This window comes from Eufriesea mexicana, unplaced genomic scaffold (genome assembly GCF_001483705.2).
Source record: "Eufriesea mexicana isolate 0111107269 unplaced genomic scaffold, ASM148370v2 scaffold1312, whole genome shotgun sequence".
Classification (NCBI taxonomy): domain Eukaryota; kingdom Metazoa; phylum Arthropoda; class Insecta; order Hymenoptera; family Apidae; genus Eufriesea; species Eufriesea mexicana.
Window position 1 is genome coordinate 777,755 of NW_016909446.1, and position 71,320 is coordinate 849,074.

General features: G+C 44.4%; 6 protein-coding genes across 6 annotated transcripts in view; 1 reads left to right on the forward strand and 5 right to left on the reverse strand.

The window, feature by feature from the left end:
* Window positions 1-6,307: 6,307 nt before the first annotated feature.
* Window positions 6,308-7,160, reverse strand: tap (basic helix-loop-helix neural transcription factor TAP). Its single transcript, XM_017900692.1, has 2 exons — window positions 6,975-7,160; window positions 6,308-6,817 (listed from the first exon to the last, which is right to left on the reverse strand). Exons 1-2 carry the CDS (start codon window positions 7,158-7,160, stop codon window positions 6,308-6,310), a joined length of 696 nt encoding a protein of 231 aa, XP_017756181.1.
* Window positions 7,161-18,660: 11,500 nt separating this feature from the next.
* On the forward strand, window positions 18,661-36,237 carry Cad74A (cadherin 74A). Its single transcript, XM_017900603.1, has 13 exons — window positions 18,661-18,911; window positions 27,969-28,272; window positions 28,634-28,908; window positions 29,174-29,338; window positions 29,762-30,442; window positions 30,658-31,182; window positions 31,284-31,636; window positions 31,758-31,972; window positions 32,054-32,613; window positions 32,694-33,002; window positions 33,091-33,241; window positions 33,311-34,955; window positions 35,263-36,237. The coding sequence occupies exons 2-13, from the start codon at window positions 27,975-27,977 to the stop codon at window positions 35,471-35,473; spliced, it is 5,388 nt and encodes a 1,795-aa protein (XP_017756092.1). The 5' UTR covers window positions 18,661-18,911; window positions 27,969-27,974; the 3' UTR covers window positions 35,474-36,237.
* Window positions 36,238-37,027: 790 nt separating this feature from the next.
* On the reverse strand, window positions 37,028-42,242 carry LOC108547964 (uncharacterized). Its single transcript, XM_017900704.1, has 5 exons — window positions 42,096-42,242; window positions 40,082-40,473; window positions 39,019-39,417; window positions 38,490-38,891; window positions 37,028-37,514 (listed from the first exon to the last, which is right to left on the reverse strand). The coding sequence occupies exons 1-5, from the start codon at window positions 42,240-42,242 to the stop codon at window positions 37,028-37,030; spliced, it is 1,827 nt and encodes a 608-aa protein (XP_017756193.1).
* Window positions 42,243-43,568: 1,326 nt separating this feature from the next.
* On the reverse strand, window positions 43,569-47,209 carry LOC108547894 (basic proline-rich protein). Its single transcript, XM_017900604.1, has 4 exons — window positions 47,144-47,209; window positions 46,746-46,888; window positions 46,504-46,626; window positions 43,569-46,383 (listed from the first exon to the last, which is right to left on the reverse strand). Exons 1-4 carry the CDS (start codon window positions 47,207-47,209, stop codon window positions 43,569-43,571), a joined length of 3,147 nt encoding a protein of 1,048 aa, XP_017756093.1.
* Window positions 47,210-64,720: 17,511 nt separating this feature from the next.
* LOC108547939 (shematrin-like protein 1) lies at window positions 64,721-66,401 on the reverse strand. The gene is made up of 3 exons (XM_017900663.1): window positions 66,288-66,401; window positions 65,097-65,238; window positions 64,721-64,794 (listed from the first exon to the last, which is right to left on the reverse strand). Exons 1-3 carry the CDS (start codon window positions 66,303-66,305, stop codon window positions 64,739-64,741), a joined length of 216 nt encoding a protein of 71 aa, XP_017756152.1. The 5' UTR covers window positions 66,306-66,401; the 3' UTR covers window positions 64,721-64,738.
* Window positions 66,402-69,055: 2,654 nt separating this feature from the next.
* The window catches only part of LOC108547895 (uncharacterized), a 6,505-nt gene continuing 4,240 nt past the window's right edge, over window positions 69,056-71,320 (reverse strand). Inside the window, exon 3 of the mRNA XM_017900605.1 lies at window positions 69,056-70,719. Within this exon, the coding sequence (XP_017756094.1) occupies window positions 69,056-70,719 (1,664 nt within the window). The remainder of the gene's footprint in view (window positions 70,720-71,320) is intronic.

The window sequence follows — 71,320 nt, forward strand, 5'->3', positions numbered from 1 at the left end:
TATCTCCATCACCGTTAGGTTTGCTGTCGTTCAAATAATCCTCGTTAATTTAATACTCGTCTCGAATTACCGAAAATCGAAAATATTTCTGATCTTTCCTTCAGCTTTCGATCAATGCTAAATTTTCTAATAAAAAATAAACAATCGGTGGAAGGGATGAATGAAATTCGAAAATTCGGGAATAAATAAAATTTAAGTTCTCATCGCGAATTCGTACACTTGGGGGAATTTTTTGAACTCGCAAAGTGCAAATAGAATACGGATAAATCCTTAGACCAAATGTGTTTTCAGCGAGCGTGTAATCCTGCCTAAGCTCACCCTACGAGCCCAATAAAACGCGTGCTCCTACGAACGCTTCACAATGACGTTAAATCAATGATTTGTCCAGCGATCCTTCGACACGGGTTTTAATCCCGGTTTTACATGTGATTAAAGCCCGGCCCGGGCGTCAGACCGATTGATGCTATTAATGAATAACGTGAATGGAGAGTACATTAAATACGGAGACAATCCTAGTAAACACGATCTTCTCATTTTAATATCAAATCATTCAAAAAATGTGAACGATTAACTTCATGAGAAAAAATATTGCAGAGCTTTTATATAAAGAAAGTTCAATAGCAATTGCAATTTCATGCTGTATTATAAATCAGCAACACCTTGAATTAATTGCAAATTGAACTACTTGGGAAAATACAAATTGTATAAGAAATACAAACACAATCTGTGCAGCTTGATTTTCAATCGTTTCAAAAATGCAAACGATTAACTTTATGGAAGAAAATAGTATAGCGGTATACGTATTATGGAATAAATAACACAAGAAATATAAATGATTTATAAACTTTGATCTATCTACAATATCATATATAGTATAGTCAACATATGTTAGGGTAGAAATTCGTATTATAAAAATCAAGCAAGAGCAGTTTAAAATTTTCATCATAAGCTATCATCGCAGAGGCCGTTGTTACGATATAAATAAATCAACGGTTAAAAATCCGTGTGTTGGCCGAACGTATAGTTAGCACGCGTTAGAAAAAAGAGTTTCTTTGAGGAGGAGGAAAGGGATCGTTAACGTTATCGCCGATCACGGGCATTCGATGATTCTCGATCGACTTTGGAGGACTCGCTGCTCCCTGGACCAGTAATCCACGTCATTCCGGGATGAATGCCTGGCTGGCTCGGGCATTCTTCAAGTAAATTATAGTCTTGAATGGCAGCGCAGTGGGGGGTTGGTTGGCACGCGTACATTGGGGTACACCTGCCCCCCGTAGACATCTGTCCCCTATATTTCCATCGCGAGAGTCAAACCATGGCGTGTGGATTCTCGGCAGTTGTTGTCAAGTTCTTATTAACGACTCGAAACGTTATCGTATCTTTATTCCAAAGATTTCCTGCGTATTTCGTCTAGATACATTTCCAATCGCTCTTTTACGCTGTCGTCATAGAGATCTTCGTACTTTTTATTAGATATCCTGGCATTCACGCGTGTCGATAATTGTGCGAGTGGTCTGTGTCGAAAATCTGAAAGAAATTATTCTTTTATCAGTTTACATTATGATAAAATAGAGCAATTTTGGTAGTATAGCAAAAATAGAATCGTTAGATTCGTGATACATTTAATTTAAAAGGAAACACTGTAGGACTTAGGCCACGTAGGCTTAGGGAATTAATTTTCTAATTATAGAAAGTGTCGAGTATCCGTGCAAATTAAGTTGCTAATGACCAAGGTATCAATGCGACGTAAAACAATGAAACAGGAGAGAAGGAAGACGTATTAAATATGGGAAATGATAAGGTGAAAAGCGCGAAAGGGAATAAAAGTGCAGTCCAAACAATAGTTCCATCCTGCATGCTTGATTAATACAGTGCCATCACTCCTTTCCTCTCGGCGACAATAGAGTCCAACGGACAGCATCTCTGTAGGCAGCCTAACAATCAGCTCTCGTCCTCGTTAATTCAATTTATTCCGACCAGGGGCGTCGATCTCGTGCTCAAATAAGGCTTTCCATATTTTAGCCTGCTACCACGCGCATAACGCGTACAGAGGAAGAGAGAAAGTGGAATAGACGTTCGTGGTGTTCGCGGGGTGTGTCCCATGACGTAGTGGTCTAACCGGCATTGTTCGTGGTTTACCACAAAGGCCTGCAAATGCCAACTTGCAGTGAAAAGCCCGCTACCCTACGCGCCACGTCTAAACAGATGCCGAAATACGATGCCGAAAGATGCTTGTCTGAATCTTCTTTTTGCACCCTGCGCTGTCCGTCCACAGCCTTTTGGGGTGAATCGGGGGTGGTTTCGTTCCTTGATCGACGTCCTCATTGTTCCTACGCGTGGTTTTAATCCTTGGTGTATTCGCAGTAAGATTAATTCGACATAAATCCAGTAAATGGAAAAGGAATTAATTATTCAGGAGTAAAAGAATAACAAATATTTTTATATTTACGGACTTCTGAAAATATTCGAATAGGATCGGATAATTCTTCTTACCTTTGGTTTCAGCCCCTTTTCGAGTGTTCTACTTTATAGGATTTAAAGTAAATCGGATGGTATAAATAAAATAAAAGAATATTCGATTAATCGCGAATAATACCGAGCAATGGAAATATTTTTACATTTATTCGCTACTTCAAATACTCGATCCATTATCTGTAGAAAATGGAGCGTCACGAGTACGTGTCATCATCAATCTTCGATCGAGCATCCATATCGATCAGAGCTTTCCAATTTTCACCGTCAAATCGAACGTTTTCATGGAAACTTTCCTCTTTCTCTGTTCATGTCTACCTTTTAGGGGACAGTCAGTTTGGAGAATTATTCCATCAGATGGGAGTTTCCGCGTCGCAGAGGATCACGGCCATTAAACTTCGGTTAACTGTTCGCCGATCGGTCAAGGTAATTTCACGAATTTTCATGAATTAGGAAAACCCGTCTCCCCTTTCTTCTTCTCCCGCCGCGGTACCCCTGTATGGTTCTGGCCTGCTCTCCACGGGGGAGCACCTCTGTCAGCCACCAGTATGTCACCGTACAGACCAGCGCCCCGGTACAATGAGGGCCCTGAGCGCGATCGATATGTGCACTCGACGGAAACGACCCAACGAAAGGTCGATCAAAGCGAAATCACTGCGCTCGGAAATGCAGCAGCGACGTTTATGGTCTGTAAAAAATTCCGCGTCGAATCTTTGTTTAAACTGTACGAGAGGCTGCCTCGTCGTTGCTATTGTTTAGATTCATCGTGAGGGATTGTTTCTGTTGAATGGAAATTTCTCGTCTCTGTTGAAATTTCTCGGCCAAACAGTGATTTTGCATTCTCATCGAGAGATTTGCATAGACTGTCGACATAAATAATCATGACGATGTTGTATTTAGAAAATTCAGGAACTTGTCGATTATAGGGGTTGCGCGGGAATAATTCTGGAGAATAAATCGGTCTTCCTAATTTCTTATTTTCCATCGTCACGACCCCCACAGCTAGGAAGCAGTTACAGGGTGCAAAGGCCACGGCAAAAACTGATTGAATCCCCCCAAAATCCAACACCTTTACGGAACCTAGCCGTCTGTCGCGCTGTGCACACAGTCATACGTCGTGGACATAATGGTTCCATTGAAGCATTACCATTATTGGCGAGATTTGGGGAAACGATCGAGCGTGGTAACGGATTCGTCGCAGCTTGCAGCTTGTTTGCAAATAGGCCTTGTATACGGAATTATTGATCAACCGGTAAAAGGGTGTCGCGAGACCGCATCCACCGGGAAAACATCTTCCTCCGATACAGTTGTACTATAATAGTCGACAATTAAAAATATTTTCTCATAAATTATACACGCATAGATTAATTCTGAATAAATTTTAAGCGACTGTTCGATTAATTTCTGAATTTAATATCAACTTCATATTTGGTCATCGTGTTATATCGATTTTGAGGAACGTTGAGGTTAACGAACTTGATGAAAAATCGATCGATCAATAGGAAGCACCGTTCCCGAAAACTGATTTCCATCACAAGAAGTAGGTCCTCCATTTTCGGGACACTGCAGCCAAGTGTTACGAAAATAAATAGGCGAATACTGTCATTCGATCAACCGGAGCACAAAGGGTGCAGAGGTTATCAAAATAGCCGGTGTGCTGTTGAACTCGTGATGGAAAAATAACATTTTTCCACTCTTCGCTACACCAGTCCTCCCACCCAACTCGATAATATTTATTCGTACACGAGAATTGCGAGATATCTTTGTCCGCGTTGCAATGGAAATTTTGCGCTCCTATTCTCTTGGAATTACAGAAATCCGCGTGAATTTTGGATCGAAATGACGATTATGCGTAACGTCTGAGAGATTACTACCGGTAAATAGATTAGGGCCGATTTTTTCGATTGTTGCACGATTTCGAGCGCTTCCGAGTCACGTTCGTGGCGTAATCCATCGGATTAGGCGGGTAGGCGTAATTTCTGCCGCAACTTGTGATACATCTGCCCTACAGTGATTCTTACAAAGGACACGTGTCCTGGCACGTGTTCATTCATTCTTGAACAGGACTCCATTCCTGCAAAGTGGCTCGAGTATGCTCGTTTGTAAGACGATAACTGCTTAATCGTCACTGTCTTGTTTGCGGATCAGTTTCCACCCCTTTGTCGAGGATCCTGTCGATGATCTAGCACGTGGTTTATCTACGATCTTCCGTGCATGCAACTGGCCATCAGATGGGTACACTGAAGAATTGTATTTGATTATACACAACGCTACATACACGTGATCAAGGGAAAGCTAATAAATTCAATTTCCGAATATATTTTTACATTAATTAACGATAAAGCACTCGATCTCTAATTCTTTGTATTTAGAATAAATTTCCATTTTAAATTTCAACCTTCTTTCTCGTGAAATTAATTATTTAGCAAACGAATGCTTCGTATGGAGTTGGATATTATTTTAGAATTAATTAGCTTGCTCGTAGTGTGAGGATTTAGGGGTGGAAATTAGCAGGAGCGATGTATCTAGGTAAAATATGATTTATTGATAGAAGATATAAATTCTGTACAATATATATTCCCTGAATCGGTGATTCCACCATCCGATAAGAGCACTGACGGAGACGTATGCTTAAATACGATAACCTAGAAACAAAGGGTGAGATCAAGCGTTCGAGATCAACCTAAGAGCATCGATGACTAGAAAAAAAAAAGGAACGTGACATGTACGTCGTTATGCACGTGTTTGTAATTACGCACGAGGATCGTATCGGGATCCTTGGATAAGACAAGAAGAAGAAATGTATCCTGATACGTTTTCGGAAAGAGTAGATTATCCGTTGATAATCTCCAAAGCCTTGCCACGATTCACCTAACGTTAATCTTAATCCTAGTAATTCGTTGCGAATAGAATGCTCTCTTACAAAGTAAATAACGATCATCTTGCGCACTGGCCTACTCATTTTTACAATCACTCCGTTAATTTCACGCTAATTAATCTTGGATATAGTCTGTTCGACTTTCGTACGATGATATGCAGGTTTTCTTGAAGTGCGATCGAGGAGCTCTTTGGAAGAAAATCATTTATCGAAACAAACTTCTCTCGTTACCGAATTTTTGTAGTCCGTTCTGTGCTATAGTATTCTGCTCTACATTAATAATAAACGTTATACACGAAGAATATTTCAGTTTCGAAAATTTCGTCAGACATGTCCTTCCTCCAAGGAACTCCTCAATTGCGAGCATCGTTGAATTCTCGTTACACGCAAGTCGTAGCTTATGCTATTACGTACTTGTCACTGTAACTTTGGGAGACGTAGAAAAAATTCACTAAAGCATGGAGGATGCTGGATCTATTAAGTACTTTCTATTCTTTGGTCTTCGATTATTAGTCTTCGCGTAGAGACAATTCGATTATACGATACCTGTACCGAAAAATTTGTATCTACATAGTCCCATCGTCTCGATCACTGTTTAACTGGTCGTTAAAGCTCCGCCAATTGTTCACTCGTTACACCAAAATCACTGCTGTGCACGAACAATTTCTCATGTAGTTACTCGTTACAACGTCGGTACAATGGCGGCGATGACTCATGGCTACTCGCGATCACCAGCCAATCTCTATCCCGCAGCTACCCCATTCCTCTACCATCGGAAACCCCCAAAAATTCCTCTGTTAGGTACACACTCGTTCCAACGCGTCATCTTTACCATCATCCTCGTCAATTTTCCACGTACAATCGTAACCACGGCTCTCTTCGATACTCGAGTTCTTCCCAATGAAACATCCGAGTCCGCTACGATCGTTTCTTCGCCTTCCACCGGAAAAGAATATTCTAAAGACACTGATACATGTTGTTGTGTCCCATATGGTGAGGCGCCGGAAGCTGGTGCTGCGCGTGGTACATCCTCTGATCGTAACACGGCTGATACTGCATCGGAGGACTGACACTCTGATCGCTGTAGCAATCGTACTCCTGCCATTCGGGCACGAATCTCTCTTGAGGGTACGGGAACACCGTGTGCGACGGCCCGAGTCGCTTCTGCGCGGCGACGGCGCAACTTCCGGTCGACGAGGTGATCATGTTTCCGTTCTCGCTGATGCTGACCGTCACGTTGCCCACGTTCACCGTGATCTCGCCTGCCTCGGAATTTCCCAGCGTCTGGGACAGCGCCCAGATGTAGTTGTGGGCGAATCTGAGGGTCTCGATTTTCGTCAGCTTCGTGTCTTCCGGAAAGGTCGGCAAGGCCATCCGAAGACGTTCCAGGGCATCGTTGAGCGTGTGCATCCTGTGTCTCTCGCGATCGTTCGCCTTTATTCGACGGTTCCTTTTCAGCCTCAGCACCTGCGGGCGAATCAATGCTTTCGTGTGATCATTTAACTTCCTGTCTCTTTCCGCAGGCTTCTTTAAGGATCAAAGAGGTTCGTTGGATCGGTTGAGTCGGTGGAGGGAGGTTCTTTGAGATGGTGGCTCGGGGTGGTAAATGGAGATTGACGGTTACCTGTGTGGGGCTCTTGCAACGCGTGTTTCGAGTCTTCTTGCGCTTTTCTTCTTTCGCTGGCGGATATAGGGTGTCGGATTGGACCTCGTGTTTCGGGGACTCGAAGCTGACGTCGAAACCGGAATCGGACGAACTCGAGAGCTCGTCGAAGCCCCCCTCGCTGCAGAACGAGTACTCCGAGGACATGCTGCACGATTTCCTAAGGAAAACACGTTACTTTTACGGAATATTTGGAAATTCGCGAGGTCCCCTGTCTTTGAAATGTTTGATGCGTGTAAAGTGCTAGGTTTGATAAAAATGATCACTCAATTAGGTTTACAAATTTCGAAATAGTTACTGATTAAATATCTCATTGTGTCTGCTCGATCATTCCAAGTTACCTTTAGAATTCGTTTTATTTTTCTATCCTTCGAATATTTATACGGATGAATAGTTTACTTGGTAGTTCCGAATCAATTTCACCAATCCACCGAATTTTCAGTATATCTTCAGCTATCTCCATGGATGATATTTCTGAACGTTCGATAGGAGACTCAATGAAATATCGAAAATGCGTGGTTCGCGAGAATTATCTTACCTGATAAACTCGTCAGCTCAGTGAAGCGATCCTCGACGAAGTTATCACCCGAATTGGTCACCTCATAAACTTCTAATTTTTCTACACGATGCACCGATGTTACGGAGAAATTTTTGTCACGACATAGCCGAGCATTCGAAGAGTGGAAAAGGAAATAAGAAACGAGGACTGCTCTAGGCGGGGTACAATTTGGTACTGTGAAAGTGGCATGGGGCTCTTAGAGCATATATACCGTCCCGGGGGTATTTTGCCCCCTCCATAAGGGCGGTCCGTCGTCTATGGGGCACCGTACCAAGAGTTCACCCCATAATCACGACGCAGGGGCACCTAACGTTCTCCCCACCACTCTCTTTGTATGCACTAGACGCGTGCCATGGCGATGTAGTCGTCTAGTTTAGGAGATTAGAGGTTTTTAGGGCGATTACACTTCTTCCTGGATCTCATGCGAGGACGATTACGAAGTTTCGTGGTTGTGTTATTAAAATCTCCATCGCGAGGGTTTCCTAATCCTGTTTCGTGTTTGTGTATACAGAAATTGTTTCTCTACTTCGTATACTATATACAGTAGCTTTTCCGTGATTCACGCGTGGTTCGTACTTAATTCGATTAATATTTTCTATTCCATATTATAGTTTGTTATTTGTTGTTATTGGCTTTTTGACTGTTTCATCGCGAACTTTATTGATTTCCGTGTCCCAGATAAGAGGCGATAATTTTTACGAGATAAATGTTGTTTAGATAATATTCTATAATTTCTAAGTATACGAATTATTTCTTTCCACTAGCGAAAAATTTAATTTCCATTTTTTTAATATTTCTTCTACTTAACAAATTGCGATTTAATATCGTTCGTTCCTCCAATCTGTTCATAACCACGTTAACTTCAGTGTAGAGTGGGACGTCAACACGAAGGCGCGTTCGGTATAGCACAGTGAAATTGGCACAGCACAATTAATCAATATTCCTTACCTGGTTTATTGCACGGAAGAAAGCGAAATCCAATTAGCCTTTGCGTCGCTGTTGACTTTCACTGAAATTTTCGACTTTGGAACGTCGTTGCGCGGTGTCCAAGGATGTATGGTTGAAAATAAGTGCACGATAATCTAATAAAACCCACCACGGCCATCTGTCACATTTGCTAATCAGCTGATAATGCTCGGACATCACTATAGAAACGAATAGGTAGATCACCTCCAATAGGCAAGCCTCTAATCGATCGCTAATAGCCATCGTTCCTTTCCCCATAAATTAAACAACGTGGTTCCCGAAAACTAATAATCCGTATTTATTTCCACACTCGTATTTCATTATTATATCATCGCAACGCTCATTGCACACGCGTATTTCATTTCAATGCCAATCTCGAAGCGACGATACGAATGTCTTGTCTCTTGGAAAATCCACTATAATTTTTCACTCTTATCGAAACTTTGACGTGTCATGGCTACCTGTTTCAATCACGGAACGTTCTCTGGTAATATTGGTAATTGCACGAGGGTACACACAGTTTCGTAGCTCCCACGAAATATCAGTGTGCAGAGGGATCACCGGTAGCGCGATAGGAAGAAGCGTTGCGCAATCGGCGGGTATTCGCCGTATCTTTTCGTTTTAATCGTACGCGATCGGGACAGTAACGTCTATTTTCTGGCACGAAGAACTGCACGGAGTGATAGATCGTTTCGCGAGGGAAGGAAAAATATCGGGATCGCGTGTGACGTGTTTGCATAACGATTTCTTATCGAAGTATTCGCGAATCGGTAGCGAGCCTGTCGATAGTTCATCGAACGAACACTGTCAGATTTTCGTTCCGAGAGAAATCGGTGTGCACGTAAAACTTGGAAATTGGTGAAAATTTTTGTACTAAAATTTTTGAAACGATCGGAATTATTACCATGAAATTTTTTAGTTTCTACTCTCCTATTATTCGCAATTATTCCAAATTAACGCGTGCAATCGGTATCGAATGAAAACATAATTATGTACGCACATTACTCTTCTACTTTAAATGAAAAATTTATATTGGGACAATTCCCGTTGAATTTTCTAAAAAATTTTTATACTGAAATTCTTGAAACAATCGGAATTATTACCATGAAATTTTTTACTTTCTATTCTCCTATTATTCGCAATTATTCAAGATTAACGCGTGCAATCGGTACCGAATGAAAATATAATTATGTACACACATTACTCTTCTACTTTAAATGAAAAATTTATATTGGAGCAATTCCCGTTCAATTTTCTGAAAAATTACAGTCAACTTGGGCTGATTATTGGGTAGGTGTTAGAAAAGTCATTTACATTTTGTCAGATTAAGTTTAACTATAATTTCGTAATCAGGTAGCCAAATATACGTCTTATCGGATGTAATAAAATCATAATGATACTTCGTGCACGGAATTTATTAAAAAGTAAAATCTCGCCTAATTTTTGTATTCTCGGTTTGTATGCTTCGTAATTAAAAGCAGGCATTACATTATAGCCATTCGAATTTCTCGAGGAAACGATTGTTCGAAGTGAAACTCGAACCCATAACCAACTTGGAAGAGCCTTCTTTCCTCTTAGAGCGATAACAGTTTCTCTTCTGTCGATCTTTAGCTGATGCACGATAACAGTTTAGAACACGCGAGTACAGTAATTGCACCGACCGTCAGCTGCCCGCTTTTTGCCTTCAATTTCTCCCGTACCGTAAACGGAAGACGAATAATGATGCGTTTAATGAACAAGAATTATGAAACTGTTGTACCGTAACATCTACATAATTGCATTATTTTTGACCGCCAATCTTTCCTACGTATCCACCATTTCCTAGGAATTCTCTTCCTGGCTTCGTATCTTCCATCGGTTTCATCAACTTTTATATCTGCATTATATATTCTTCCACATTATTTCTCCTCCAAATTGGATTAAATTTTTCAAAACTCGATTCCATCGAGGAATTTGATTTTTCGTCTTAGGTAGGAAAAATTGGCTGAAAAATTAGGAAATTTTCACTTATTGATTTTATGTGTATAGATGCATTGAATATTGCACGAGCTTTATCCGTGTTATAGAAAAATATTATAGTAAATAATAGTATTCGATGCAATTTTTTTACGGGAATAGCGTTCTATAGTCAAAGTAGATTTATCATTAATTATATAGGAAAAATTGGCTGAAAAATTAGGAAATTTTCACTTATTGATTTTGGGTATAGATGTATTGAATATTGCACAAACCTTATCCGTGTTATAGAATAATATTATAATAAATAATAATATTCGATGCAATTTTTTAACGGGAATAACGTTCTATAATCAAAGTAGACTTATTATTAATTATACTATAGTCGTTGGTAACAAGGTTCGACCCCCCGGAGATAAAATATACAATACCGAGTCGATCGATTTCGAGTGCAGATTGTGAGTGCAATTGATGACACCTAATTTGCATGTCACGCTTTGATACGATTCGATCGAGTCTATTGAACTGACACTAAACGAAACCCGTGTATAATACCACTTCTTTTCGCACCTCATTTGCATTTAAGATGCTCATCAAAATCGTTGATTATGCGGCATAGTGCAAGAGCCTCGATCTCGGATAAATTTCCATCCCCTAAACATTCTTCGCCATAGAAAAATCACGCACCAATGAATGTCTAGCGATTAACGAACAAGTATCAGTGATCGATAAACGATAATACAAAAACAGGGAAAGTTCGTGATCCAAGTGGTAAAGAAGATAATTAAATAGGTTTATCACGGTGTGATGGATTTCGCGAGTTTGAGCGTTTAAGAGATTTTCGTTTAACGTCTCGAGCGAAGCCTTTACTGCCGAGAAAGTAAACGATTTACGATCGATCGGTTTGCAAAGAACATGAACAAGCGAAAGTGGATTTTTGATAAATGTACTCTTAATAGCGGAGAAATTGACACGCCGTGAAATTGCACTTTATTTCCGAAATCGAAGTATCCGCTACGCCGCCATTTTTATGCTTAGCTTAAAACGCGTATCAGTCTTAAAAACCTCGAATTTCACTTATGCTATTGAACAGCCTGAGCAAATAATCGCGCAGTTCCTTTTTAAATTGCAAGATAGAGAAATGAATAATCGTATCACTGTCAAACGTTCTTTCAAGTAAAAGAAAATATAGATAAATAAATAAAAATAAAATTACGCTAGCAAGGAGAGACTGGAAAGAGGATATATTAATTTGTATAAAAGCAGCTAGAATCGAGCGTCTCTGCGAGGCTCGTTCTTTAAACGACCGTCGACCCTCCAAGTGTCAACCCTCCGCCGCAAAAAGGGCCTCGATCAACCCTTTTCACACTTTGAAAATTCGTGCCGTTTCGCCGATAAAAGGACGCCGTGAAATCGACGCCGTGTCAGACACATGTTCGATCGGGCCACGGAAATATTGGGAATTACACGAGAGATTTGCTGCACGGTGCGTGCAGAATCGAAAATCAAATAAAAAGGGAAAGGGGCGTGAGGGCATGCGATGTACGAAAGTATCGGCCGCGAAAAAAGGGTTTGAGGAAGGCTGCTGAGGCGATCCGCTCTAATTGGATAATTTATCGGCCACGTCAATAAATAACGTTTCTCTGGCCGATCGTGAAAACGTCCTGTCACGGATCGTTCTCCTACATCGTACCATTCCAGTAATTTCGACGAATGTACGTGTAGCTTTTTGCCATTCAATTTCTCCAACATATGCTTGGGTGGAGTTCGCTGTAAAACGAATATTAGAATTTGAATAATTATAAAAGTAATACTTACATTATTAATTATTGAAAATCAAAGAAGAAAAACGCGTGATTAAAAATCGAAATCATTCTACATTTAGAAAAAAATCACTGTCTTTGGAATATTTTTGAAAATATGGCGAAAATCGAGATTTTCCGTTTATTCGTCTCATAGAAAGATTAAAACCACGTTAATCTGTTCTTTTTCTCAGCTTCGCTGCCATTTTATCTCATTAGCTTTTCGCATAAACGGATCAAATTTGTAAAGAAAAAAGAAAATGTATACCACGATTAATTTTCTCCTACTTTATCAGAGAAAATGGTTCAGAAGAACCTGCAACTTGGAACTTTCCAACTTCGCAAGGTAGTTAGAAAATTTGCAACATTTCATTAATCGTAAGGAAGGTTGATTTATGGGGTGTGCTATTATTGCATCGTATCATGGATACTCGTCGTTACGATCAATCGATCGATCTTTAAGTTCGAAATGAACTCTCGAATCGTAAAATCGACATTTTCGAGGTTGCTAGGTGGAAAAGTCTGAAAGAAGGTAACGACAAGTCCCGCGATAATAGAGTCGATCGCCTTAAAAGGTGCTGGCTGTAAAAGGTGTGCGTCGTGAGAAGTGGGTTAACTAACTGGCAACACCCATGTTTCATATAGTTCACGGGAGTTTTCCCAGACCTGTAACGAGCTCCGATGGAAAGAAGGAGAGAAGATCGTGGCCGATGCTTGTGCAAGCCACGTTTTATCCCACGACTTTCTTCCTCTTACGACAATACCGTCGCCTATGAACAGGCAGACGCTTGCGTGGTTGTCATTGTCTTACACGCGATGCAATTGCGTTACGACAATCGCGGGGCAAAGAATTATGTAACGAGGAATTACTTTGGCGGAAGTCTATCAAAAATCCTCAACCACGCGATATTCTTTTTCAAATAAAAATTCCATTCAGTTCCTTCAATACGTAATAAATTAATAGAAATATCTAGGCTAACTACTCGGGTTTAATATCTTCTGTTCATCTACATTTCATATTTATTTATACTTCATATTTTTCATTAATTTATATCTCCCAACGTTTCGTATACTTTGAATTCTTCATTTACCTAATTATCGGTATAACTTTGCTTTATTTATACAATTTTCTTTGTTCATTCGTCACGGACAATGACGCGAGGGAACAAATTGCATGTCGTCCAAGTTTCCAATAGGTTCCAAAGGTGCAGCTAGTAAAAGTATGAGAATGTCTCGACCTTCAGCGTTGGCGCCTGTTATTCGCCACCACGCGATTGCTACGTATTTCTGCCAGGGATAAAAATCGGGGAGTAGGTTCGTGGAAGCGATCCGTGTATTCCAGGAATCGAAGATTCGTTGCCGCGAACCGGCGTCTTTCGTCGAAAATCATCGTCGATCGCCGGAAGCGATGAAAATCGTTGCACCAAAAGAGGGGAAACAGTCTGTCCGACTTTTCGAAGTCGATACTTTATCGTCAGTGGTAGAGCTGTTCGCCTCGGCCTTTGGTAACTGTACACGTCCCCTTCTCGTCTTTCCAGCAACGTCCTTCTTCAGCCACCTCGGTCTCCTCTCTCTTCACCATGCACGGCCTCCTTCTCGCTACTTCTCGCTATCCTGTTTGCACGACCTTTACACCAGTCGCGAATCCTTGTTCGAACAGCCGATCTTAAATTGTAGCGATTCCTAGCAACTCGAAAACAAGTCGTGGAACATTATCATTTTGGTACAGGTATCTACAGTTCGTGGAAGGAAGTTTCATAGCTTTTTATAATTATAAATTCCTTGTATGATTTTGTAGACGACTATTTCTTACTTGGTAATAGGAAAATCGGAATGGAAATTGCAATTAACGCTTTTCCAAATTTTGAGAAATTTTATTTCCAATTCGTTGTTACCTTCAGTTCTTTCAGTTCAGATTTCAGTTGAGAAGTATCTAGGAGTAGTCCTGCGGTATAAATATATTTGAACAGTATTATATATAATATTTTATATTTCCTGTATATAATAATATATTATATAGATAATTCCTAATACCAAGGAATTTCTGCCATTTTTTGTTCGAGGTTTCCAGAAGAGTACCTACTCATGCACTATAAATGTATCCAGATAATATTCCGTAATATCATATATAATATAATATTATACATAATTCTTCAATTTCTCTTCTCTTTGCTAGAAAATTCCCGTAACACGCGTACACAAATCATCATCTGCGGACATCTGCGCCTGCGTCATAAGCGAATTGAACAAGTAAACGGATAAATAATTTTTCTCTCGGAGGTTGAATTATTTTCAAAAAATTAAATAAGTAAATCCACTCGGTGCTGTACAATACAGACACTTCTGATACACCGACACGCCTCTCCATTCGTGTCTACGTAACTCAACGAAGACTCGCACCCAAACTCGTAAACTATTAGTAAGCACAGCTTAGATCCTGTAAGCACTTTATTCAAGCATGCACGTTGCACAAATAATATGAAATCGCGTATGCAGTGCTAACAATAATAAAAAAGTAACAGTATGCATTTATATAGCGTGTAACTAAACGGATGTGGCGTGACAATGTGACGTTAACTGTTCTGCCTGGATCCCGGGACTGGACTAAGCGACCATAGGAAGGTCCTGCGGAACCAACGACCTCAGCCTCGAGGAAAACCCACGCGAGTGTTTCCAGATGTACAGAACATAGGCTCGCAGAGTTTAAGCCTGTATCGCATCGTTGATTCCAGCAGAAACTGAAAAACGAGGACGTTCAGAGGCGAGATCTCGTCCACGCATCTTCTCGGGAGTTCCTTCGTAGTTCCTCTCACTTTCTCGCGTTCCCCGTCGGTTCTTCTCGCGAGATCACCCATGGGTGCCCATTTTTCCGCGTCCTTTGGAGCCCGGCCGGCCGGCGAGGGGCTGAAAAAGGAAGGCAGAGGGGAAAAGAATGGCTGCACGGCCCCACGGAGGTCGAACTCCTCTATAGCCTACGCCCGTTGCGTGCTCGCCTGCGTATCCTGGACGCGGGACCTTTTGAACCGGCTGGATGAGAAAGCCGCGGGATGGAACGAGGCGGGCGCGAATGCGCTCGTCGCCGCGCGCGGTCACGCTTGTCGCGCGCGCACGTGTGCGGTTACGAGCGTGCACGCTCCACGGTGTGCATACGCGGTGCATCGTGTTGCGTCGAGCTCTGGTTCTTTCTTCCTCGACACAGTTCGCGTAACTATGACCGTGGGGTGTAATGGAAGAGTTGTTGAAGATGGGCTCGAGTGTATTTGGAAGCGGAGACACGAAGGTAGTGTTCTCGTAGTCTAGTCTATTCTTTACGTCTCATTCTATATTGTATCAGGAATTATTTAATGAAAATCCGCCCGAAATTCATGAATTTCTTTTCCAAGTATCGGTAAAAAATTTCAGAATATTTTCCCAATTATCGGCGAAAAATTCCAGAATAGTTTTCCAATTATGGGTGAAAAATTCTCAATTTTTTAAAAGTTAAAATCGGTCTGAAATTCCCAAATTGTTTTTCCAAATATTGGTACGAAGTCCCAGAATATTTTTCCAAAATTCCAGAATTATTATTCCAGAAAGCAGTAAAAATATTTCCGAAGCTTTCTCCCAAAAATCGGTGGAAGTTTATCAACGACTGAAAGTAGCGTAGTTGCATTACATTTCGCGTGGAGTCATAAAAATTTCATAACCCGTTGAACGTCGTGTTTTGTCAGTATTACTGTAAACTCACCTATCGCACGAAGTAAAAGTAACATCTAAAGCAAATGGAAATACAAGGCGAAATCGGATTCCGCTTCCGCGGCAGCTTAATTGATTTCATTTTTGCGAACATCGCATGACCCAAGAAAACACGCATGAATTTGAAGGAATAACAGTTTTACGCTCCACAGCCCCTGCACGTTCCAATGGCTCTGAGAAATAGCTGCGGGTAATCGCGGCGGCATCTAAACGCGATTAATTCGAACCGCCAATACAGACACTGTCTGACAAAAAGTATGAAAGAAATTAATCATTCGCGAATTTTGATATACCCTTTACTTCCTGAGATACTCGTATTAAGATTGAAAGCAGGATGAAGAGATAGCATCTTATACATAAATAACCAATAAGTCTTTTCCCCTTTATCTCTCGTGTAGTCCCCATTTTCAATTTCATCCCACGTATCTCACAACCTAAAACACGCTCAAAAATTTGGTAATTATCCCTTTCTCTTTCTAAACCTGTCTCCATATAAACGATGGGTGTCTAAATTTAAATTCGCCAATTTCCAATTTTATACGCAAAATGGTAAATAAGAATGAACGAAACAATGTCAAACTAATTCCATTTGCAGTTGATGTCTTCATGATAAAGGAAATTATAAATTAATAAATTCTAGGTTACTTAAATATATTAATTATACATTTTACAATTTTTCTTTTCTTGCTCATGAACCATGGTTAGCGTTAGGTATATTTTGCGTGGCTGGAAGCAACTCGTCTTCTTTCAATGTGTCTCAGGGAAGCTAAAAGTTTGGACACCCTGGTCTAAATAAAATCAACGACGTCGAAGCTTAAAGCTTCTTTATACGTATCCCCTGGAACCTCCGCATAGCAGCGAGTCCGTCTGACACCTGGAACTACGTTCCACCTATTTATACACATCCGCAGCGGAAAAATTACGACTAGCTTTATCTCCGAGCAATTACACTCCGCTTCCATTTGGCTTATCATTGGGCTGCGCCGTTTCGCGAGGGAAGCTCGGCGGCGCAGGCCTCATTATCCGAGCGCGGAGGCTGAAATCTTCCAGGAACGCGTGTCTTCCTCGTTTTACCGGTCTTGCCCTTATCGACGATCGAGGAGGAGTACGCTGCGAGACGTTGGCCGCGAAACGACGATAAACGGCTCGCGCTGAATTGCCGGTTACGCGGTTATTATCGAGCGGGTGCACGCGTCGTCGTCCCTCAGGATGCCAGGAAGCCTCTACGTGGAAGCACGCGGCCGGTCTGGCTTCCGTAAGTGTGTCGCCCGCCACTTCCGGCGTGGACGCGTCCAGGTTGCAGCTCGCGTCCGCTCGTTCCGGCAAAACGCGGACCGATTACGCGCGAATTAGACGAGGAAAAGAAGCCAGCCACGCGGAGTAGCCGGGTGAACGCGAGGTCGATACACCTTGGTGCACGATGATTCCAGGTGACACGTACCCGCTCGCCGAGCTACGTCGTCGTTGCTCGTTGTTCTCCTTTCTCTATGAGGATCACGTCCAGATCGGTTGCGTGCGTTTCGAAAAGTGGGCAGGGTGGCGAGCACGCGGGCAAAAATGACGCTGAGATGGAGCAGAGGGAAACGGAGGATCACGCGGTGATTACCATCCCTCGTGACAGGCTGATCCCACTGATCCTTTCCTCTAGTTCCGACGTTTGAACTTTCTAATGTCGAGCGGTGAAAAACGCCGCGTTAAGAGAATTAAACGCGAATCGGCTTTCTTTTTCCCCTCGGACCAGGCTACATACTTGGCTTTTTGCTGAGACAGGGTGGAAGGGATTATGCAATTACGCAAAGAGGCACTTCGATGAACTCGTTCCGAAGTTGTCCGCTGTCGGTGAAAGCGGCGAATGAAATTAATTGGAAACTTTAATGGGCAATGGTACGCGATCAATTTTCTCGATTTATCGCTGTTACGGTTTCTATCGCGCGCCGATACGTGTGACGATTTTTTAATGGACTTGCAAAATTAATGTACGGGTTTAAGGACCCTAAATAGGTGGAGAGTATACGATAAGTGTCCAACGATATTACAATAAGATGTTCAACAGCCATGGTTCGTTCCATATATTTTTCTACCAACGATTCCTATTTCTTCTACTTTCCAAAGTATATTCTCCACGATTGCAGAATTCGAGTTGAAAACGATCTTCTTCGATGAGTTTTTAATTAATAACGAGAGACCAGTGAGACGCGTTGTTTAATACAACTCGGATCCACGTTTTAATACGCGAATAATTTATCGGATTTGTAAAAGGAAATCGCAGACGAGGAAATATTTGCTCTAGAGTCGTTATTTTCATACGAACCCTTCGGTTAGCAGATTTTCCCAGGAAATTTTTCCCTCTTCCCGCTAAACGATGTCACCTTGTATAAAAATTTCCATTCGTTACAGCCGATCCTTCCGCGCCGCATCCTTCACGCACGATCTCGGCCATGATGGAACCACGAAAGAGACTCACCTGGCACGTCGAGGCACAAAAGAATCAAAAAGGTTCGCCCCCCTTTCGCTCGCAGTTACCGGGCACGGACTGTAGTCTCTCCTTCGGCGAGCTGTTTCTCTCTCTCCATTCCTTCCACTCCCATAGCAGAGGCCGCATACCTCCTTAGGATGCAGTGTAGACCTGTCCATTGGCTGGCAGACATCGGTTCTTTTTCGAAACGACGACGACGACGACTCATGAAACCGAGAGGATAGAGGAATACGAGTCGCGTTAGCCCACACTCGTGCCCCGATGCGTCATGAGGTACGGTGTATACGTGATCGTTCTTCCATGAACATTTTCTCCGAGTGATCAGAGAAACGGAAATACACGTGGAGTGACGATGAGTTGATACGGTGCTGCGAGGAAGAAGGATCTTGGACCGACTTTATGAGGTAAGGTCCTTGGCGGACGGAATTTCTTCTTTGCTACGATCGCGAGTGATTGATCGAGTTTCGAACGTGGTTGACGTGCAGCAAGTCCGGCTGCCACTGTAATTTAATTATTCTTCGTGGTACATTGTTCGCCGATCGGTTACAAGTCGCGGTACGAGTCGTTTAGTGTCGTTAATAACGCGAATCGAGCGTGTGGACGTCCGAAAGGGAATACCGAGGCTGGGACGTATCTTCCATTGAAATTCATTGACGTCTCGAGCACGTCCCGGTTTCCTGTTTTCGTTTTGGTCACGTGCTACTACAAAGCAGCATCTCGAAACGCGCTTCCCTCCATGGAATACGTTTTAGATCGGCTATGCGACCGAGTGAGGTTATAAATACGAATGCTGCCGAAGTAAAGGCCAATTGCATAAGGTAACTCTATATGTGACTCGATCTCGTTGGTATTTCCTTGACCTTTTTATCGAACGACGCCTGCAAATGTTCATCGTGGAAGCGGCGTTTAAATCTCGCGTTAATTAATGTCTCATGGGAGTCGGTGGAAATGAAAAGCCGCGACCAATCGGTCCTGTTCAGCGGAATGAACGCGTACGCGTGTATATTCGTTAAGGACACTCGGGTTTTTGCGCATTCCTCGCTCGGGAAATAACAGCGTAGTGACAAACTATGCCGAACTATCGTCATCGTTTTCGCCAGTCCGAGGGAAACCAGTCTGACCGGCGGGTGCACTGGTCGAAGTCGTGGTTTCAAGGAACCGGTGTCAAGTTCGTGGAGCAGGAAAAGCTGCGACGTTCTCGCACGCTGGAGATTAATCGGCAAATTTCCCAGCCGGAATCAAGGTCCTTTTACAGTCTTTCCAACGATCGATAGCTTTCTCGGACTTGCGTAGAGGAGGAGAAGGCATGCAAGTTGGGCCTCTCAGCCACCTTGGAATCCCTATCTCTCACGCGAACTCTGCCAACCGACACACGCGTTACGCAAATATTTGCGCGCTCTTAAACTTCTTCCCGTTTCTCCAGAAAGTTCATCGCAACGCGACAAACCGTCCATGCGAACCGCAAACTCTTCCCTCTGCCAAGGACCCTGAAATTATCTCTCGAATTCCACGACGCGACTCACTGTATACCTACCGCCCGGTCCAAGGCGACTGCCATCATCTATCCGCGAAAAACAGGCCCGAGCGACGCGTCTGCGAGGTCTGCATCCTGTTACCTGGATCAGTGGCCACGATGATAAGAAAAATCCGAAGCCGGATGAGAATGAAGCGCGTGGCAGGAACCATCCGGTACCACTTTTCTTAGTCATTCATCCTGGCATCACCTGGTCACACAGTGTCAGGATTCCAGGCGCGTAACGTAATGGCGTGGATCGTAGAGGGGGCTTCCATAACGGTTTTTTTTCCTCCTCGCTCCGGCTGCTCCGTCTTCCTCTCGCTTTTCTGGCCTGAGAGTTCCCTCCTCTCCTTTCGAGGCGATTAACGAGTCTAGGACGTCGGGACTCGTACGACCAGCACGGAACAGTTAACCGCGCGTACTCGTTTGCTTTTCGTGCGGTCGAAGAGAAAATCGGTATCGCGGATGCCTGCGTGCCTGGCTGGCACACTCTGCGGCTAAAGAGATCCGGTCCTACGCCAATGCCGCCAGCCTCAACGCCGCCATGACGGCCCGCGAAATTTCATAAGGGACGCGTTTCGAAATACGCGCTGTCCGGTATCCAGAAACGATTACGAATCGCGAGTGCTTGGCAAGCGGGTTTACGGTTGCATCTGGGTCAACGGACCGGGAATGTAGGTAACTTATTTGCGGAGGAATTCTCTGGGAAATTCGCGGTAAAGGCGAGAACGTGCAAGGTACGCAATACGCCGTCGTGCCGGCTGTGGACTTTGCTAATTTCTGCATTGTCGGGGATGTACAGGGTGCTTCAGAGATCGCAGCGCGTGAAATTCAACCGTTCTCGCTCGAAGATAGATCGACTCCAAGCTTTTCTTGCATTTTTCAGATAGCTTTTGAATGGACGTGTAGAATTGTTGCTCAAGCTTCGAGGTATTGAAACAAATGGTGACCAAGAGTCGTCGCTCGAGAATAAAGGGTTACGAGAGACCGGGTAAACGTTTGTTCAGGATTCAAGGTTTCTGGAAGCCTGGTTTCGTTGGTGTACCGATGTCACCGTGTTTTGTCTGCGGTCAGTTCTTGAAGTCGAATTAAAAATTTGTTTCACGGGAGATAGTATGACGTCAGGTGTATTTTCTGCGTGCTGCGAACGAGGTGACGCTATGAATGTCAAGTGTCGCTTCTGAGATCAAGTTATGCGGATAATACTTTTCAAACTATCGCCAAGTCGGTGTTGACGTTTATTTTGAAACAGCCTGTAACCAGTACATCTTGTTTGTACTGTTGCTAACGAAGCTGTGTCACGAATAATCATAAAATAATTCCTAAGTGATTACGAAGTTGTTATTAATATTTATTTCGAAGCAACGTTTCTGGAATCGATTTTTAGATGATCACAAAGTCGTTGATGATTTTTCTTTTGAGCCAACCTGTATAAAAATTGTCACCTGTTACTCGTGTTATCGCAAACAAGGCTCGACGACGTGCGCAAGTTTACCATTTCGAAATCGATCTAAATGGAAACCAATTAAACGGAAACCAATTTCGAAACGATCATGAAATCGTTCCCGTTCGATATCTCGTTTCGAAACGACTTGCTCGAAATTGAGGCTCTTCTGCACGCTTTGTTACAAGCGAGGATGTTCTCTTCCATCGACCCAAATGCACCAAAATTTCCAAACAATCGTTACCCAATCGTTAACGTTAATTCCGAACCAGCTTGTATAAACAACGAAGTTTTTAATTCGCGTTGTTGCGATCGAAGCAACGCAACGAGCGCCGAATTATCTTTTCCGCGATCGATCTCGAATGGGAAATAATTTATCGAACGACCGACTAATGCATTCGAGTTTCACCGCCGGGTTTCGAGTACGCGCACTCGAACGAGCACCTGGTCCGGAAGAAAAATAATACCGTGACACATTTTGCCGCGTGTTACTTCAGCGAATTCTATCGCGTCGCATCACGGTTGCACGGCAATTTCATCGTGACGGGTTTTATTCTCCGGGAAACGGGTTGCGGAAGCGGACGCAACCCGGCGCAAAGGAGAAAAGCTTTCCATCAGATAGCGCGGAAATTAATTCCTGCGCGGAGCGTCGCGGCGCGTAATAAATGGCGAAATACGTTTAGCCGGTGACGAAACCGGTTTCCTTGTTGATCGAACAACAGCCTATGAAATCGAACTTAATTTAACGTTATTATTCGCTGCTGTATCGATTATACAATGTCGTGATTATGCGCTTAAGACGGTGGACTATTCGTGAAGAATCGTTCTAGCCAAGAGTAGCGATTAACTCGTTTCACCTTTCTTTTTCGTCCGAATTAATTTCTCGTTGGAAACTTCGCTGTGAAAGAACGGAGTAGATGCAATTCTCGTTGTCAAGCAGTTTGGTTCATCATTCAATTTCGGGGTACCATTTCAACCTTGATTGCCGGTAACTGCCGTTTTATTTAGAGATAAGACGTCTCTGCGTTCAACGACTCCGACCCAAATAACGAAATGGCATTAATAATATCAAAGTGCACGTACACGTGGACTTATTTACGTATTTGGAGAATTGGTTTAATAAAAATGTCACCACGGAGGAGCAAAATTTCCCCCTGCGGTATGTATCGGCGCTCCGTCGATAAAACAGCGAGGCGGTCTTTCTGCCACCCGTTTAAACGGTGCAATTTGGTCGTTTGAAATTGATTGAAGATAACGACCACTTTTATTTCGAAATTAGGGCGCCCAGAATGCTTTTCATCTCGTTACCTCGCGCACATTTTCAATCACCGTGACTCGCATACCGACGCACGACCAGTTAAACTTTGAACAGCAAATTGCATGTACCGCGACAGTTACCATCAAGTAATTCATAAGAGATACAAGACAGCGTCACGAACTCCACTTTGTTCGACGTTACGGATAATGGCAACTGTTATCGTCTATTATTAAATAGAGCGTGTCGATATTTCTGTTCGAGTAATTTTATGTCATCATTAGCCGGTCGCGATGTTATTCACCTTTGGTTCCTTCATACTGGTTCCATAACTTTGAATAATTCGCTCGCACGCGAAACGCACGGGATTCTGGCAGCGAAGAATTACGCGTGGCAAGAATGTCGCGGCTCGTGATCGTTCGGCGCGCAATGGTGAATAATGGCAAAGTTCCGTTTACCATTATTTCTGCCGGCACTCTGTGCCGTATTTTATGCTTCGTTCATGGTGAATCGTGGAAGCGGGATCCGTGAATTTCTTCCTGGTTCGCGATTCAATCCATCGCTTAATCTAGCAGTATCGCTTTACGTTTGGCCGCTGATAATTGCCATTCTGCTGTTAGGTTTCTTGCTTCGGGCCCGGGCATCCGCGTACACACCGAAGGGTACACTGTCCGTCATGGGTTTTAACGCTTCATGCTTTTCCGCGTTGCACGTCTTCGCGATAGAAATCCTGCCCGCGTCGAAACACCTAGAGTATGGTTGTTATTGCGGATTCTATTTAAGCGGCTTACGTAGACTTTCTTGAATGTCTCGTTGACGATTCGTCTTCAATGGCTTTTTGCATCCATCCTTGGGAACTTGGTGGAAAGTACGTAAATATTACTCCACGGCGTTTCTATAGGTATTCTCTTGCTTTCTATAGCTATTCTCTTGGTATTAACCATTCGCAGATAAATGGCGTAATGCGCGCTGTGTAATACTTTTACTGATTATTACTAGGTCGAATGTGGCGCAGTGTGCATCGCAGCGGGAAATTAATTTCATTATTTTCATTATCGCTATAGGTATTTTTCTATTTGAAAAATATTTGTCGTTGGTAATTTTCGAATTTTCAGTGATCAGGTTTTTCATATATTTCATGATTCGTGTCTCGGTGAGAAAAGGAGGTTAGATGTGAGCCAGATTTGTAGTAATTCTGGTATCGTCGTGGTTGTTTGCAGACAGTCGAAGTGGATGTTGGAATCGTGAGAACTGGTATTCCTAACAAATTTCCTGCGCTCTTACAGAATCTCTGGTAGCTTCACATGATTAATAATTAGGTTGGCCGAAGACAATACTTGATAACAACCTTCTGAACACGGAAGTCAACCAGTGGCACGAAGTCACCGGAAAATCGCTAGACTACTGTCCTCCGCAGTGGCTGCTCGTTCCCCTTCGCAGGACGATCGTTTCCCACGTATTACTTTCGAAACAAACCTCATTGAAAGTTCTACAAACGTATAATCCAGTCTCGATATTACGCAACGATAAGTCCGGCTCGATAAGTAACGATTAAACCTTAATCAAGATCAATTAATAGGTTTGATCTCACAGGTGTCTCAAATGCTTCGTTAAGTTGCAGTCGGACGCGAAAGTCTTAGAGTCCACGTATCCATCGAGATGCTTAAAAAATTAAATATTTACGATGAAGCGAAATTTCAGAAACAATAATTGTGTTTATTGCTAAAGAAAAATATCCCAAGATTCTATCAACAAAATTAGAAAATAATTCAATTATATAATACCATATTTAAACTCTGCATCCACTAATCTGTAGATTCAGACCGTGGCGGCGCTAGTGTGTTCAGCGTAGATTCGTTTTAAGGTTATCGAAACTTGTTATTTTCCAATTAACTATATTTCCTGCTATTATCGTGTATACACAATTTAAGTAAGAATACGAATTATTTTCTAATTTTCACTTGCACTTTGCTATATACATACATGTGCAGTAAAGAAAAATACTACATACAACTTATATCTACTTTCGAGGTACTGCTATTGAAATTTCTAAAGAACAATTCCGTCTATCAGATTTTAGTAAAATCGCATAATCTTTTCCACCATTTGAGATCCCTTTCTACGAACTATTTCCTTTTTTAATAGATACGTAATATTTCGCGCGCCAATTAACGAATAGACTAGAATTTTTTCGCAATAGTGACAAGCATCGTTTTTCCTTACTACCAGATACTTATCGCACTGCTTTAATCACCTCGGCTTAACCTGCATATTTTACTCGTTAAACGCAATATACGTACGTTCGAATACTTTCGTGTACGAGCGTATCAACTGCACGATTCAGCGCGTTGCTCCACATACTTGGCTTCTGAATTCAACGATAACACGGTCTAGATATCGCAGCAGTTCGATTTAAGCACAGAAGAGAAATGCAGTTGGTCGAGTGGTTTTGATTCCGCGCGAACTGCTGCCTCGAGTGAGAGTTATGACGGAGAGAGAATAACGCTGTACGCGCTCTGCGTTTATCCCGGCCTGATGCCGTTGTGCAAGACTCTTGTTCGGCATCTGTCTGGAGGCTCTACTAGAAAGTTACCGTCTCGGATCGTAACAGTCCGCGTAACGCTAATACGTTGCCCATTGGCCCGTGAAATTTCGCGTCCTGATCTTGAAACCGCACTTGAAACGTTACTTCTCGTTTGCACTGGCAAAAACTGCGGGCCCAGAACATTGCCTTCCGCGAAGAAAGATCTAATCGCACGATGCATGTACTCTGGTACACGAAGATCGAGGTCACTACATTCTCTGGCACTAGGTCTTGCACGACTTATTCCAATTTTAATCCTAGAGACTTTAGCGACCCTTGTAGGGTACTTATAGTCCTCGGTGCCCGGCACTGGAATGCAATTTCTTGTAGGTTCGTAGAACACCGGTTGCCATGGAAACGCGTAATTTCGCGGTTCGAGGAAAAACCGTGGTCCAATGATCGGTGAATGGAAGCGAAGTGAAACTTTGGAAAAATGGAATAACGAGGGATAAAGTAAAATTGATCAAGTATTTGGGAAGAAAAATCGCGAGGGCTAATGATAACCATGACGATGACGTTGAATGCGGAATCTTTAATTTCTAAATTTACGGAATTTAACCCGTCAATTTGACGGAAGGGTTACTCCAATTATACGATGGTAACAGATATAGTTAACTTATATCATGACTGTTAATATAATATTTAATTGCCTTTAAATCAAACTAATCGTTAAGAAAAATGGCACGTGGTTTCCTTTACCTGTCAATTTGACAGGTGTCCTTAGAAATAGGTATACAGATAGCGTCCGTAGACCTAGTGTTAATGACAGTTTTTAGAACGGTCATGTAGGCCATAGGATTTGTGTTAATTACACATAAATAAATATTATATTAGTTTTAACATTCAGATATAATAGAAATGTATGAAATAGTAATATAATAGGATATAGTTATATATTTATCTTCGTTTAGCTGTATTTGAACATACTGGAGACCTCTAAGAGATTTGTAGTACTTCAACAAATTCTCCTCAAGGTGCACTTGTACTTGCCATTGAGAACTCACGAAGATCTGTATTTGTCGCAAACCTAATTTTTATTTTACTAATTTGACCGAAAAGTAAAATGAATGTGTTCTTCGAAATAGCTCTTAGCTATAAGCTTTTACCACTGTAGAGACTATTATATTCAACGAGTCTAGACCTCTTCTTCAGACCGAGAAACAAGAGAATCCACAGTAAGAACCCGACACTCGTTGACCACCCTAATACAGTACCGCCTAAACTCGCTACTCGAACAATTTCGTTCACTATCGAGACGATCTGCCATAAAAGCTACCTGCTCGCGCGGCAAGGCGAAACTGCACCGTACCTCACAAGACGAGGTCGATGGAAAAAAGGACTGGTCAAGGCGTAGATAAATGTTCGTGGAACAGGCTAACAGGACAATTCAATTTACGGATCGCGGGACTCGGGTTCCGCGAACTCCTGAAATGGAATCTGATTTCTAACGGCTTTTCACTGACCGAGCTTACCCGCTGGAAGTCATTGAGGCACCGTACGCGGTGGCCAAGTCGGCGTGCACCGCTGGTGGTTCGCCTCAAGCGATTTTTCTTGAACGCCGCGGAAAGAACGCGGCTGGCTCGGTGCCGCGGTTTATACCGCTTGGAAACCGGTGGCTCCGATAGATCGCTGCATCCTCCGCACTGTTTAGCCATTTCCTTCGCCTGCCCACTCGTCTGTTCCCGCATTTTTCCGACAAGCCACACGCGATCGTTGATCCCAACGACGAACCGGCGGACGCTTATTTTAGACGCCTCTCGGTCTCGCCTATCGTTTACCTTCCTCCCCGTGCTTTCTTTCCGCGCCGTGGACATTGATCGAGCTGTACGCCGAGTGATGCGTGTTAGCCGCGTAATTAATTGTTCCCTGGATGGAAAGTGAATGGTCTCGTAATGAAAATACATGGATGTGTACGTTCGAGCGTTGAGCGTTTTTCTCGGAACGGTGAAATATTGGAAACGATATTTCAATCCAGAGATTCCCCGTTGATACGACGCTCATCGCGTTACTCGGATTTATCGTTCCCATTTTTTGGCAATTTGTCAAGGATTTTTTGCCGCGCAGCTTTTATTCGCCGGATACATCCGCGATCGTTTCGTCGTAAATTATTCGCCGTTTTCTTCTTACACGGCCGTTCCACGCGGCGCAATTACTATACGAGTTACGCCGGTTTCGATGACCGGAAGTGAACGGAATCGTGACGGACCACGCTGCAGGAAGCGTTCGCCTGTCACGCAAGAGAGAGCGCACTTTTATACGTAAAACTTCTTGTTCCAATTTGTCCTAATGAAAGTTCCAATCCAGAGGTGGAATTGTTCTCGTTACACCCAACATTTTCATCTTTCAGTCCACTTTCTAATCCGGCCGTGTAATTGTCCCGCGAGTAACCACTGTTCCGCGAACGCGACGTCAGCCGGTGATGCTAATGACAGCTCGGCGCACGTGTATTTATCAATGAAAAGCCTCGTGATTGTTAATTAGCCTGGTTGAATCGCACGTTGAACACACGAGACAATGGATTCGCGACGTTGAACGTCTCGTCGGAATTAAAGAACCCGCGATTAGAAACATAATCGCGAACGTTATAAGCTTCTTGGAGGTCTGCGACTGGTTTCGAGACTTGGTCTCGTGATTAACGTAGGTTCATTTGTCTGACACGCAGCTGACGATGTGGACGATTCTACTGCTCGCACTCTCCACGTGGTCTTCGTCATGGGGTCAGGTGATCAACAGGGCACCGCATTTCGTGCAGGGTGGCGACATGGCCAGGCTAGCCGTGTCGGAGGGTACTCCGCCCGGCGCACCTGTCTACACCCTCAAAGGTGAAGATCCGGAAGGCTCGAAGCTGCACTACTCGATCAGCGGCGAGTACTTCACCGTGAATCGAGACAGCGGTGTCGTCGTTCTGAGAAAGGCGCTGGACAGGGAGACTCAGGACCTGATCGAAGTCATCATCAGCATAACGGGTAACTACGTTGCTTTTATTGGTATCACGTTACAGTGTTACGCTGGAATATCAATGGATAATCCGCGATATGTAGGGCGCTCGATGAACGACACGTCGGTGGAACGGTAAATGCTCGATTATGCAATGAAATTTCGTTGAATTTTCGTTTCTACGTTACGCAACCGGAAGTTGAAATTTTACACTTTCGATTTTAGTTTCCAAATAATCGCGCGACGCTTCCCGTTTCGTTGTATACATTTACACGGTGTGCGTCGCAACGTGCTTCGTTATTTCTTTCTTCCTCGACGAAGCAACAAGGAACGAAGTTACGCAGCACGGGGAGAGTATGCACGTGGATGTTAAGATTGTTATTTTATTAGACGAAGGCATCGCTGGATCGGAGCCCAACACCGTGTCCCTCCGACGAGAGATAGCGGTGCTGGACGAGAACGATAACCCGCCAGTGTACCATGGCAGGCCTTATGCGGCCAGAGTGCCAGAAAGCGCGCACGTGGGTGGTCTCCTAGTTCCTCCTGGCACGATCACGATTACGGACCGCGATGGTGGCGTGAACGCGGATGTTCATGTGGAATGCGTCTCTGCGACGAGGGACGATGACGTCTGCGAGGTCTTCAGTGTTTCTACGGAAAAACACGTGGGTGGTCTCCTAGTTCCTCCTGGCACGATCACGATCACGGACCGCGATGGTGGCGTGAACGCGGATGTTCACGTGGAATGCGTCTCTGCGACGAGGGACGATGACGTCTGCGAGGTCTTCAGTGTTTCTACGGAAAAGGTAGAGAATATTTTTCCTCTACCACCGAACGATCATCTATTTATTTATTATTCGTCGTTTATTATTTATGGTCTATGTTTTACGATCAATCACGAATTGGGTAAACGAAGAACGATTTTTCCAGTTGGCAGAGGGAAAGTACGACGTGCAGATCAGCCTGTCGAAGTCGCTGGACTACGAGAGGAGAAACTCGTACTTGATCAACCTCCTGGCGGTAGACGGTGCCAGCGACGTCTCCAAGAGGTTACAGGCCAGAGCAACAGTAGCCGTGGACGTTCTCGATGTTCAGGTAAGTGGGTCTCGACCGTAACCGAGGATGTAACTGTACATCCAGTGTGATCATTCCGTATTGGTTAGCAAGATCGTTTGCGATAATGTAACCGGGAAGGCGCGCTCGCCGTTACCCAGTGACTCTGTTCGCGGAACGTCCGATTATCCGTACGCGTTGTTCGCGAAATAACTTTCACCGGAACGGTAAACGTTTTCGTTCCTTCTAACGCGCCGGCTTTAATCGTTCTCGAAATCCGCCGTTAGGTAACGGGCCCCGATCGCTTCGACTAATTCCAGACAACCGGATCAGTCGCGTCGACCTGTAGCCGAACGCAGAGATCCGCGGACGTCGTTAGTCGACATCCCTCTATTTCTCGGATCGTCCGATCGGCTACGCGGATGCTTCACCGGGATACGTTGCAAATGTATGGATCGTTTTCAGGATCAGCCACCCGTGTTCCTGAACGCGCCGTACAGCGCGGCACTTCCGGAGAACACAGCAGCTAGTCACACGATCCTGACTGTGAGAGCGCGAGACGGTGACACGGGAGAGCCCAGGGCCCTGCTGTTGACTCTGGAAGACGACGAGTCGGGCCACTTCGACCTCGAGGTGTCGAGAGAGGGTGACGTGACGGTCGGCAAACTGGTTACCACGAATGTCTCTCTGGATAGAGAGGATGCTAGGATCCTGCAGAACGGCGGGATATACACGTTCCAAGTGAAAGCCACGGAGCTGATCAACAACGAGATCCCGGCAGACACTGCCACGTCCGTCGTCACTATCGTCGTCACCGACGTGGACGATCTGATGCCAGTTTTCAACGAGAAGTATTTCGATATAACCATCTCGGAGGATATTGGCAAACACACCACACTGCCTGGATTAAATATGATAGTGAGCGATGGAGATGTCGGCGATAACGCCAAGTACATGCTGGCGCTTAGAGATGTCCCGGAGTATCCTGGAATCAGCAAAGCTTTCGCTGTCAGTCCCGAAGATGCTCAAGGTCGGGTGCCAGTTGTGGTCAAGGCGAAGGACGTCAACGTGTTGGACTACGACGTGGATGATCCTGCGAAGAGGGAGCTCGGGTTCGAAGTTATTGCGCTGGTTGCAAACGAAGTGGTACGGATTCCTCGACGATGATTTATTCCTTATTCCTCTTTCTCTTTTTCTTTCTCTTTTTGCCTTTGCTCGTGACACGAAGAATCACGACCTGTAATTATTTCACTGGAAGGCCAGTGATGGAAATGAAATTCGTAGAATCTAGATACCTATGCACGTAACTTCTAACTTACGTGACTTTGCACGGATTTAACCTTTCGTTTAAATCATTTCAGGTTGCCACAAGTAGAGTCCACGTACGGCTGACGGATGCCAACGACCACAGCCCAGAGTTCTCTCAGTCTGTGTTCAAATTATCCGTGCCAGAGAATGCGGAGATAGGAACGCGATTCGGCGACGTGTTCGCGAAGGACTACGACAGTGGATCCTTCGGCGAATTGACGTACACCCTGCGTGGGTTTGGTGCCGACAAGTTTAGTACCAATTCGAAGACAGGTGGGGTCTCTGTAGCGAAGGCGTTGGACTACGAAGTCCAGAAGTCGTATTCGTTGACGATGGAGGCCAAGGATGGTGGCGGCAGAGTGTCTGCCGTGAATATTCTCATAGAACTGGAGGACGTTAACGATAATGCACCGGTGTTCGAACAGACCGAGTACACGAGAACGGTTCGCGAAGGAGCCACGAGTTTCGATCCACAGATGTTTGTCAGAGCAACGGACGTCGATGGTCCGGCGCAAGGAAATGGGAAAGTGACATACTCTACCGGTTCGCATAACAGCATGACAAACGACGTGTTCAAGGTACCTCGTAGATACTTTTAATAAATAAAGAACGTACATACAAAGCAAATTCGAAGTAGAAAATGTTCCATGTCGAAGATCGATTGTCATTTTCCTCTCAGATAAACTCGGAGACCGGGGAAGTAACAATGGCGAAGGCAGTGCGTTCGGACGATACCGAAAGAGGAATCTACGAGCTGGTAATTCGCGCTACGGATACTGGAACGCCGCCATTATCCTCTGAAGCGAAGCTGTCTGTCAGAGTGGGGGTACCTGGAAACCAGAAACCCATCTTCCGAGGAAATTACAAATCTAATTTGCCAGGACCTAGCACGTATCGGGCAAGATTGCTGGAGAACGCTTCTCCTGGGACGGAAGTTATCAGAGTCGTTGCAAACGACCCGGACGGGAGGGACAACTTACTGCAGTACCACATTGCCTCCGGTGCTAAGGACAATTTTGTAATCGACTCCAGGTAATTAATACTGCAATAATAATCGTAACCTTAACGATTCAATGTTCGTTGATCTACGATCTTTTAAGAAATTTGGAATATCTTAAGTGGCGAGTGCTAAAATTTGTTACCGATTCTACAGTTCTGGGGTCATCACGGTTTCCCCGGATGCTCGTTTGGATTTGGAAACTGGTGGGGAGAAATACGAAGTGATAGTTTACGCTATAGACTCTGGTACACCCGTTAGAGAAACTGCTACCACTACAGTCACGGTGAACATGGTGGACGTGAACAACAAGCCACCCATGTTCAACGAATCCACCTATCTCGTCTACGTGTCGGAAAGGGCAGCTATTGGTAAATCAGAAATTAATCTTGAAAAATTACCGGTTTCCCAGAAGAACGATTCAATACTAATTATTAAGATTTATCGAGCAGGCGAGCCTGTGCTGAAGGTAGTAGCTACGGATCCAGACTCGGATGCTTATTTGGAATACTCGTTAGTGGAACCGATAAGAGCCGTCGACAAAACAGGCGTGGCTCTCAAAAACACAGCTCCTTACGACTACAAAACAGCGTTTCGCATAAATTCAACGAACGGTTTAATAACGGTAAATCGGGTACTGGATTATCAAGTGGCAGCGGTGGTCATTCTCACGGTTCAAGTGCAAGATCTGAACGCCGTTGTCGATAAAGAGAAGCAGATTACGAAGGTCGAGGTGACGATCTATATTCAAGCTTACAGCGACGATAATCCAACCTTCACGAATCCAGGGTGGTCACCCAACAATCCGACAATTAGAATATCCGTGCCAGAGGAGCAACCCCTTGGCACCACTTTGCTCATGTTGTCAGCCAAAGAACCCACCACTGGCTATCCCGTTCAAAGGTTCGAGTTGGTGAGGGAAGATGACGACGAAGGTTACGTCAACGTCGGTGTCCAAAGTGGAAATGTCGTTCTGAGCAAGAGACTGGATTACGAAGCTCTCAATCAAAAGGTGAATTCCAATTGTATGGTTTATAATAAATTTCCTACGATTTCTTGGATCTGATTTAACGTTTCTTAAATATCTTCCAGTTTATTCAGTTTAAAGTACGAGCTTTGGCAAGGGACTACGAGATAACGAGGAAAATGTCCGAAGCCAACGTCATGGTCGAGGTGCAAGACACGAACGATAATAGCCCTATCTTTACTCAAAACGATTACAAAATTTCAGTGCTAGAATCAGCGAAACCTTCGAAGATCGTGTTGATCGTCAAAGCTACAGACATGGACAGTTCTAATACGGAGCAGGAAGTTAGAAGAGGATACGGTGAGGTGAGGTATTCTCTAGTTGGAGGAGACTCGAACATGTTCGAGGTAGAACCGATAACTGGGAACATCCAGGTAAATTAATTTCTTCTTGTATAGTTTACTAGAATGTTAAAATATTTCCTTTCTTCTGTGTGATATTGAAATATCTTTGAATTCGAAGATTGCCACCAACACGACGAAGTCTTACACAGCAGTGATACCCGAGAACGCTCCATCAGGTGTCAGTGTAGTGAACATTACTGCCACAGACCCAGACGAAGGCAACGGTGGTGTGATCAGCTATGAAATCATCGACGAGGGTGAAGCGAGTGGTGAGAAACGTTTACGTTCTTCCTTTGCTATCTTTTACCTTCAAATGTAATCGAGTACACGAATTCTAGGGTTGTTTGAAATAAACCACACGACTGGGGAGATTTATTCGGCAAGGGCGTTAACGGGAAAAGGAAGAACGGAGCCGTACATAATGAGAATCAGAGCTCAAGATGGCGGAGAGCCAGAGCTGTACTCGGACGTAATTTTGACGCTGTACATCGGGGACGTAGTTAGCAACGACGGTGTTCCACTGTTCATCAGACCTACCCTCGAAGAGGTAGCTCATATATCCGAAAATTCCACCATTGGGAGTCCAGTGTTCCAAGTGGTCGCGTCAGACCCCGATGACTCGAATTTACCAAACGGGAAGATTACTTTTAAATTTTTAGAGGACGGGAACTTTGGTAAAGACGCGAGTGCCTTCAAGATAAACAGCGAGACTGGTCTGATAACCACGAGAAAATTGTTGGACAGAGAGGCGAAGGACAGTTACACGTTGATATTGGTAGCTCAGGATCTAGGAAGTCCGCCTCAGCAGGCAACCAGAGTGCTTCAGGTAATCGTGAACGACATCGACGATCACAAACCTCACTTTAAGAGAAGCCTAGACAGCCCTCCCATAGAATTGACCGTGCTCGAAGAGAATCCAGTCGGGACGAAAGTCGGCGTGATCGAGGCGATTGACGAGGACATCGACGAAAATGGGATGATCGATTACTCGATCGTGTATGGGAACGAAGCTGGCCTGTTCCTGGTAGAGAGACTCGAAAATAATTCAGCTGTGATCAAATCGAACGGTCGTCTAGATAGAGAGACAGCTGATCGTCACTTATTAACCGTCAAGTGCTTCCCTTTCTCTACGAAGAAGTCTGATATCATACCCAAACCGTACAACAGACAGGATCCATCCGAAAGGCAAGTCCTCGTTAAGGTGCTGGATATAGACGACAACAAGCCTAAATTCAAGAAAGAGAACGTCACTCTAGGTGTCCGTTTGAACGTCCCGATTGACACGAGTCTGATCACTTTGGAAGCCTTTGACGCTGACTCTGACGCTCTACCGATCAACTACAGTATGGGTAAAGCTTCGTTCACTTCTCTCGTAGACACGTCCATGTCGAAACGAGAGATTCCCTCCCATCTGTCGCTGAATCCTCAGACAGGTGAGCTAAGAACGACAGGTTCCATGTCCAACTACGCCGATGGTTATATGGAGATCATCATCTCGGCCAACAACTCCGTGACACCAGGCAGAGAGACGAACATCACCCTGAGGATATTCCTGTTGCGTGACAGGGACATGTTGAAGTTCGTGTTCTCGAAACCACCTGTCGAAGTGAGGAAGACATTGGAAGACTTTGAGAAGTCGGTGCAACAGGCTTTGTCACTACCGATTAGCGTCAACGTTTACGACACTCAGTTTTATTCGAAGGAGGACAATTCCTTGGACTTCTCGTCGACCAGTTCCTGCTTCCAGATGGTCGGCAAGGAAGCGTACGACTTGGACGAAATGAAGGCTCTTCTGACTGATCCGAAGAACGAGGAGCTGAAGAAAGTTTACAGGACGTACCACGTGGAGAAGGTGCAGCACTGCGCCGCTATGGTGGCTAGGGCTGACGCCTCGATGACGCAGATGTGGGTGCTGGCCATTGCGGTCCTCGTTGGCATTGCTGCTGTGATTTCTAGTTGCGCTCTCTGCTGCATGCACGCCAAGTAAGTATTCCTCTTAGTCCTCATTCTCTCGACTTTCTCTACATTAACGAACAGACATGTCAATCGGGAAGAGATATCACTCGAAGACCAATGTGTCACAGTTGATTCTAGAAGTGTCCTATTGACAACAGTCCTCGAGTATCCTCGAGATTTCGAAACTCTCGTTTGAAGTGAAAGTAATCCCGACCTGACTTTTTTAGATTTACCCGTAATTATAGAATATTACGTTTGACGAATGTCTCTGATCGTTCGAAAGTTTCGAGAAGGAAGTAACAGGTGGTTTAACGATGTTAATTGACCCTTCCAGATACAAGAGACAAGTGAAGCACGCCCGTTTGCGTGATCAGCCTAGGCCACCTCTCAGTTACGTCTCTTCCGGTCCTGGAATGGTCAGTGCCACTTCACACACGACCCTTGGACCCGGTACCATGGTTTCTCTAGGTCCCCACGAGGGTCCTTACGAATGGGGAGCGGACACTACGTTGTACCATCCAAGCACTCTCGGTTCCAGGACATAAACGAGTGCCGGTTGCACTCAGGCTCGATTCGGGAGAGAAAATATAGATCGCTGATCGAACGATGCGATGGTCTTCAGTTGTTCCGTTTTCAAGAGCCTCGTGGAAGGTTTCTCTAGCTCAGAATCGAGATTTCGATCGACGAGCATCCGCATCGCTCCGATGCTCCTTAACCAATATGCCATATCGAGATTCTGGTAATTTATCTTTTAAAAGTATTATCGAAAATAAGCGAAGAAGAAAGCTTCGCCTCGCGTTGACGTTTTATTAAGCAGCTGGAAAATTTCTCAATCAAAAATTTTCAAAGTCTCTAACGATTAGTCGAATGCATCCGACGACGACCATGATCGTTAAAAGTTCAAAGATACGGTAGGATTACTTGCTAATAGGCGACTTGGAATTATTTTTCCGGATTACGAGTTCGAGGAAATTTTCGCGGTGGAAATTTCGCAAATTTTCGAAAGCTCGCGATGCCATCGAAACCGGTGAACTCGCGAATGCAACGAGTAGCAACGTTTCCAGCAACCGATGGTGCAATTTTCGCGCTGGGGACGGAGGAATGCTCGTGGGCGAATTTTGTATTATAGTTACTCGCGGTGCGATCGAGAAAGTCGCGGAAATCGTGCAACGAAGTCGACGAAATGGTGCTATAACGTAAGATCGGGAAGCTCGTGCCAAAATAGAGGGACACGTGTAAAGTGCGATACTACCTAGTATTAAGTTGAACTAACTCGCGTGAATTGTATATTTCTTAGACTGTACACGGATCTTACTCACAAACGTTACGCGGCATTGTCATAGAAATGCGCGTGCGCTATTGTAATATATGCAGTATTTAAGGATGAAATAAAAACTGTACATTTGAGTTATGTTTATAAGAAAAATTCTCTGTTCTTTCTACATATACCACGAAGCGAAAGAGAGGGACATTTAAATCGGGGATATTCAAATTTACAAAGTCGAGACAGGTTTTCGATCTCTTTGATCCTCCGGTTGTCTTCGTCGACGGGGGGCAAATTTGAAGCAAGCAAGTTTACGATGGAGGAGCAACAGTTTATGATCTTTGGAATTTAAATCACGATATCCGAGTAATAGCGAGGCTCGTAAATAATAGTACACCTTTAGAGACCGTCCATTAGACGGTGTACGCGGCGACGAATACCAATTTTGTAGACCGTGGTCTCGTGGCCTATTAGGCAATCGCGTTCAACGAATATCTCGCGATTGCACCAGCCAAGATCTTGAGAGACTCTCGAACGCCCTCGACGAAAATGTCAAGGCGAGGTGGAGCTCGGCAGATAATTCGATCTGATGGGGAATACGAAGAAATCCCAAGGAGATTGATGACTGTCCAGTTCAGACAACATCGAATGATTACGCTCGTAGATAAAATTAGAAATTATAATATATTTCCAGAAGACGCCGATGCAATGGTCGCGTGGTTCGAACAGTCGTAACGAGTTTCCATTATCCTCAGAGTCTTGTCGATTAATCGTGCCCTCTTTACCATTTATTACATCGCATTGTCATAGACGGATGCCTCCGTTTTCGGCCCATTTACGAAACGCTGTCGCTGAATTGTTTGAATCCCTCGACGGTGTCGATGTCCTTTGAGTCATCGTTACTTTTAGTCTTATTGACATTCGTGACTTTCGAAATCGTGGTAGTGCCACAGTCGTCGCATTCACTCTCCGTGGTAGTTGCCACGATCCTCTGAGCTTCGTAGTCGTATTTCTCGGTGCTGGCGTAATCCTCCTCGTTGCTCGATTTATGGTTAGAAAGAACGGTGATGGCCTCTTCCTGGTCGTCGTCCAGACTTTGTTTCAGAGGATGGATCGTTTCGTGTTTCGCCTCTTCGTCTTTGTTGTCGAGGAGAGTTTCCTGGTAACGGGTAGCAGCGTCGTTAGGCTTCTCGGTGTCCATGAATTTCGACTGTTCCACGGCCAAATGCTTGGCTATGGTCTCCAAAGGCGACCATACTTTATCCACGAACTGTCGTCGTTCGTCTGGCGCCATGGATTCCGATCTCTGGAGGACGTCGTATCTGAAATCGGGGAACGAACCTTGAATATTATTTCATACTATTTCCACGACTCCATCAAGTCGAGGATAATTTTTCATCTAAATTCGTCGATGAATAAATGTTACTTTCATTATTGCACGATGACGATACCTACGTTTATCTTCAATCGCGAAAACACGAATTCCTCTTTAGCTAACGATCAATGAAGTTCGTTATTAAGCGTTTCGCGAGACAACCTCGCCGGGATCGTTCGTGTAAATTCACGAGGGGCCATCCTCGAATCGACAGCTCGTTTAGGCCTCGAATTCAGCCTGTGACATTTCACGTGATCCTCCTTAACGAGCCATCGATCGTCTTCGCTCGATTTTTCCATTCATCCGCGACACGCGTTCGGTGAAAGTTCTCCGCGGGACTACCGATCTTTCAGACGATTCCGCGGATAAGCCTAACGTGTAACGAAGCCACGATCGCTATTGTAACGATTCCACGATCTACCGATACGCTGCAGGGAAGCCGCGTTTCGCTGGTGGCGAATAAATCTAGCGGCGCTCGCGAAAGCGATCCTCGATCTTTACGTAATCGAACGTAAGGGAGTCCTCGATAGAGAAATGTGCACGGCGTGGGTTAGAAATTTGCATACAGGGAAATTCTATGCACTCGTCCACTTCAAACGCCTGCAAATGTCCTTCGCGTCTCGTCTTAAACCATTCGTTGAAATCGAATTCGATTTATATAGTTAGAAATACCATTCGTTCCTTTTGCACGAATAATTATCGAATTTCTGATAGACCAAAAGACTTACAAACTTAATTACCATAAATAAAACAGAAGAATTCTTTTTCCTTCGAAATAGTGTTTCTTCATAATTTTCGAAATCTTAAAGATTCCACTGGAAGTTCATTCATTTTCCACTTCCATTGGCGTCGAATTAACTCTTCATCTCCCAATTGGAGTGTTAAAATAATAATTTATAGGTTTTCCTACCACCCATCTCACCTGCTCATTTTGTTCTTCTTTCTCGGATACAAATTCAAATGGAATATCATCTGCTGTCTTTCTTCTTCCTCCGTCATCGGTTGGTTAGGCATTCCCGTCATCGACTGAGGAGGTGAAGGATAAAATTTCGGCCCTCTGTTGTACTGAAGAGGTCTCTTCAACTCGTAATCATCCATAGGCACCTGTTTCGGTCTATTCCCCTTTTTATTCTGCTCCACGATGTCAGTAATGGGGTAAATGTCCAACATGACGCTGAATGGCTGCGGCTTCCGCTTTTTCCCGTAATTACTCGGGTAAGACATCGGGTTCTCGTACATGGACTCCATCGAGGTCGGTTTATAATAACTCGATGGTCGTCCATAGGCGTCGTAATTGTATCTGTGAAGACCTGTCGGTGAAAATCTGGAAAATCGAATCAGGAATACTATACTCTGTCACAATTCAGATCCGATGTCAAGTAAATGAAATAGCCTCAGAATCTTCGAATGTTCAAAGCTTAGATTTTCAATTAAATTTTACATATACTGACCTGACATTGGACGTGGCCAACAGGTTCACGTCAGCTGGGTGTTTCGGTTTGTACCTATAAAACGGGTCCTCGTTCAGCTGATAGGGAGAACCTTCTTCCTCTTCAGATCGGTCGCTATTGGACATCATCTCTCCGGCTTCCGGGTACAGGTCGTACTTCTTCGGGTTCACGTACACGCCTGTGAACTTGATGCCTCTGTTGGGTAGGTCAGCGTCGCTCGTCAGGTATTTAATGATGTCCTGGATATTTCTGGACGCGTGTGGATACCGGTACTGGGTCAGCTGAGGGTACCTCGGGCGTTTGAACGAGGTCGGCTGCGGCGTTTTCAGCTCCCAGTGGAAAGGTGTCGGTCGACTTTCCTCGGAACTCTCGTCTTCCTCCGATTCCGGGTACTTGTGCCTGTTCATTCGCATTTTAAAGTCATTTTAAACGCGAATCGCGAACAATTAATTTCCCTATTTCGTTCGGAGAGACCTTAAAAGGGAAACGAAATGGAAATTAAACTATCCCTAATTGCTTTTCTCGTATCTTCGCGATACGCGTCAAGAACAAACGGGCGATAATAGAGCCACGTTCGAGTCGAAAGAAGCGTTGCCGAAGAGTAGAAAGTGTTTCTCGAGCATTTGCATACCGTGGGCTGCAACGTTGATTTTTTACTGGCTGCAGGCACGAGCAACGAGCACGGTACACAGATATAATGGAGCTGAGATAATAAGCTCGCGTAAATTTCCATGAAACGCGAGCCAGAAACGCGTGTGCCGGGTATTAAGTGCTTTAACGAAGGAAAAATGTGACGAATATAATTAATCGGTGGGCGTTGAAAAACGGCCAGCTATTTCGCAAACCTTGCGCAACTGGATATTAAATACGCGATTTTCCTTCATCGAGCTTGTCACGCATGAAAATCTCGGGGCTCGAGGATCGAAATAAAACGAGTCGTAAATCATCTCTCCTATCACGCTAATGACTCGTGGAATCGAATCGGATCTCTCGTTTTACATCGTCGCGTTATAAAAGAGACGCGATACCATCTCGTGCAGAAATAAGGCAAACGATGGTTTACCTGTGTCTCACGCGATAAACAATTGCATGATTGTCGAACAGCTGTTTCCCTTCAGCTGCCTCGTCCACCTTGCTTTCCACCGATTTCAGCACTCTCTTCCTCAGCTTGAAGTTATCCAGGTTCTGCGACCTGAGCTCGGCATCGGTTACCTTCTGAGCACCGGTGTCGTCGTACAGGAACGGATTCCCATAGTTATCATTGTCTAAGCGGTCTTGAATGTAAATGGAGCTCGTTCTATTCACTTCCGGCGAAACGGTACTGTTCAACGACTTTTTCGTTAAGTTCGACGGTTTCTTAAGAGCATTTTGCAGGATGTACATGTGCTTCGTTTCCTGATTTAATTTACTGTTCACCGACGAGGCGGATGCGAAGTCGTAGAGAAATATTCCAACCTGTGTCAGAGAAACGGAGGAAAATTTATCAGAAGAATTAGAAAGGATGCTGGATTTCTTTTAGCGTAACGATTATTCGAAAGCAGAGTTTGACCGTATCTAGATAGGATGAATGTTGGGTACGATTGATCATAGCAGAGGTCGACTCGTGAGCACGTGGACGAGCGCGAAAAAATTTCAAATGCCCCCCCATTGTGTAAAATATCGAAGCATCGAGCAGTCTCTGAATTATTAGTCAGGCTTCTAGCTGAAGTTTTACATGGAATAGGTGTGTCACATCTACAGGTAGAGTTATGTCGAGTAGAACGATAAAACAGTGACCTAGACATAGAATCAGTGTTAATTAGCATAATTCAGCACAAGACGAGGAGAGAGTGCCAACGTAACTTGCCCTATTATGTCAGATGTATGGATTTCAATTGCCCTGATATCATCCCTGTGGTATAGCACCATTAGTTTAGTCAAAAATAATATCGGTACTTTTGCTATAAAATACTAGTAATATTTTCGAAATAGAAGAAAGTTTCATCGAATCGTGATCTATACCTCTCTACCACTTTAAAAGTAGCTATATAATTCTAATCTTCTAAATAATTGAAAACACCGGTGTATTTAGAGGAACGAGAAAGTACTATCTATTGCAAAAATCAGACTGCACTCACTGGCGAACCTAATATTTTCTGTAATAAACTCCAGTGGAATCGGTTGGCGAGCGGCGGAACCATTTCTCCTCCAATTTCGTTCATTCATTAAGCCTCAGGAGACGCGTTCCCGCGAGTGCATCTTTTAATTCGTGTCAAAACACAGTTAACGCCCTATATGTGAAGCACGCAGAAATCTCCTACGCGACGCTTGGTTCCCCATGCATGCGAATCCTCCGCCCCGAGATTCGCGGTGAAATTGTGATTTTTAACATCGCTACCGTGCCTGTTGCATTAATCATGGGAGAAAACTGGCGAGATGTAATTGCGCCCATTGTTCTCCACAATGGCGCCTCATTAAGGATAAAAACTCGTCTCTTAACGAAACTTTTGTCATCGCGAGCAACCAAAACGCCTGGTCTTTCTCCTCGACCGTTTAATTGGCGCTCGATTTAATTCCAAACCAGTTTCAGCTTTCGTATTGCTTATCACGCCGACCTTATCGCATGGGCCTTTCGAGGATATGAAAATTAGCTTTCTAGGAATTAGAAATCATCTTCGGCCGCCGCGATTGAACCGATTCGGGACATGAATATTCATCGCGAGAAACATTAGTTACGGAAATATTCGCGTGGTTTGGATCTCGTTAAAAATTTATCGTGCGAGCAGTTGCACGTAACGTTTGTTGCAGGTGCGTCGTAATGCACTGTTAATGATCGATACGCGATGTTCCGTGATCACGAAGGCGGAGTCGTTGAACTTGGCGGATGGAGAAACGGAATCGGTCGAGAAATTCTGTAACGAGGATTTTTATAACGAGAACGCGTAAAGCTAGAAACTGGTTTTATAAGAAGTAAATGACGCGATTTGTAAGTAAATAAGCGTTTAAATCTGTGCGACGAGGCGTCCTTCCGTCAGAAGGATCCAGAGCGCAACTTTCCTTTCAAAAACGAAGCAAAATAATCGTGTCTCCGTACTTACCAGTATCACTGTCACTACCACCATAACTCCGATCGCAAGTTTCCTCGTGATGGAACTGTATCGACTTCTGTGATATCGATCGCCGTGATCGGAATAGAGTCCAAGCTGAGAGGTACTAATCACGGTCCTTCTTCCCGTTTCGAGCATGTCCTTTCCTCGAATCTTTCGGCTTTTATTCCGTACGATTACTCGTTGACGCCATATGGCATCCTCAGGACGAGTCGATTCAACTTTGACACACTTGAGGATCACTGGAGTCTTTGTCGATATTGGAAAAAATATAAAGGGACGAATATAGATAATCTAATATAGCCAAGAGTCGAAAGAGACGTCAGTAAGGCGATTAAAATAGTCACGACTCGCGGTAACCGAGTCTATCATCGACAAAGATGTCGATCAAGATCAATGATAATCTGTCTGGACTCAGAAGACGACAGATTTTATAAGCCCTGTGTCGCAAGAACACGAGACGGTATTCTTTCGAAGCTCCATATAGAACTAACGAGCACTCATTTCTCGCAACGGAGTTTTCACTGGTTGGATTCTATCATGAACGTAGAAAATTCCTTTGTTCGTGGGGGAGGCTCGTTATGGTAGTAGGAGATAGGTTATGGACTACTTACCGCGCAACCAGACTCGAGTCGAATATTATTGCACGATACTCGAAGAGAATGTCAATGTCATCGTGTTGTACCGAATGGCGAAGAGAACGAGCCGTTATCGTGGTCCTGTCGCGCGGAAGGAGTGTCACCGTGATAATGATCGAGACGGCGCGAAAGGATTTTCGATCGATCACGATGATCAAATATTTTCTGCTTAACTCGCGTTAAATATCTTTGGACTATTCGAGTAGTTAATAGTTAATATTCACGAGGGAAAAGGACGTCGTAGGCGAAAAGGTGAATCCGCGTACCCTCTGGCGAATTAGGTGTCAGGTCGTTTTCGATCTTCGGTGAACGTCGAGTGCGAAAGATCAAACGTGTGATCAGAAATTATTATCTCGTTTGCCACGGTCGACTTGAACGTCTAACTGTCAGGCAGAAATAAAACACGGTGTTACAGCTACTTTTTATACAAATTTTATTTCTTCTATCGTATGCGTGTGACAGGTGCACAGAGGTCTCCGTGCATCCGGTTCTTCATTTTCATATTCGATTTATCATCGATCTCGCACGAACGCAACGCGGCGTCGTCGGTTTTCCATTGTGCTTCTATGATTATTTCGCGACGCGAGTTCGATCGTGACATTTGTTACATTTATGACAGTTACAGTTCTAAATACACGCACGTGATACGAGCAACCGGCGAGTCCCCGGTTGCCCCATCACTCTCAAAATTTCCATTCTCGATTACCGATTGCTTATCGTCTCCTATGGTGATCCATAAATAGCTTCGTGTACTATACATATAAAAATTACAAAGAAAGAGCAAAGAAATAGTTTGCGATTGTCAGTTCAACTAGACTGTGCCGCCTCATCGGACGAAAGGTGGCAACTCGAGCGGATTCTCCGGCACGGCGTAGAAGTAACCGATGGGCCTCTTCGTGGTCGGTGGTAGAGTAGGTGGAGGCGCGGGATCACCGGTCGGTGGTGGAGTGTAAATGGTCGACGTGGGCACGAGGGTGTAGATCGGAGTGGGTGGTGGCGGTGGCGTCACCGTGACGCGTGGCGGAGGGGTCGTAGAGGGTGGAAGATATGGCGGAGGTCGCGTACTCGGCACCGTGTAATGCGGAGTAATAGACGTATCTGGTCTATACGGGGTTGTCGACGTCGTGTGTCGGCCGGTGGAAGGGGTATATGAATGAGTGGTTATCGTAGAAGGTGTAGGATATCTGGGAGTTAGCGTGGAAGGCGTAGGATATCCATGGGTTACCGTGGAATGCGTAGGATATCCCGGGGTTACCGTGGAATGCGTAGGATATCCCGGGGTCACCGTGGAATGCGTAGGATATCCGGGGGTATATTTCGTTGAAAGGTCAGGAGGTAAATACGAGTTGCCTTGCGTCGATGGTCTCGTGAAAGGAGTTGGTGTCGGATGTGTAGGTGGGGGTGGTGGTGGAGGTGGTGGTGTTTTTCGATGGTGATCTGGTGGAGGAGGCAGATAACCTGGAGGTGAGGGTGGGCTTGGTGGCCTTGGGGGTGAAGGTGGAGAAGGCGGGCTTGGTGGCCTTGGTGGTGAAGGTGGAGAAGGTGGCACGTATGGTGGCGGACCTGGAGGTCTTGGTGGCGAAGGTGGAGAAGGTGGCACGTATGGTGGCGGACCTGGAGGCCTTGGTGGCGAAGGTGGAGAAGGAGGCACGTATGGTGGCGGACCTGGAGGCCTTGGTGGCGAAGGTGGAGAAGGAGGCACGTATGGTGGCGGACCTGGAGGCCTTGGTGGCGAAGGTGGAGAAGGTGGCACGTATGGTGGCGGACCTGGAGGCCTTGGTGGCGAAGGTGGAGAAGGAGGCACGTATGGTGGCGGACCTGGAGGCCTTGGTGGCGAAGGTGGAGAAGGAGGCACGTATGGTGGCGGACCTGGAGGCCTTGGTGGCGAAGGTGGAGAAGGTGGCACGTATGGTGGCGGACTTGGAGGCCTTGGTGGCGAAGGTGGAGAAGGTGGCACGTATGGTGGTGGACTTGGGGGTCTTGGTGGTGCAGGTGGAGAAGGTGGTACGTATGGTGGAGGACCCGGTGGTCTTGGTGGTGAAGGTGGAGAGGGTGGGAAATATGGTGGCGGACTTGGTGGTCTAGGTGGTGAAGGTGGAGAAGGTGGTACATACGGTGGTGGACCTGGTGGTCTTGGTGGCGAAGGTGGAGAGGGTGGGACATATGGTGGCGGACCTGGTGGTCTTGGTGGCGAAGGTGGAGAGGGTGGGACATATGGTGGCGGACTTGGTGGCCTTGGTGGCGAAGGTGGTGAAGGTGGGAAATATGGTGGCGGACTTGGCGGTCTTGGTGGCGAAGGTGGAGAAGGTGGTACGTATGGTGGTGGACCTGGTGGCCTCGGTGGTGAAGGTGGCGCAGGAGGAAGGTATGGAGTAGGTGGTCGATGCGGAGGTGTCACCGATGGTCGTGGTGGGGTAGGCGGTCTTGGAGTTTGCGGGGGATGCGGTGGATAAGGACTCGGCGGTGCTGGTGTTTTCGGTGGTTGTGGTGTCGGAGGTGGCACGTATGGTGGACGTGTATGTGGCTGTGGAGGAGATGGAGGTAGATACGGTGGTCGAGTCGGAGGTCCTGGCGGATGTGGCGTTCTTGGTGGTTGCGGTGGTGACGGAGGGAAATATGGTGGAGGTGGGTGCGTTGGTGTTGGATATGTGTAACCACCGGGTGTTGTATGCGGTGGAGATGGAGGTACATACGGTGGCGGCGTTGGTGGTCTTGGAGGTGGGGAAGGAGGTCTTGGAGGATGAGAAGGAGGTATATATGGCGGTGGCGTTGGTGGTCTTGGTGGTGGAGATGGTGGTGTTTTTGGTGGCACATATGGAGGCAATGTAGGTGGGAACGGTGGTGCTGTATACGTATACCCAGTTGGTCTGGTTGGTGGTGGTGTCGGAGGTCGTGGTGGACGAGATGGAGGTACGTATGGCGGTGGTGTCGGAGGTTTTGGTGGTGGAGAAGGAGGCACATATGGTGGTGGACTTGGAGGTCTGGGTGGAGGAGATGGTGTCTTTGGTGGCACATATGGAGGCAGTGTAGGTGGAAATGGTGGTGCTGTATACGTATACCCAGTTGGTCTGGTTGGTGGTGGTGTCGGAGGTCGTGGTGGATGAGATGGAGGCACGTATGGCGGTGGTGTTGGAGGTTTTGGTGGTGGAGAAGGAGGTACATACGGGGGTGGTGTCGGAGGTCTAGGCGGATGAGATGGTGGTACATATGGTGGTGGAGTCGGAGGTCTAGGTGGTGGTGTTTTTGTCGGTTCGTATGGAGGGAATGTGTGCGGATGTGGCGGAGATGGATATGTATAACCCGTTGGAGGAGGTCTTGGTGGTCGAGTTGGCGGTACATATGGCGGTGACGTCGGTGGTCTTGGCGGTGAGTAAGGTGGTGGTGGCGCTGTTGTCTTCGGTGGTACATACGGTGGTGGTGAGGGAGGTCTTGATGGTGGGTAAGTTTGCGGTGGTGGTCTTGGCGTATACGAAGTAGGTGGTACGTATGGTGGCCTGGTTGGCTCCGATGGATAAGTATAACCAGGGGGTTGTGTTTGCGGAGTTGGTAACGTGAATGGCTTATCAGGCGTTGGATAATTATATCCTGGAGTCCCTGGTGGCGAAGTTACTATCGTTGGTCTCGGCGGTGTTCGATGCGATCTGCGAGAAAATATGTTTACGATTAATCATTTTAATCGCGATGTTTCGTTATACTTTCGTTGAAATAACAACAGAGTATATTCAACGGTATGGTTATTTCAATTTTTGATCTAGTCCTACCCCGTTGTATATATTTGTGGAGTCGTTACGCTTCGTCTTGTGGTTGTCGTCTCATACGATGGTCGAAAGGTTGGTAACGTAAACTCTCTATCGGGTGGTGAGTAATGATACCCTGAAGGTGGTCTGCAGAGAAGATGTGTTTATGACCAATGACTGTATTCGAAATTAGTTTTATGCGTATTAGAGTAATAGCGGAAATAGTCTCGCATCTTTTCGACTACGACGCTTTCATCGATTCTTACCGCGGTGATGGAGTAAATATCTCATTTGGCGGCTCATAGACGTAGCCTCCATTGCTCGCTATGGCTCTTTTGCTCTTCTCACTCGATGCTTGCGCATGGTGTGTGGAGAGCGCTGCCACTATCGTGGCAATCCACAAGATTCGCTGGACAAAAAGAAAAAATGGATCTCGTTATTACCTCCTCTACAAACCAAACATTTTCCCATTACATATCCACATAGCTTTCATTCGGAAAGGCAAATATGCCACAATGACCTCGACTACTAAACCCAATGGATTCGAAATATATTAGGTCACGGATCGCCACGTAATCGGTTATAACGTACCGAAGATCGTCTCCGTGGGATTATCTCACGCCTCGGCTAAGAACTTACATAACCTGTCTTCGCTACGAGGCACCTTGTATGATACACCAATGGTCGTGAAAGGTTCATCCGTGTTGGACGCGGCGTATGGTACATTCATTGATCGCTACACGCTTTATCTTGTAAACCCGTGTCACTTGGAGCTTTTTGCCGATACTACGCCGAATCGTCCCCGCGAATATAATACTTGCCAATATCTTTCATCGAACCGCCATGCCTTCTACATCGTAACTCGGCGTACTACCACGCGTTACGCTTCACACGTGCATCTCCGTCCATCGCGTTTACCCGTGTCGCGACTTTTATCTCCTTCCTGTCGCTAATTAGTTCCACGTTGAATCCGTGCATATTTATCCGGTACATTCGATACAATACAATTAATATCCCACGCGGGACTTAACATCGTCGAAGAGTATTTATCGCCGTATCCTGTACATTGTACGTGTACATATTCCCTCTTTTTAAGCAAATGACGTTTCATTCGACTTCGCCGAACGAACGGACTGCACGACGCAACCATCGAACGCAATTATCTTTCGCCGACAGAACTAGCGTCATAAATCAGACGAAGCTGATGCGAGGGAAGTCTCGTTGCCCAGAAATTAAGACCAACTTATCCGTTTGCGACATCGTATACGCTGCTACGAATGATGGTTCTGGCTCGAAGAAACGTCCAGTGACCTTTAGGCACATAATTTATATAGGAGAATCACGCGGGCTATATGGAGAGAACCTCCTCCGGTGTCTTTCGCCAGTATGTGAAAGGATTCTGATGTATAAGTGGTGTCACGACGACTCGATTTGCGGAACAACCGATACAGATCGCAAGGTTACCGATTCTTGAGAAATTTACAGATCTCACGTTTTCCTTTCAGTCTTCTCGCTAATCAGCGAATCCTTGACTTCGAGGCAGATTTCCACGAGGTTTCCAATTATTTCCAAAAAGAGCTTTAATTTAGATTAGGATTATTCTCGAGTTATTAAAGTATCGACCATAGTCTGTCTTCCCTATTCGATATTTTCCTGATATTTCGTGTATATTGCAAATTTTCAGTATCGAAGTTGCCTTTGTAATCAGAATCCTTCTGCTGTAGGTTGCGAAATCGAGGTTTCTTAACCTCTAGAGGGTATCCGTGACTGAGGAAGCTTCGTACAATACTGTTATTATGTAAAAGAGGTAACAGATAGGAAACGTTTAGTTGGAACAAAACCGTTTATATCGAGTATGCCATAAGGTTATCATGCCATCGCTTATGACAGCCAATTTTACTCAGGGAGCACTACGAACAATTTTGTTGTTGTTCATTAAGACAGCAGCCAGCTAACGTTCTGATTTATAACGTTACATTCATTAACGTTAGGAAACGTCTAACGCGCAGAAGTAATTATGTTACGAACAGAAGACGCTCTATGATTAATTACTCGAAGTTTTATAAGATATTCGCGCGAATAGTGCAAACAATTAACCGCATCTTGGCAGTCTCATCAACGTTTTATTTGCACCTAGAGAAAGCTGCAAATTATACGCTCGGAAGAGAGGTCGACGGTTCTAATGAGAAACCAATGTGACAACAGTTGTCTATGGGTCAGCAGTTCGCGATGTTCGAGGTGCAAAATTGTGTCGTAACAGAGAGAACTGGTTACAATTGCTTCGGGTTACTTGACTCTTTATTCGTGTAGACCAGAGACTCTCGGAACAAAATTCGCAGGGCAGTGGTACCTTTGAGACGCGTAGCTACCATATTTTGATACCTATCTTCGATATTTGTATTTCATCAACTCCAAAAATTCAAATTCCTAGTAGGTATCAGTGGTACCATTATAACCTTCTTGGTATCCTACTTTCCAGAGTCTTCGATACCTCTTTGGTAATTCTGGTTCTTTAATCCTTCGAGGCAGAGTTTGCATACCAGTGGTAACCTTTGAAATCTCTTCGGTATCCTAATTAAATAAGTACCCCTTTGGTACCATGATCTCCAGTAATTATATTTCGCCTATTACCTCTTCAGTGTCCACATTTCATCAATGTCTCTTAGTGTCTACGTATTTTCGAATTTTCCAAGTTGGTCGAGATTCGAAACGTTGCAAAATAAAATCCGTGACATCATTCGACACTCGCAGTTTTTCCGGAAATATTGCTTCGAATTTTCCACGGATCGAGCATCCTCTTATCGTATTATTATCGATTGATTTAACCTCGGTCGACTCGACTCTTTCTGACGACCCCTGGTCTCAAGATGATCGGTTAGGTGAACCCCGATTGGTGGAAAAATAGCGCGTTACATAACAGTGGAGACGCGTCTTTGGTACTAATAAAGTGCGAGCAACGTCTTCGGGGATACAGCTTTCTAATTATCCTTGCCTCTCGCGTCGCTAATGCTGGTGCTTATTAGACGAAGAAAGAAACGTCTAGGCGCATCCATCAGGCTTTTGTCGTAACTCGCTAAAATGGTGACGAGTAAGAGGAAAATCATTTTCAGCGTGAAAAGAAAAAGGGGACTAAACGACTCGGCAAGTGGAACGGGCATAAATTAACCGCGTTAACACGGTTTTAGCTTCGCTTTTGCGCGACACCACGTTACTTTTCAATTCACCTGCCGTTAAACGAATTGATACACGTGATAACGCGTATGACGTTTTACGGCAGCTTTATCGCTCGGTTGAATGAAAATCGCGTTTCCAGTAGGGGTGAAAGCATTAAATGATAGGAAGTTTCTAGCATATATCGTTTTAACGAGCAACCAAGTATCGTTTCACGCCGAGGAAAGGTAATAACTGTTACGTCAGGCTCTGTTATTATCGGTCGTGTCTCTACACGATTAGAAGACGCCGTGGCACATTACCTAAGTGCCTCGTTTGACAAATAAACGAGTATGCATAAATTTTCAAGATTATTGAAACAGAAGGTAGCAAATTATTCTTTTAGACAGTTTTAATTTATAGCCACGAAGGTTCGCGGGACGTCTCTTTGTTCGACGTGTCCTCAACATTTTTCTTCCACGCCTCTTTTAAGTTCCTTGCCCCTTCGAATATTATTCCCATTCGGAATTAAGCAGGTTTATCGTTTGAAACTGAAAGTTTCAGCTGCCAGTTTTCGTATTTGGTTTCTATTGCATAAGCTGGATACTTCGCTATTCCGTTCGCATTCGATCGATGCTCCAATCGTGATTCCAAGTACATAAAATTATTTATCATTCGAGATCCAGGAAGATTCAGTTACCAGTCTAGTATTCGGTATTTGTTTCTTCGAACACGCGCTCCTCGGAATTCCTTTCGCCCTCTAGCGAAGTTCCAATCGTGTTCCCAAGTTCCAAAGATTATTCTTGGTCTGACACCGAGAAGATTCAGGTACCAGATAAGCGAACGATATTTATTCCATCAACTATCTCTCAATCGCGAATTCAGATAGACTCAGGCATCAGTCTGCAATTCGATATCAAGAAATTCGAGATCTAGAAACACCTGCTTCGTTTCTCAAAATCCTCTCGATCGTGAATCCAAATGGATTCGATTCCTCGTTACTCAAACCTGAGCAAACTTCAGGTACTAATTTAATATTCTCCGCCTCACGAAACACGTGCTTCGTTTCTCAAACTGCTGCCCACACTCGAGCAATAATTCAATCGCGATTCCAAATGCATTCGATCATTTGCAATTCCTCCTCCATTCGATGCTCCACCTCGATCTTCCTCGGGAAGAAGAGGAGAAAAAAATATGGAATAATAAAATGATCTCGCGAGTATGCAAATTTTCCTCGCCCATTTGCAAACCACGCGGCGGGTTTCTCGTGGCTCGTGCCGATGAATTAAACAGGGCAGGCCAGTGTCACGCGTCGCGATGCGCGAAAAGAAGCACGTAGCCAGAGAAAGTTTGCAGCGCGTGCGACACAATCCGCTGCTGTACCCCTCCACCCACGCAATAACGCGTGTAACCGTGGTAAAGCCGGGGAGGAATGCGGCGAAAAAATGATAGGACTATTGTCGGCCTCGGTACGACAAAAGGTTCGCGTACTTTTACTAATTACCATAACAAAGATCGGTCCTGTACCGTTTGTACCGGCAAGAAATCGCCGGCTCTCCGCTCCGCCGCGGGATAACGTTCATACGCGGATGCAAATGACATTCTGCGACAGGTGATTTCGTTGCGCGACCCCGTGCAGGAAAATGAGCGAAAACGTTTCCTTCGCGCACCGTGGGACAACCGAGCCTTTCTTCTCCGCGTCTCAAACTTCTGTGATTGAATTTCTTGGACATGTACGAAACTACTTTTCCTCTTGGGCCTCCTGCAGGGACTTATACGCGAGATACCGGAATTATATCCACACCGTGGTTGGGAGGAAGAAAGCGCGTGACACTGTTTCAAAAAATTCTAGTTGATCTATTAATTCGGTTTCAAAATGCATAATTTTGCATGTAAATTAAGAAAGTGATGAATAGAATTACAGTGTACACGTTCAAAAAAATTATGCAACTTAATGGAATGTTAATAAGGGGAATCGGTATTCGGAATTTTGAACAGGTTGAAAATGAAAATATGTGACATAGTTATTTTCTGGTTATTCCCTCAGGAATGTAATATTCGGTGAAATATGGAGAACATATTTTCTCATTCCTCATTGACAGGAAATATCAATTTTGTTCCGATTTTCCAAATATGGTAGATGTACGTAGTCGTTTATGTAGAACGTGGAATTTGAGAAAAATATTTACGACCTATTGGCGGATGAGTAAATTAGAAATTGAGTTACTCGGGTCATAATAGGCGTACTCTTCCTCACCGATGGCCCAGTAGCGTCATCCTAATTAAAGTTCAGTGACGCAAGTCGACGAATCGGTATACACATTATGTCCCACGAGTCTCGTCTGCTCGGTCACGAATCACAGTTACCCGCGGATCCTTTTCGGGTAAAGGTTGAAGGTTGCAGGAACGAACGTTATAGCTATTACGTAAACGAACCTTATAACTTGGCCCGAGATGTCTGGGGCGATATATAAAAAGGAAGAAAAAAACGGCGAGCTGCTGGATGAAGATGGAGAGGACACCGGGGAAAAAAGTAGACAGAGTAGTCGACCGTAATTTATCGTTCTCGCGCGAAAGATCATCGTAAAATTTATTGGTCAATTTGGACCAGTCATGGCCGATCGTTGCGCAATCGAAAATGCCATTGAGATGATCCCTCGTTCGATCCACGCGATGATTATTCAGTATCCACCGAATTATTGGATGATCCTCGTCGTCTCGGTGACACGACTAAACGAAATTATTACCGGTTGTTACGTAAAACCTCTTAGACAGCTCGGAGAGCCTGTCTAATTGGTACTTTCCTCGGTGTCTCGAGAATGAACTCATAATGAAAATATTCGTAAGAAACGGTCAATTGCCTATGCCATGAAACGTTTCCTCGCGATTTAATTGCTTCTCGAATGGCAATTAATTTTAATCTCCTTGCACGGAGAATCAAAGCAGACGATACTACGATTTATTCACTTATTGCGTGTTTTATATTCGCGTTGCAAAACAGCCAAGTTGTCACACGACATTTCATTATGTAGCAATAATCGCGGGATGTAATCTGACTTTATCGACTCCTTGCCAGTATTAATTTTGTAGTACGCCACTGTCCGCGATAATTTCGATAAAAGTCGAGGGATCCTCGAGGATGGTTGCTGTTTTCTGTCAAATTTAACATCGACGTACGCGTTATTCCGCTACTGGAATTTCCAGTAATAAAAGTTGGAATAAATCACAACGTCGGATACTGGAAAAAAGTAAGGTAAAAACGTAATAAGAAGCATGAAGAAAAACGAAGAAAAAGTTCAACATTCGTCTCGACAGCTTAGCAATCCTTCATCTTCCGATTCCTCTAATCGAGGATAGGTTCGCTGCGCGGTGTTTACCATATAATGGAATGTCCTTAGACTGTCGTTGGATGAATATAAAATTTTGCTAAATCACCGCAGCATTTCCTTCCAATTAATGATCGGCACTGAACGCCGGCGATTCTCGATACCAATGATTTCATAGCCGAGCAAATCGAGCGTGCAACGCAATCCGCGACTCCATCGAGCAAAATCCAACACCCACCCGTGAGGCCTCTAATTGAAATCTCTCAGATGATGCTTGGAGAAAAGAACGCTTGGAATTCAGACGCTAGACACGCATCCTTCTTACCAAGGCTGTATTACGGCATACGTAGGGAACACGGACAGGTGGATACACGAAGGCACTAAACCTCAAACGCGAGAGCATCATCGGGACCCATTGGAGCGGGACGGTAGCACAACGCTAACCGAAGAAGATGAAAGTTGTTTGCTGCCGATTCAGTTGCCTCATCCGGGATGAACTATCATTGACCTTCGTCCCCTGGTTTCACTCCGTCCGATCGCCGTGTTTTTGACACTGGCCATTGCGAAACCTTGCTAACTAGGGGGATCTAACTACGAAGAGAGGATCTAACTAGTCATGAGAATCATGAGAATCATGAGAATCAACCACTGCCTTCGTTCGCTGTACGCGCAACAATAATTGGTTGCACAGGACAACCCCGACTGTAAGTCGGAATTGCGTTAAGCCACAGTAGCACAAACAGAGGCAGTTCCTACTACGGGGGCCTAACTACGAAGACCTAACAATCAAGACCTAATTCCAAGGCTCAACTATCTCCGATCGCTATACGTGTAACTGTCACTGATACAGATTAGGCTTGCCCAACTCGATTGCACAGGACACGTCGACCACGTGAGTCGGAATTGCGTTAAGCTTGAGATATTAGTACCCAAAGGGGTCGAGATTCAGAGTAGAACTCGCGGAAATGGCGGCCGGTGGAAACCTCTGTAGGCGTGGGAGCGGAAAATGCAACCACGATTGACTATGCAAGAGGCGGCAGATAAGAAATACAAACAGTTGAAGCGGACAATGAGTATAAAAAAACTATTCCCTGGGAGCAAATGTCAGTTCTATGAAAGATCACCTGATTATTTCCAGCGAAGCATTGTTCGTCATCGGTTATAAATGTCAGCTTCGACAGATTGGTCGTCGTCGATAAATCCGTGGATAAATCGCGAGCCTTGATGACCGGGTGGCAAGTGGGAAAAAGAATTCTGTCAAACCATAGAATAGAAAATGCTCGTCCGAGGAACATCTCGTTTTCTGACAGGCTAAATCACGCTCGTCAGACGCGGCCAGTCAATGCATCCAGCCTCGGGATCGATTCATCATTTCAGCGTCACAGAACGAACGAGAAGATTGGCAAACGACGAACTAATCAATTTTCGTAATTGCTCGCGACCTTTGTGGCAATCGCGACCGTTTTTGCGCCATCATTCGCGATGAGACTCTTAGAGGGAGCGATTATGGAACAATTTCGTGGCTCTTTCGAAACAGCGGTCGACGAATACCATGGAACACGAATTCCTTGGCAGATTCTGTCCGTGTTAGACTAGATACAACTTTAAATACAGGGTTTACGAGCGCATTCCGATACGTCATACGCATTCTAACTTTATTGGCCTATTAACGTTTCCGCGAGTATTACGCGAGACGTTACGATCAGTTTCGCGTCTGTTGTTGCAGCGCTCGCTGCACTTCATCAGCTTAACGCGTTTTCGCAAGACGACGTACTTTTATTATCGGTCGTAAGGCATTTTCATGTGTCATGGCGGAGGTGAGCTATGGTGCGCGAGTTCGTAGACACTTTTAAAAGCAGTTAGAAAATTGTGAAATCAATCGTGACCGTGTAACATTGCGTAACTGCTTGGTCGAACTGTCTTCGTTATCGCCCATGGTGTACCCCCATAGTTTCTCACGGTTAGACACCGACGCTCGACGGAGTTGTCGTGAATGATTAATAAACGGTAATAGCCGGTAATGTAGGCTAGATTCCGCAAGCTTATGACATACCGTGATTGAAAAAGGCAAGTGAAACCGCGTTTCTCCATTGGGATGGTGTCAATTAGGAAAACCTATGGTTATGTAACCGCAGACGAGAATCTGACGCGTATTGATCCCTTACCCCGATCGACTCGGGAAAGAAACTCCGAGTCCACGAATGGACGTATCGTCTCGGCATCGAGAAGCCTTGCAGGTCGTGAACAGAGTGTTTCAGTGGACGAGCGAATTTCTATCGACTGATCCAGCCAGTTATTCTCGAGAATAATTAATGTATAAGTCAGTAACGTCGATGATGATAGAACGATCACGCCGATTTCATGCTCTTCATCCGATGAAAGGAGAATCAAACACTCTGTCCTTTCCAATTTCCCAGAGAGCTTCGTTACAAGTCACACGTGCTCGTATAGAGCCTATACTATATATCATGCGAAGAAAAAATTTGACAAATCCATTGAAATTGTTGGGTAACCGTTGCGTTTACATTTTGAAGGCACGTGTAGTCGGTTACGAGTTAAAAACCATAATTTAACTTAGAATCGAAGGTGAAGCCGTAGAGGGTATTACATCATCGACTGGTTGAAGTTTCTAATGATGCACGAATCGAATATTTCGATGGCACGTTGTTTTTTACGGCAGAATTATGGTGTTGACCTTTCGCGGGCAAAAATTTCCACGTTACGTGATCGCACAAGTACGTTTACCCAAACGAACCGTGAACTAGAGACGCTTATAACTATTAAAATCAATTTAACTCGAGGACTCTTCGCGAACACGTTTCTTATAACGTGTGTACCTAAATGGAAAAGTATTTTCTCATTGTCTATACTCGGCCAACGAATTCATCTTCGTCCAACTGAGAACTATACTCGTCAGAAGTGAGCAATTGCGACATCAAGAAAGCGTACGAAGTACGATCGACTGACATTTCCAATCGAGATATAGAATTTCCTAAGCGAGGTATGAATTTTCGTGGCACGATTCTACTTTCGACTTTACCCTACCGCGATCGCGAATTCCATTTACTGCGAGGAACTTCATCTCGCTGGAGACTCTCCACGCACGTCGTAACCCCATTCTTCGAGGGACCATTTTTCTCGCGTCGCGACGTTATCGATGATGTTCCCCGATGGGGATCGACGATTGGGAAACGGAGGCTCCAGAAAGGCGGATTTCAAGTTAAGGAACAATGATAACCTTTGATATTTCGCGCGCCAACAGCTGGCTGACGCTTGTATCTCGCTATTAATTCTTGCGAGGCTGTGCACGCGGCCGTACGTGTAAATACCAAGCGCTAGGCTCACCGATGGAAACGATGTTTTGCAGAAACGAAAGTGATCGCGGCACAACTCGAAAATTCCACGAGACGTCGAACAAGGAATCCCTTCCCTTAAACGTCCAATCAAATTTCCAAACGTCTCTCTGCACGGAAGGATTACCTCATCGCGATGAGCACCGATTATTTTTCGGGTGCCAAAAATGGCCCGGAAGAGAAATCTCCAGACGGGGCGAACTTTCTATGAAGCTACGACAATTGAAAGACCACGCGAGGGAAGCACGAATCGAAATTACGCGTGTTCGAGGCGAACAGGGAGAGAAAACGGAGCGACGAGTTACTGCTGCGATTGCAGAGCACATCAGCGAAGAGACGCTGTCTTTGGAACTGCATCTTAACACACGAGGATTCCTATGTCACCCCTGGCAGCCACAATGATCGCGAAGCCTTCGAAAAACACTTTCACCACAGATCCCATAATATTATTTTCCAACCGTCCCGCACAATCCTACGCGGTCTACTGTGTCCACGGTGTCGTCCCGTTCGCATTCGTGCACCCCAACCCTTCTCGCGTCCATCCTCCACCCGCACGTGTGTGTCACTTGGTCCGTCGTCGCACTTTACTTACCATCATCCGTGAACGCGATCTAATTTTCGGCCTGTCTACCGAAAACTGGTCACCGGTGCGTAATGGGACACTCAACACGGACACATTGTCTCGCGGGTGCGCTTGGTGGTCCCGAGAGAGGTGACTTCTTCGTCTCGAGGAACGTGGAGAGCATTTATAGGATTCACCCGATTGGCTGGTGGGGGTAAAACGTTCGGTCCATGCGATTATTGCGAACCGACGTCCACGGGAGGATGCTGTAACTCTTCGTCCCGTTCGTGGGACGAGGTGAACAGTGCGGCAGAGAGAGAAGAAGCAACGGCCGGCAGCTAGAGCGACTGAAATGACCTAGAGGGAGGAAGGGAGAGAAAGAGAGACAGAGAAGGAGAAAGTGAGAGTAGTTGGCTAGCAAGAAGGACGGGACGATGTACAACGCCGTCTGAAAAGGTCCGACGTCGCGTTCGATGATCCTCGTGGACGTCTAACGTGCCGCGATAGCGAAGGACGTTCGTCCTGAACGTTCGCCATGTTTCACTGGAAACGGTTGCCTCGGCTTCGAGGAACTCGACGAGCAGGAGATTCGCGTCTTCCCTTTGTCGTGCACGCGTGTCACGATTAAAGGGAACTCCATGCGATCATGGAGGATGCTACATCTCTGTTCTGATTACCGCATGAGGTAATTTCGCTCATCCAGACTCACGAAGGACACCCACCACCGATCATTATATCGACGGTGTCTGGGATTATACACCCATTAGGATGAAATTTATGGTTGGTCGGACGTGGTACGCTTCTATTAACGCGTTGTCGACTCGTCGCGTCTTTTGTTACCGATGAAATTCCTTGGGGACGACCTCGCACTCTTTTCACATTTACCGTGGATATTTGCTTAGACTAATTCGACTAATTTCGTGGGTATGTACAGAACGAACGATTGTAGTGGATATACGAATTTGAAACGAGACTGTCGCGTCTTCACCCCTGTCTAATCGACGTTGCTCAGTTTCAGAGTTACAGAGGATGCACGGTACTGACATAAGTCGGGACTGACATAACTTGTTATGTCTTTTTTCAAGTGTTTCCCTGTCGAACATCCATCGATATTTCATCCATCGGTGTGACATTTCGCGGAAACGTTGCCCGCGGTGCGCGCAACCACCTCTGGTCCTCGTCCAGTCTACCTCCGAACCTACTACACGATATTTCGTCGAAAAAGAAGCTGGTAGAAAGTAGACTCGAGATGTTCCGTAACCGTATGACACACCGCGATAACGCACCTAGAAACACCTGCGTAACACCTCGTAACACTTCTTAATTAAGTCTAACAGGGACACGCGAATGGACAGCGCAGGAGTTTCATCCCTCGAGTTTCGAGCGAGTCCTCGAAGAAATCTCATCTCTCCCGATTATTTAACGCCGATTTCCACGGCTGTGAAATTACAGGCTCGTGGTAGTTCGAATAATATCGAGTAATCGAATCACTCGAGAGAATAGCGGGAGACTTTGGTTCTCCAAGATGGCGCGCAGGTGTTAGCATAATTACGCCGCGATAAATTACAAGGCATGGTTTCTCGGTTTTTCGCGGTCGGTCGATTTGTTCTGGAATTGGAACTTGAATCACGCGTAATTGGCCTGATCGTAGCTCGGAGTGATATATACATAATATACACAATAGCGGTATGCTATACACTGCATAAGCGAATGCAGTGGATGCAGTTAGGAGATAACGGATACAGAGACAGATAAATTCGTCCTGGGTGAAAATGGTGGCGCAAGAATATTATATTTGCTTTCCCCGATAACTTGTTATTTAAACTCGTCGTACGTGCAGGACACTGGTTGAGATCCAGCGAGCATAGCGGGTGAAATACTCGGTTATAGTAAAATCTGTGTTACGCAAGGTTTCACCGGTGTCGTTGTAATCGGGATTCGCGTAGATTCTCGTGCAGGTGAAGAACCTCGGACACAATGATCCTCGACGATCGACCGTAATCATCGTTACGTGAGTTCACCGTCCCCGGTGATCCGTGTGCTCACGTATTTGCACCTGCATCGTTTACCGATGTCGCCATTGTGTGTTACCGTAACAAAGATGTTCGCCCGGCAAATAACAGAATAAGCACTCCAGAAGCGACTAATTGGACGTAACTACATCTGATAGTTCTAATTTATTCTAGCGCTGCGAAATACGATTTCGCTTAACCAGAAGACCTAACTCGGAACGAACGTTAATAGCTTTCGCGCGAGGAAAGCGGCGAAATATCTTTTTTCTCAGATCGTATCGCAAATTAGTAAATATACGAGTCGACGTAGACGCATGGGGAGTAATTTATTTGCATAATACTTTGCGTAATGTCGAGAATGCGGAGTTATTGTGTTACGTATTCGAGCTTGGAGGTGTAGGAACACGTGTGCTCGATGTTGTCTACCTTTGGGAAGGACAGCTTCTACTTGTAGACTGTGACTATTCGTCAAACTTCCGAGATTGTCCTTATTCGTACGAGAAAATTATTTTCTATATTCGGTTTATTTCTGATACGTATTATATACGGTATGTTTATCAGAAATCTGTCAATCCCAAATTCTCTCAGGGAAACTCGATTTAAACGTTCTATCCGCGACACCTGCGTAACCTATCCCTGACTCTAGCAGCTATGACAAAATTTATAGACTCTGACTATTCATCAAACTCCCGAGATTATCTTTATTCGTACGAGAAAATTATTTTCTATATTCGGTTTATTTTTTATACGTGTTATGTACGGTATGTTTATCAGAAATCTCTCAGGGAAATCCGATTTAAACGTTTCATCCGCGACACCTGTCTAATCTCTCGCAGCCATGACAGAATTGATCGAGCCGCTGCTTAAAATTCACCATTCGATTTCCGTTAAGCAACTACTCGTCAGACACCATCCCTGATCGTTGCTCGACCGATCATAAGTGAGAGATTCCCACCGAAAGGAAACCTTGGAAGAATCTGGAAACACGAGTCGCTCTGTTCGTAGATCTAGAGGTCTGATAATAGGTTCTAAACTGTACTTCGACGATCGATATAATACCTGATAACGAAGCCAACACTGGACGATCTATGATTTCGATCATATTTGCATTTGCATTTAATCCTGCGGCAGTCTTATCTTAAACAATCTCGTTTCTTGTTTCCGAAGCGAAGCTAGAAATTAGGAGAATTTCTTAGCCGAGGGTATACTTATATTACGTGTAATAAATTTCACGGAATCCTCGACGTAGGCAAATTAGAATCTTATCCAATCTTTCCGTACAAGTTTATTAATATGCAACCTCCTCGAGCTGTTGCAAAACTTGGAATAATTGCTACTCGCAGTCAATCCTGTTTGTGTACCTTTTCTTCAAAATGAAGTTAAAAATTGGAAAAATTTAACGAAATGCTTAGCCAAAGAAGCAATTAATACTGTATACTTTAAAAATGTTCGACGCAGGCAAATCTTCTTACGCGAGTATGTCAGTGTACCTGAAAGGTGCTGAGAAACTTCAAACGTTCACTTCATCTGCTCCTGAGCTCAGAATCGTAAACTGAACTTTACGTTAAATTACTAACAACGGTAATCACCATAAACGTTCGCGGTGTTATTAACCATATTACTTCATTGTTGCGCTATCTCCTTGCACAAATGGCGGGTGAATTCCCACGATTATGACAACGTAGTACCAGAAAGACGCGTCCGTGTACTCTAGCTCTCGTTATCGAAATTGCTCCCCTATCGTCGTACTCTTCCAATTATCCTTCAGAAGGATCGTAACTTCAGACCCGTTCGATAATTCCTGCATCTCGATGAAGTCGACCAACTACCAACGCATCGTCTTTCCTCTCACACGGAAGTAATGGTGGATCTATTCTATAAATTATAATTATCCTTGGAGGTATTAATACCGCGATCGTATCCCTATTTCCACGTATGAATGAAGTTCCTTTTTCCATGTGCCTAACCTTTCTCTTAGTATTTAGTTTTCAACTGAATGAAGGGGCTACGCCGACCGTAGAAAAGGTCGTAATCACGGCTCGTTCGACCTTCGATCTTTTCCTTATGTCGGATAACATAGTAATCGACGACGCTATTTCGATCAACCATCCTTTGTTTCGACGACACACGTCGAAAGCTGTGATCCTTCGAACAGAACAACACGACCTTCTCGTTGGACGAAATCGTTGCTTCTCAACGCGTTATACGTATCTAATTTACAAGCAGAGTCCCTTTCTCCGGTGTTACGTGCGTGGAACATGATTTATCGCGTGCCTATAATTCGTGTTACGAGCTGAGATAAAGAACTACCTGGGCTGGAGATAATTCTATCGAGAATTTCTTTTTTGCCCGCAGTCCGATTTGAGACTGTGAAACACATTGGCATTGGATTCGTATTAACCACTTGCGCTGGCAAGAAATTCACAGACGCGTGTGCCAGAACGGTCCAGTGTTTCTGTGACAATTGTCCGACGACGCGTGTACCACGTCGATGGCGATTCTGCGACGAAAGCATTACGACGTGCGTGGCACGTCTTTTTAGCGCAGATGGTTAAAGCCACTGGGACTCCCAGTCTGGATCAGATCAGGTTTTACCTATTTCGAAGGAATGCTCTTAAGAGATTCCTATTACGCGATAGCCCAAGAAGTTTGGTCCTATGCCACTTAGGCGATCGTTAGTGGATCCTCGACATATGAAAGCGATTCCGAAGTGTCGTAAGTGATAGTCGATTTCATAAGATACATACATCCACGCAGGATAAAAGGATTACATAATATTTTCTTCGCTTTTTATTCTTCTTCCACTCTTCTTTTTTCCCTCCGCGCGTAATAATCATAAATTTGTCATCCATCGTTAGATATCCGGGGCTTTCTTCCACGCGACCACCGTCTAAGCATTTTTCGTCGTATTTAAATGAAAGTCACCAATTTATTGCTTTGGCATTTAAGACGCATTAAAAATCTTTCGATTCCCTGCTCGAGCTTCGTCGCTTTAAGGTGTATTGAGAGAATAGTCGGTGACCTTGACGATGTCGTCTTATTAAAATTTCGCATTCTCGAAGAGGTATAAATCCTGAAGTTTTCGTTGATATATTTATCGCATAAAATCCGATTAATTTTTTCGCCTTTTCTTTTTTTTTTTTTCCTTACGAAGGGAATAATCGTTGTTGAATTAACAACAGGATCATTAGCCTTTGACAGAAGAGAAGAAGTCTCGATTTAAGTCGAACGTCCGATTTCTCGCGTCTTATAAGGAAGCAAATCGTTATTAATAAAAGATTACTACACGTCGATGGCTGTCGAAGTCACACTTACAACCGATCGTGGTTTACCCGCAGCGAAGTAAAAGTCTGGACGACCTGAAAAGTCGCGGATGACCTCTGCACCTGCACATAAGGATCATCGCGGATGCATTCCCGCTTAATCTCCGCGATGTTGCCCAATTAGACAGGAATACGCGTGGAATCAGGACTCTGGCAGCGATTTTCTCGTAGGTCTCAATGATTTTAACGTCTCACAACATTTCTCGAGATTGCGATTCGAGCTGTCCAAGCATAGTGTACTTATTAGTTGGAATAATCTCACGTATCGGTAGTCAAGATCCCTGGATAAGATCGGATAAATTAAATAACTTCACAGGAATTTTGCTCCGTTGACATAGTATCGACGATACAACGATTTCTAGATGTCTGGATATTACATCCGAGAGAATAATTTCTAATTGGGTATGGTTCGTGATATTTCGGCAATACCAAAGATCTGTGATAGGGGAACGATGAGTTATGCAATTCGACGTTAACGATTTCTAACCCATAGAAATCTACGGGCCCGAAGAATAACATCCTTGGCAGTATTCAAATCACGAGAGGCGTCAAGAGTAATAGTCCCTAAATCGATATTATTTTTCATCGCAGCTCGTAGTGAAAGGAGCTAATATTAGTTTCATTGACGTAATAAGAGGATATTAACAGGGGATTAAAAAGATAGAGCTATGAGGGTTATACGAGCAATAAACTGTCGAAAGTAATTTCGCGTGTCACTTCGAAGTTTATAAATTATATTCATTGTAGATTACAGTTGAGACAGTCTGTAGTGGTTGAGTTAGACTACTACATTTTTATGGCCTAGTAGATAAATCAGATATTATATTAATTATATTATTAATATAATTATAATATTATATTAATAATATAATTATATTATAATAATTATATTATATTAATTTCTTTAAATTTCAGCTTAATTTATGCAATATTACTCTCATGATTAATTTATGATACAATATTGACGTTTATTAGTAAATCCTTGAAGGGAATTTATAAATTCTATGTTATTTCCATTTTAACGGTTCCAATTTATTATTCGATTATTCGATTTTTGGCCATATTTATGCCATCCTTCGATTTTCCTTATCCGTAAACTTTCCCCGAATTGTAAGTTTAAAATATTTTCTCTAGAACTTAACATACGAGCCGTAAGTCGAAGAAGGTCGAAAAAATTATTTTCGTTAGAAGGCCATGCATGTAGGCCACATGACCAAATACGTTCTTGCACCGTAACAATCACCTCATCTTCGTTTGTCATTGATCTCTCGCGCGAAATGGTACATCAGATACTAATAACTTTAGCATTGAATCCATTTGCTTATATAATTTGAACCCGTTCGATTATGTCGCTCGATACTTTCTCGTATCGTGCGAATAAATCGGAACAAGTGCTATACTCTGGACAATACTTGAATCTTGCTAATTTCCCCTCAGAAGTTAAGAAGTGCACACTCGACGTCGCCATTCCGTTGTTCCACAAACGAACATCACCGTGTATCGCTGCCATGATATTTCGCAATATCAAACAGAAAGTTAGAGTTCATGCATATGAATATCGCATTAGTCTCTAATTCCCAAGATAAAGATACCGAGCAATTCGTATGTTCGTTCGAATATTTTCAAAATATTATTCGCCGATATTAGCTGGGAATAAATATTTTTCTCTTCCCCTGGTCGTCAGTTGCATTTTCGTGATTCACGATCAATCATCGGTTTACGATTCCACATTATGAAACTCGACGGAAAATACTGCCTTACACTTAATGTCCTCGGTCACGCAATGAATCCGTAGTTTCGTATTCCTTTAATACAATATTATTTCTAAATATGTCCTATCTCTTTCTATCCTTTTGAAAGAAATAAACGTGCATCTTCTTATCGGGAACACGTTTTAATCCCGATAGCGTGTTACGTGGTCGAGAGTCGTCGAAATATCGTGGAATTTAATTCAATTATTCTATAAGATATTGCTATATATCTTCAATTTTATTACAGCCTCTCCCTCCTGGCGTGAATTTTAATTTCTTAACGAACGAGATAAGTAGGAATATAATTCGTACGTATTTAATTATAATATCGTGCCTTATGCAATACCGAAGTAGGATATTAGATGAAAAATGATATTCCACGATGCTTTCATGAAACGACCGAGCTGTTCTGCAATTCTACAGTAACCGTCCGAGAAATAATAGAAGAGGTTCATGCGAGGCTCCACGATGAATCATATCAAACACGACACTTCAATTAAAATCTACTATTTATTTGTTCGACTTGCACAACATCTTTAGCGACGATAAAAACATAAAGTTTAATCAGATAGAGTCGAAGCCGTTTATTTGACAAATATCTTCGTTGTAGCTCTAATAGTAAAGACAATTTCAAATATACGAAGACGAAAAGAGCGGATTCCGGGGTAAATGATTTATCCGAGAGAAGATTTCGATAATAGAATCGACGGATCTACGATAACAGATCGGTTTTAAGCATATCTTCTTTGGAAATAGTGGTATCCAAATGGTCGTCATTTCTTTTAGTAATAACCACCATAGTGACCATATCCGTGACCAAAACCGTAATGCGGGTAGCCTAAAGGGAAAAGCAGATTAGGATGAAAGGATAACGTCGATGAATGTTCTGTTTATTACATAAGTTAGCTGGTGTGTAACGTCGATGAATATTTTGTCGATTTTACGATTATCGGTGGACAAATCTTCGAGATATCGTCGGATTACGACGTTCGAGGACGTTAATTGTACATACTATCTGAGAATATTAAACTGCACGCAATGGCGCAATAAATTGAGAGTCAAGAGAGGTACAAAATATTCATCGACGTTGAAAGCACTTTCCTCGCGATCTAAATTTCGCCATGCATCGTGTCGTCTTACCATAATGTCCAAAACCATGTCCGTACCCGTAAGCGGGATATCTGTAGATGTAAGGATAATAGCCACCGTATCCGTATCCACCGAGGTATCCTGGTTTCGCGGCGACGATGCCAATGATGACAACCAGCAGAAGGATGGTAAACTGAAAAAGAAATTTCACGATCTTCAAAATTGGCGTACATAAACTATAAACGTCGCGAATTCTATGTTATATCCTTCCATTCTACGAATCAATATATATCTAGGAAGTTGAAAATACTTTTATTCCTGTGTTCGACTTTGCGAACGTCTCTTCAACCCCTTCGCTTTCAATATCGTGTGAGACTCGTGATAAGGATATCGGGCCAGACACGAGTATCACGGGCAAGAGACGTGGTTCATCGATAGGGTCCAATGTGAACAACACGGATTAGGCTCGTGGTTAATTTTCGCCTTTGTCTTTCTGTCTCAGTTACGTGTTATTCGTCGTTGTGTTCGGACGAAATGGCTCGACGTGTGACCGACTCTGTTATTGATTACGGCACGCGTCATCCGAACTCGAATCGTAGGATAAGAGGTTAACGTGCCAGACTATTTCCTTGTAAATTTACGACCCTGTCGCGTAGGCTCTTCGAATTTCGTCGAAAATTCGTATTTTACGCGAGTGAAAAGCAAAACATGGAATTGGGGGCTTTAAATTGCTTGCAGTATGTTTGGGTTTAAGAAAGGGGATGCTTAGAGCGGAATTTGGATAAAAGATTCGTTTTATGTAGATACAGAAGGATTTTTATACGTTTAATCTGCATATAGGGTCATATGCAAATTCGGAATTTAGACTTAGCCTTTGGATATCAAGGAATACTCTCAGTGAAATAAATACCAAATCGTATGTCACTTCATAATTCAGATACTAAAAAATAATAAATATGGAAAATAAAATAATTCTAAATTGAGAATAGGAAGAAAATAAATCGACAATTTTAAAGAAATATTATTTTGCATTTCTCAAGATTTGAGTATCAACGCACTGGATTGCTATTTTATTTTTTATATTTAAAATGAGCTTCGATTTTCTGTTCTTTTTTTCTTTATGTAATTAATCGATTTGGTAAATGAGCGACTCGTGTAACGTTGAATAAAAATTCGAGCCCTTGTTCCTCGACAAGGGGTGGACCTCGACTTCCTCGCGCCCTGTGCATCGCCTTTACTTACAAGTTTCGAGTAAGCCATTCTCCGTCAGCTGACACTAGCCAGTTAACTCCTCTAGGTATTGCACTAATTTTTTCCGATCTGTCAGTAGTGTGCCACTGTCCGTCTGACGTTGGTCTCCGGTTCTTTTATAACAAAGGCGGGTTCCACCACGGCCCCACGGCGATTTTCCCAGCCTTCGTATTGGCTTCCCTCTGTTAACACTAATAGCAAAGACTGGCATTGTTACTCTGGGATTATGCGAATGCAATGCGTCATTATGAAAGAGACCCGATGCAGCAACGCGTTTCGGGATGGTCAGTCGTGTGCACGCCCTGTGAGCAGTGCCTTGACACCCAAATTTGCCGAGGGACCCGCGCTTTTCGTCGAGAAAAACCTGTCATCACGTTTCCCAACTTCGTTCCCGGGAAAACAATCGAGATACCGTGAAAATCAGCGCTATGATATTCGCAATGCGAATTTCGGGGAATCCGTGAAATTAATACCTTCCCCGAGACGTCTCTAGGGAACAGCATTTGGGGAGTTTCGTGTACTCGCGGGTACAATAACGTATATTCGTACACGGAAACAAGTGTTTCGCGAAATCACCGCCTCCTTTCGATTTCAACTTGGGACGTAAGGTTTTCTGTTCTCCCCGTCATCCTTCTGTCGAATTTCACGGTTCACGCTCTATCGCGTTACTTTATGACAGTGAATATAACATCGCCTTAAGATGTATAATAATTATAATTTACTTGCAAAATCACTTTAATCCTTTCACGGTCACGTCTGCAGTAAGACAGCTTCGTTATTAATTTCGCATGAATTACAATTTTTGGAAGAAGATTACCAAAGAGCGAAGCGATAAAGTCTCGCACAACGCGTTAAAACAACAGGCTTTCTTGAGATGCACGAAGGTATCCAGAATTATGTGACTGAGATGTAAACTGCTCAGGATGGCGTCGTTATATGAATTGATAATTAACATCCTATTTAGTGATATTTTTATCATTCCTCTGGTAATTTCTTTTAAAAGACGTCACGCCCATATCGCGGGACACGTAGCGAAGTACAAAGAGATCGAGGAGATTGTCAACATCTCGTTACCACGCTATTGGATAATTTAACGTTCGTTTGAGCTAGGACAATGCGTGCACGATTCGGAAAAGGGAGATGTCGTGGCGGGCATGACGTAGACGGAAAGAAGGAAAATCGCGGATTGCGTAACAGGAGCGTGTAACAGACTGCGTTCCAAAATGGCGAAATTTTGGGTGACGGATGGAGGGACGAAATCGTGAGAAAGAGAAGAAAAGAGCGAGCATTGCGACACTGGTGGTACCGAGAATCGGCACTGTCACTGATGGCAGACATACCTCGATACTCGCAAGCCATGTTGCAAAGTTGCGCGAAGGGTGAAGAGATTATGCAGAAAATATGCAGAAAATATGCAGAAAATATGCAGAAAATATGCATATATAAATATTAATTCTCTTCATCTCCTTTCTAGCTGAAAAATTTTTACCAACGATCCGATCCGACAAATCGCGTGATTTACGTTGCACGTGGACGTCTCCCGATGCACGCGAGTTGCAGTTAAATTCGACTGTATATCGCGTCGAAATTCGTGGAAGGTTCGAGAAAACGCGCGCGAGGAGCATCTTGCTGCGCGTAATCGCGTAATTGATGTACGCGACGAGTAATTATTCCGTTTCACGGGGAAGAATTGCGTGACATGTAATTGCAAGTTGCATTTCTTTCCGTCAATCGTCTCGTTCGCAGTCTAAGCGCGTGCACTTATGCATACACAGCGAGACGTATTCCGATATCGTCGCCTGATTTATCGATCCGTGCAATTACGTAACACTGTATAAAATCGTAATCGGTAGGTTCGACGTGAACATTTGAACCCGTGATTCATAATCTCCGCGGCTGATCAGGCAGAAACCGACTGGGACGCCTGGCGTATGTGAAATCGATTGACACTTTGTATGATAATCGCGCCTCGCTTTAATCATCGGGACGAAAAGGCTTGCAGTCTAATTCCGCCAGTTACGTGATCCTTTTTTCCTGTTTCCACGATCGCTATTTCCCCAGAATCGCTGAATATCGCGAACGCCGAAGGACTTTCCGCGTATTACGTATCGCGATGTACTTGAACGAGCAACAGTAAATCAATTTTATTGCGTTCCCGTTGATCCCAGCGAATGATGCGTTAAGGATCAATAAGAAAGCACTCGGTCGATTTCGCGAGAGTTGGGAATTTCTCGGTTTCCCTCGTGTCTTCGATCGTGAGTCGCAAACGTATCATCCCGGAGCTTCGATCGATGGGTCGCGTATGCAAAATCTACGCGGCGAAGGCCACGAAAATTATTAGACCGTGACAGTTGGCATGCGTGATGGGCACGGCGTGTAATTGCAGGATAAGGCCAACTAGAGCTATGGGAAATTTTTTCTGTATCATAAGCATGGGAACGCTGCGCTGATCAATGCCAAGTCGCGACGCGTGTCATCGGATCAGCTGTCGGATAAGTCTTTGAGAATGACTTCTCGAGCCGCAATTAATCTCTTCCGTTGTCCGGAGTGACGTAAACGGATCACGATTCGAATGCAACCGAGGTTTTACTTCTGTCGCTTCGCGCGAAGCTTGTCTAAGATGATTCAGTAGATCGTTCAATTAGCAAGACTTCGTCCAACGAGGAAATTATCAGGGAAGAAGAAAAATAAACGCGATGCTTTAATGAAAATCATCGATGGTACATGTAGATGACAATCTCAGATCCTTAGGCTAAGCGTTAGGCTAATTGGTTCGATACTTGATCGCGCGCTAGTTTGCTCTCTTTGGTGACGAACTCGGAGGCACGCTTCTTGTACTGATTAGAAGCTGAGGATCGGATCATCTCTGCCTTGATCTCGGACAACATCTCGGCTTCGCTGCTCGGTGGTGGCTCAGCGGCTTCGGGGTTCTCGTTGGCAGTCTTCTCCGCTTGCGCAGGTTTCTCGGGCATCATCGCGGGTCGATGATTGTTGTAAGGATAATACCCACCGAAGGGATACCAGTGAGCAAACGGAAAGTGGTGGTAGCTACTCGGATAGAAGTTCAAGTAAGGAACCGTTTTGATCCGTGGGAACGGGTGATCGTGGAAGCCATAACCGAATCGATAAGGCAATCCACCGAAAGGCGTTAGAGGATACGGGTGATGATTAAATCCGCCATAGTAGGGACCATACGGATAGCCAAACGGAGGGTAATTCGTGGTACCGTTAACGTTACCCTGACCATTTTCAGATGCTGCGATTTGTTCGGGAGTCGCTTGATTTTCAGGTGGATTCTGGGGTTCAGCTGGTCTCCCGTTTCCATAGTAGCTCGGGTAAAACGGTTGGTGATAGGGATCGTAAGGACCAAACCTGGGACCATAGAAATACGGTGGACCAAACGAGTATGGACCACCTGTCCCATTACCAGCACCGTGATCCGCGTATCCTGGACCAAAGGAGTCGTTAAGTGGACCAGGATAGAAGCCAGGGAAGCCGTGATAGTAGCCACCGTGATAGTACGGTCTGTAATGGAAACGTGGACCATAGTCGTACCCCCCTAACGCAGTCTGGCCTTGATTCTGATCGTTGATCAGTCTAGATGGGTTACTTTCATCCTGGCCACTAGCTGGTGCCACAGACTGACCCTCGCCTTCGATCGGTCTACCTTGAGGATAAAACCCTGCGTGTCGATGAAACGGCTGATAATACGAAGCATGAAACGGTCCGTGATAATTCAGATTATAAGGTCTACGTGTTATTCTAGCCACCTGGGGATTCTCGTTCTCAACCGCGTTTGGGTTAATCTCGTTAGCTACCGAAGGTTGCTCAGGGAGACCAGGTGTCTGAGGCGTCAGACGATGATAGTGAGGTTGAAGACCGATTTGAGCATAATGATTCGTGTTAGGTAACTGGTGGTCAGGTTCGGGTTTATATCTGAATCCCAAAGGTTGATGGTACTGGTTGGAGTAATGAAGAGTGGTCGCTTTGATGTCTGCATCGATGGAATTTTCTCTGGCGTTGACGTTGGTAGGTGAATCTGCCTTCATTTGGTCGCGAGGTGTCCGTGAATCCAGTTTCGCGGAGAATTCGAACGGTTTGTGCGTTTCTGAATCATGGTACTTCGAGTGACGAGGTGTGTTCGTTATGTAAGCATTCTGGAATGCCTCTTTCCCGTCGCTCGAGGAAGATAGCTCGCGTGTGTGCCGCGGGTGGCGACACAAAGAAGCATTCGACGGGATCTTTGAACTTTCCTGAGCGCGGTCGAGGTCCAATGGCGACTGCGTTTCCTGAATTCTTTTCAGAAGATTGCTCGCCGATTGGTTTGACGATTGGTTCGATTGCGGCTCTTGGTAATCGGTCAGCAAGGTCGTTGATAGAACCGACGCTATGTTCCTGGCGAAAGATGTCAGCACCTCCGCGCCTGTTTAGCAAGAGAGCGATTTAGTTATTTCTTTCCTGCCGTTTCAGAAAATACTTATCGTGATTCTAGACGAATGATTATGGGATTAATTTGTCCAATTCGATTTCCCTTCTCCTTTTCTATTGAAAATCAAATCAAATCGTACATGCAGCTACTCTGTAATCTATGGCGTTTCAACATTCGCCATTTCTATTCTTACATACTTTATCGTGACTTTTAACTCTTTTACTGTACATTTTAAAAATATTTTTTCACTCGATCGATCCGTGATTCCAATACGGTGTTTTGTCTCTGATGGAAAGATTTTAGAATCGAAATTTTCATTTTGAACAGGAATGAAAGGAAATAGTATGTATCTAGTAATTTATTTATAAGTAGCCTTATTCACTCCTCCATTTTTATAAAGAGAGGAAGATTAAATAACGCGTTTCGGATTATAAATGTCACCGTAATGACATTCAGCAATGGGATAGGAAAGGTTAGACCACGGGAAACTAATTAATATTTTCCATAATGTCACTGATTTCGCGTTCGAATCTGTATTAACATATTCTACGCGGTTACAATGGACTAAATGTTGAGTCGGGATCAGGAGAACATG

Excerpts from the sequence above, each read along its gene's own strand:
- tap (XM_017900692.1), bottom strand. The coding sequence starts at position 7,160 with ATGTCCTCGGAGTACTCGTTCTGCAGCGAGGGGGGCTTCGACGAGCTC. Across the intron at positions 6,818-6,974 it reads GTTGCAAGAGCCCCACACAG|GTGCTGAGGCTGAAAAGGAA; the intron begins GTAACCGTCAAT and ends ATTCGCCCGCAG.
- LOC108547964 (XM_017900704.1), bottom strand. The coding sequence starts at position 42,242 with ATGCTCGAAACGGGAAGAAGGACCGTGATTAGTACCTCTCAGCTTGGA. Across the intron at positions 40,474-42,095 it reads TGGTAGTGACAGTGATACTG|GTTGGAATATTTCTCTACGA; the intron begins GTAAGTACGGAG and ends TCTCTGACACAG. Across the intron at positions 37,515-38,489 it reads AAGAAGAACAAAATGAGCAG|ATACGACGTCCTCCAGAGAT; the intron begins GTGAGATGGGTG and ends CCCCGATTTCAG.
- Cad74A (XM_017900603.1), top strand. The coding sequence starts at position 27,975 with ATGTGGACGATTCTACTGCTCGCACTCTCCACGTGGTCTTCGTCATGG. Across the intron at positions 28,273-28,633 it reads AGTCATCATCAGCATAACGG|ACGAAGGCATCGCTGGATCG; the intron begins GTAACTACGTTG and ends TTATTTTATTAG. Across the intron at positions 28,909-29,173 it reads GTGTTTCTACGGAAAAACAC|TTGGCAGAGGGAAAGTACGA; the intron begins GTGGGTGGTCTC and ends CGATTTTTCCAG.
- LOC108547939 (XM_017900663.1), bottom strand. Across the intron at positions 64,795-65,096 it reads ACATGGTTTTGGACATTATG|GCTACCCGCATTACGGTTTT; the intron begins GTAAGACGACAC and ends TTTTCCCTTTAG.
- LOC108547894 (XM_017900604.1), bottom strand. The coding sequence starts at position 47,209 with ATGAATGTACCATACGCCGCGTCCAACACGGATGAACCTTTCACGACC. Across the intron at positions 46,889-47,143 it reads CCATTGGTGTATCATACAAG|CGAATCTTGTGGATTGCCAC; the intron begins GTGCCTCGTAGC and ends CTTTTTGTCCAG. Across the intron at positions 46,384-46,503 it reads CCACAAATATATACAACGGG|ATCGCATCGAACACCGCCGA; the intron begins GTAGGACTAGAT and ends ATTTTCTCGCAG.